Consider the following 61,429-nt stretch of genomic DNA (forward strand, 5'->3'; position numbering starts at 1 on the left):
AAAGGTGGAGCATTCGGAGTAGCCGATCGACCCAAAGTTAGGATAGGATTTGAGTTGAATTACCTTAGTCGAGGATATGCTTGAGGACAAGCATATATCTAAATTTGAGGGTGTGATAACTTGTAGACACACCGTTTTATATACCGTTTTATATTTAGATTATGTGGCAACAAGAAGGAAAAAGTTGTGTCAACCGTATAGAAATTGGCTTAGAAATGCAAAAGTTGTAAAGTGTCGTAAGCACACCCGCTAACCCCATTGCGATGGCAAAATGGAATCTCCAAGTCTATGTTTTGCAGGAAACAGGTCACCGCATGCAACAATCGCTCGAGGACAAAAATGAACAATGCATTCGCACTGCATGCGACGGTCAATCGAGAAGGAAAAAGAACAACGCAATTGCAGTGTATACGATGATCGATCATGGACGCAAACGATCAACACAGTGCACCGCATGCGGCGATCGATTGTAGATGAAAACAGCGATGCATTTACAAGGACTTCTGAAATTATACAGATTTTCTGTTGTACGATTCTGATAAATTAAATGTGGAGTAGAGCGGACGTTTCCACCAAGCCATGGCAGGAAAAATCAGCTTTTCAGAGCGAGACCACTAATGCAGAAGGTGCCAAGGTCTATAAATAGCTTCATCAAATTCAAAGAAATGAGGGTGGTCTGAAGAGACAACTTAGAGAGAATCCGGGGAGAAAAATGAGACAAGATCGAAAGGTAAGTCTCTGGAGCAAGAAATTCATTCCCATTCCCGAAGAAGAAGCTCTGTGCAAAGATCACTTCTACCTGGAAAACAAGCCTAAGAAGGATGTGCTCCACTACATTCCTCCCACACGCCAGCAAGAAAAACGTCTCCGATCGGGATCCGTGTCAAGACATTGATACGCTTTTCGTATTTTTTTCTAACTTTCTATTCATCTATTATGTTCATCTCTAATGTTTCATTCATTATCTGTAACAAACAATTATCTTTAGATTTTAATATCATTATCGTATTCATCATCATTTCTTTGTTCTTCACCATACATTCATCATCCATTCCTTCACCATGTGTAACTAATTCCCCAAGGTAAGGGGGGAGGGAGGGAGGAGAGGGGGAGGATTAAGCGAGTGAGTTAATCCTTGTTGAAGAAATCAGCTAAGTTTAGCTAACGCATGCTCGACGACATCTTTACTTGTGAGAGTAGAAGTGAAGATGTTATTTCACCTTTCGAAAGAAGGTTGGAAGAATGCGTTAATTAAAGCGAGAAGTATTTCCAGATACTTGCCACTGCATTCATCAGATACTTGCATCTTCACAGCCAGTCCTCAATTTGTATATTTAATTGTTTATTCCTTTATTTGTTACCGCAGTCTACTTTATTACCGCATCTTATTTTATAACTGCAATTTACTTATCACCGCAATTTATTTAACATCACAATTTATTTTATCATCGCGTTTTATTTCATTATCGCATTTTACTTTTTAAATCCAATTCATTATTCTTTTTGTTTTCCGGTCGCATATATCACATCATTATCACATTAATCACCACAATCCTCGTGTTCGACCTCAGATCACTCTGAGAAACTTGCGTTGGAATTATATTTGGTTCCAGCATAAGAAAACTTATGACATGCACACACTACACGAACGCATACTACGAAAGCATCTAAGCATCACCGCATACATCATTTAGAACGTAGTATCGCATATTATCATTATCGCAAAGCGCATACATCATCAACATCATAAGTTGTTGGCAATACCCGATCAACGATTCTATCTTACAATATGCATATTAATATTTCCAAATTTTTGCTTATTATAGTTATCGTTGGATATTAAATTGTAATCAATCTTCGAGAAAATTTTGTTTATGCTTTGAACTCTATTTGAAGCAAGGTTCAAGAAGAATTGCATGGAGTTATAAATATGTAAGTGTAATTGAACTTTCTTAGCTCTTAATTCAAGTATTTATGTTATTCTAATGTTTTCAAACTATTTAATGGATTAAAAACATGGCAAGCTAAGCACGATCTCCAACACCATCGGTTTGCTCCAAAATGGAAACCCATAAAGGTAAAATTGCATTCATATTTTAACAAATTATTTTCATTCAAACACGAGAATAATTGTTTTCAATTTCTTTACATGTAGTGCTCCCATCAATTAGATTATGTAGGGTGTGGGTACTATGTGTAAAAGTATATACACGAAATAGTGTATAATCCTAGTACTCCAATTACTAGTCTCGTACGTAAATTTTTTATTTTTATATTCTAGGTAAATTTAATAAATGATGTAAACTTATGTTGAGTTTTTTTTTTCTTTTTGTAGTTGAATACAAAAAATGAATATACCTAAGAAGATATTGACGTAATTTGAACACAATGGGCAAGTTTTGTTCGCTGATTTGTGTAAAGCTACACTTATTATTATTATTATTGTCTTAATAGAATGTAAATGCTAGTTTAGAATTAATCTTGACGAGTTTTGAGTAAAATATGCAAGTTTAGAATGAATCTGAAGTACCAATCATTGTTTGTGGATAGAAGAATTATTACCTTACCATGATCTTTTTGGTGTAAATACTCATGGAAGTACTAATTGATGTTTGTGAAGGGAGAAATGATTATTAATATTATAGCAGTATTTGGTATTTTTTATTGTAGTTTTGAAGGGGCGGGTGATTCCATATGAGTGTTGAATATGATAATTTTAATTACTGTTCTATGGAAGTGTGTTATCGATGTACAAGTGTTGATTAGTGTGTTTATTGATATTTGATAAGTACTTATAAAATGGATTGGAAGCACTAATTGTTGTTTGTAGATGAACAAATTATTTTCTATACTATAGAAGTGTTCTTTATTGTGGTTCTATGGAAGTGTGTTATTGTATTTTAGGTAATTTTATATTTAGTTTTGTGGTAGGGTGTATTGTTGTGTCTGTGGTTATATTTTAGGTTTAGATTTTGTGCATTTATAGGTGGAAGAGAAATATTGTTGCCTTGCCACGAAGAACATTAAACATGCATATAATATATAATAGACACACATTACAACAAATATTTTTTTTAATAAAATACAATGACAGACATTTCCTGACACAAAGCAAAACATTTAGTGTTGTTTTTAACTTTTTGACCGACATTAAAAAATGGATTGTACATTCTAAAAAATGAGGCATTAAAAAAATATCGTACAATTATTGAAAAAATTGGTAGTAAACCGACATAAAAGATGGTGTACAATGTTGGTTTTCAACTGACATTGAAGATGGTGTACAATGTCGATTTTCAATCGACATTGAAGATAATTGACACTGAAATTTAAGTCAACTATAATGTCGGTTGAAAACCAACATTAAAGACATTTTATAACACAATCTTCAATGTATTGGATTTAGTGTTCTAAATCTCGTATATCTTATAGTTTGTAGTTTAAAAGAAAATTATTTATTGAATAAAATAAGAGGTGTTTTATTTGACATTCAGATTGCATTAATTCAATTCAATAAACCAAGATCCAATGTATACAATGGATAAGGTTGGGTGTTTTATCCTAGTAACACTATAGATACGACCCACTTTGTAATTGTTATGTGAGTTGTAAATTAGAGACAATATGAGCCATATTATTCATATGGAGACATGTGAGTGGGGGTATCCTGTATAAAGAGTTTATGCAAGACCAGACTACAGAATAATTGGTTTCTCTTAATAACACCGTTACTTCAAGAAACCAACATTTCCCTAGGATGGCCATAAGTGACTTGACCTAAATCTTGAGTGAATTGTAAACTCCTATCTATGAGGAAAATCCTTTGATTTGTATGAGTGAGAGTGGTCAAGTTAACCGACTCAAAAAACCTACAATTTTGGGAATATTTCCAAGTAGGGAGCTGGGAAGACACCTACACAAGAAGAAATTCACTCTTTCCCGATCATAGAGAAAGTAGATAAATTGCTCCCTTAACAGCTGATTTCGGGTCTTGAACAATGAGACCTCAACCTTTCACTAACCCGAGAGGTATTAGTTTATAGTTTTACTATAAATTGTTTGTTCATCAGAGGAACCAATGATACTTAAGGAGTTAGATGTAACTATAGGGGTAAACAGTATTTTGACCCAACTATAATTATGAGCAATTTTTGAAAGATCGTTTCCTGATTGGTTATATCCATGAAAACTTAAATATATCTATAATGCGAAGAGTGCAACTATTGGTCTTTAGTGGAGTGACTGGTAATTAATGAATATTGATTAATTTAATTAAAAAGTTTAATTAATTAATCTCATATCATTAGAGGTTCTAATCTGCAAATCCATAAGATCACCCTATTAGCTCGCTAAGGATAGTAATGAGGAATGATTTGAATGGTTGAAATTACTTAAAGGAGTTTTATATTAAATTGATTAATATGTAGTGTATTCTGATACATTATAGAATATGATTACTTATAGATATTAATCCAAACTATATAAGTGATGTATTTGAATAAAATTTGAATATTAGATTTATATGAATTGGATTCATATAGAATTACAGTACTAGAGAGATGTATTTGAATGAGATTCAAATATTAGATTTACATGAATTTGATTCGTAATAAATGTATGGATATAAATATGTGATATTTATATGTTAATTAATTAACCCTATATTAAATATGATTTTATATAGTCATCTAATTTATATGTTAATTGATTAATTGATGGTTAATTGATTAATTAACAGATGATGGAGAATGGAGGTTAGTATAAATATGTGAAATTTATGTTAATTAATTAACTTTATATTAAATATCATTTAATACATAGTTATTTAATTTATATGTCAATTGATTAATTAATTAATCAATTAACAAATGATGAAAACTCGAAAAAACATGGAGAGAGGTTACCCTCTCCTTATAAATATATCATTGTGACCCACTTAGGGCAAGGGGTTTATTTTGAAAAAGAAAACCTAGCCTCCACTCTCATTTTCTCTCTATTCTCTCAAGAACATTACCCCCACCTCCATTCCCTCTTCCAAGATATGAGAGCCCACACATCTAGCTTCTTGGAATCCTAGAGCATAATGGGGAACTTCTTAAGATGGTGTCTTTGTTCGTTGAGGTTCGAATTTATTCATGTGCAAAGGAAAGGAAATTGTGAAGAAAGGGGAATCTTCAAGGGTGAGTTTTCTTCTTCCCTTTCTTCTCTTCTTCTTCATTAGGAGCATGCTTAGGTTTATTCATTTTCTATCCTACTTTGTGTGAACTAGTTCATTGTTTTTCTGTTTTATAAAATTGATTTTTAAAAAAATGCAAAGCGATCACACGCTTCAGTAGGAATCTGATTCCCTTCAGAATGTTGGTTTTCGATTGATATTGTCCCCTTATAATGTCAATTTTAAATTGACATTAAAGTCTAGTTTTGTAGTAATGATTTAAAAAATACCCTTTCAAAAATGGTTCAAAAGTATCATTGTTATTAGTTTTGGATGAAAACTGTTAGTGTTTGATTTCAAAAATGCCCTTGAATTTTCAAAAAGTTAAAAAAGATACGCTTACTATCAGTGTATGAACACAAACCGTTAATAATCGTTTCTTATATCTTCGAACTTTTAAAATTTGCATTGATACTCTTAGGGCATGTTTGGGAGTGATTTGGAAATAGTTAAACTCACATTTGCTTTTTTAAAATAACGCTAAAACATATTTTTAATCATACAAAACCAATATTGATAATATGAAAATTGCATTTAAATGTGCAAAATTAAATAATCTATATTTTTGAGTAACTAAAAATTTGTTATGTCAATTATGAATATGTTAAAAAATGATTTTAAGTATTTAAAATCACTCCCAACCATAGAAAAAAAAATTTAACTACTCCAATTTGTTTGAAGTTTTCTGGAGTTCAAAAAGAACCAAGTTTATAACAAATATATAGATATTATCTTTCACCAGAAGAATTTCGGGCTTTAATGTCAGTTGTAACCAACATTAAAGCTCTTTCTTAAATTCTGTTGCCGAATCCATTTTTTCGATCAAAAAGTATAATATCACACATCATCATCGAATGTTGTGGCTCTGACATATTATTCATATATGGATTGTAAATCTATTACATTTAATCCGCAAATTCTGCTATAAAATTATAATTTAAAAGGCTGTACAATAATTCAGGCCTTGAAAACACAAATTACAAGTAATACAAACAATATGATTTTACAAAAATTATGAGTTTACTGCACCTCTTCACTTGGTAAGCATGGATCCCTTCATAATTCTTCTTAAATAACCCCTCAGCTTCAACAGTGTCTGGTTAAAGGCACCTTTGTCTGACCACTGTTGTTCAAAGAATCACAAACAAAAAAGGTTTAAGACAAAGGATTGAAAGTGAAAATATGATCAGAATTCATATTCAACTAACCGTGTTTATTGGGAATGTGCATAAATGGTATATTCAAGGGAAAATTCTTGTAGTGAATGTGTTGGATCTAGAGTTCCCCAAGAAAAAGCATAAAGAGGTTACGATACCAAATCTTTACTCCTTTGTTGCACCTGCAAAACAAGAAAACTCAATAGTTGAATAAACGAGAGAATCTTCTTTTCAAGATCTTGAAGAAGAGAAGCTTGGCTACCTAGATATGAGATACGAAGACGATGAAAAATTTTCGGCAGCATAACGATGCTACCACAATAAAACCAAAAATTTACCTTCAACCTGTTCAAAGAAACACTCCCAAAAATATTTCACAACCACTTGTTCTCAACAAAACTATCAGAATTCCCAAAAAATGAATATTCAAGAACACATACATCAATAAGAAAATTTAGCTCACACTGTACTTCAAATCTCAAATGTTGTCACAAAAACTATCATAGTGCATGAATAACCCACAAACTACCATAGTGCCACCCACAAACTCAAGCACCTTGAATCAAATCTAAACTACAAATAAATAGTACCCATGAGTCATAAACGGGTGTTACATTCTAATCCAATATGGTCCAAAGAGAAATAAACACACTATAACTTCTCAAACAGGAATTGCCATATCATTAGAGTCACTTGAAGACACTTAGAAACTGTGCCTAAAACTGCAAGTATTCAAAAAGGCACTTATCAGGAACAATTTTTACGTGAATCCCTTGTTGTTGCAAGAAAGCCATCTTCTCCCCACCCCTTCCAAACACCTAAAAAACACACAAACAACACCATTAAAAGTATAGGGTAGAAAAATTCATAGGCCTACTAGATACACCATTAAAATGCAACTTTTCATATATGTAAAACAATTGTTTTTTTGGAGCTCTACTATATTTTGTCTCATTATCATAAAAAACGAAGGAGCTCTTATATATTTATTCATTTAAAAACTTCTTTACGACCCATCAAATTAATGTTTAAGTCGAATTAGGAAGGGGAGTTTGAATATTGCATGTAATACTAAAAAGTTTAAAGGGGAAAAATGGAAATACGTTTATCAGAGTAGGGGAAGAGAGGGCCTGGTTTGCCGTTAATGGTGTGAGTGTCGAAGGCTTGGTGGAAGTCCCAATTTGTTGGCTTGCAACTGTCACAAAAAATTTTTATCTCATTTTTTAAAGCTCTATTTTCAAAAGTTAAAAGGTATTTATTAACTTTTTTCTTTCTGAGGGATTCATTTTCGATCAAATTTAAAAACTGAGAAGTAGAGTAGTGAAAATTACGGGGATATTTGGCCAAGAACGAACCTGGCGGTGCGTGCGGCAGAGACACGCAAACGATGACGGAGGCATCAGTTGGAGAAAAGATTAGTTCAGCACAAGTGCCAATAGCGTTTTCATCCATTCCACTACAAAGCTAACAGAACAGAAAACAACGATAAGGACATAAAACTAGTGTAATTTCAAACACAATATTCATCCTACAACACAGTAACAGAGCTTGTACCCATCCCCAATGATTTAGAGAATGATATAATTTAAAATAAATAAATAAAATAAAATGAGGTGGTTGTAAGATGGTCACCACGGACTTGAGAGAAAGTGGTTGAAAGATACAGAGATGTTGGATGAAAACTCATTCTTGAAGAACAAATGACCTAATATCTTATTGTCCATTTTTATAGTTTTATTCAAATTTTAAGTAAAGTTGGCTTTAGTCATGTGCGAAGTTACCAACCTAGCCAGAGATTATCAATTAAAAGCATAAGCTTCAAAAAGCTAGTCAATAAGATGAGCAACCTTCTTAAGTATTACTTACTTGCAATAGAAACATTTCTCTAGGCATCATTGCATCTTCAAGAGTATGGCCAGACTGAGGTCAGAAAAACGTATTTGGTCTTATTAACTGCAAGAAAGAGGCCAATAGCCTTGAGAGAAATAATTCATTGCAATATGTTTACTCACCTCTTCATTACAAGCGTGGCTATGGCGCTTCAACGGAGACACGCATATCCAACAAAATGAGTAACAGATCTGGTGGAGACACGCGAACAACGACAGAACAAGCAGCAGATCCGACAAAGACACGCGAACGACGACGAAACGAACAACAGATCCGGCAAAGACACGCGAACGACGACGAAATAAGCAGCAGATCCGACGAAACGACCAGTAGATTCGAGTGATTGAGTGCGGCGACGTGGGTTGCACGACGAACAGACCTGCACGAAGGCTAGATCTACACCACGAAAGACTCTTCACCCACGATCGACGGACGAATGGCAATGGTTTTAAAGAGAGGAGTAAGAAAGGAAAGGTCTGAAGAAGGAAGTGTGAGAATGAGAGGAAAAAGAAAATAGAGGGAGAGTGAAGAGGGAAATGAAAAAAAAATGGGGGAGGGGGGGGGTGGGGAATGGAAAGTTAGAGAAAAAGTGAAGCGGGTCTTTAATGTCGGTTTAAAACCAACATTAAAGGTACCCCTACAATGTCGGTTTAAAACCGACATTAAAGATCCATTAAAAAAAAAAAAAACAAAACCGACATTATACATCTGATTTCACTTTTTTCAACCGACATTAAAGCCCAAAATTCTTGTAGTGTTTCTTTACATATACATATAGATACTCTTATTTTGCTCTCATTTGTCTAATTTTTACACTAGTTTTGTCACAACAAAATATAAACCATAACTTCAAGTTAAAGCATAAAATCCGACATGATCCAAAATAAAAATAATCTCCCCCATAAACTTACCAAAACTATAAATAGTCAAACACAAAAGAACGTATTTGGTTATTAACACACACTCAACTAGTCTAACGGTAGGGTAGATCAACAGTAAGAGCATTTTTAACTTTTATTTACTTATTTATTTTTTAAGTAAAAATGTACTAATGCAACTTTTGAAAGCTTATAGGTATTTATGCAATGAGTTACTAATGGTTTTTGTTCATATATAAACAATAAGGGTATTTTTTGAACAAAACACTAACGGTTTCTATCCAAAACTATAACGGTAAGAGTATTTTTGAACTCTTTTTTAAAGTTTAATGGTATTTCTTAAACTTTTGAAAATTCAAAGATATTTTTGACACAAAGTATAAAATTTAAGGACATTTTGTATAATTTAACCTAAAAAAATCATTTTACCCAAAGTTTCAAAAGCATGTATTTAAAAAAGATGCCAATTGTATAGAAGTCTTTTAAATATATATATATATAGTTTTAGGTTTACACGTGTTCTCGAATTTTTGACTCACACAATCTACTATTTTTGACCAATCACATAAGGCTAATACAAAACATATTAGGTGTACAAGAAACAAAATACAACTACACAAAATAGATTTCTAAATCCTTAGGACAACTGTTTCACGGTAGGAATGAACATTATAATTTATAATTGATATGTTGGAATAGAGAGAGTGATGTGTTTTTTCCCTTTTTTTCCATGTGGCGCCAAAGTTTATGGAAAAAGAGAGGTTGAAGTGGAATTTGGTCCTTTTTTCTTTAGAAATTTTGTGTCATTATTGACTTGTTAAGTCAAACTTGGCGGACAAATAGATCATTTAATTTGATAGAATAATTGAAAGCTACCCTTACCAAATCTCATAATAAGAATTTGAAAAAGTTATTAGGAGTGGTTTGATAACGTTCGCATTTCTTGTTTTCAGTTTCTTATTTTCTATTTTCTATTTCTTGTTTCTTCTTTTTCTAGAATAAGAAAAAGGAATATGTTTGATAAATATTTCTATTTCCTGTTTCTTTAAAAAAACCGAAACAAAAACTTGTTTGATAACTTTTTTTTTTTTTTTTTTTTGTGTTGCTTCTGTTTTTTTCCTCTTATTTTTTTTTTTTTAACAATATAATATAAGAAAAGAATATATGTCATACATCAAACTTCAAAAAAGATATTACCAAAATTTTATGTCATCTAATACAAGTAAGTCCCAATGAAAACATGTATCCTATTCTTCATATGTTACCCAAATTTGATTGACACTGTCATCTCTAACTTGAGTCATTTGTCTTAAATGATGTCATGTCAAATTCAACTTCATTATATTATTATGTAAATTTCGTGGTTGTAAAATATTAAAGTTAAGCTCATGAATGTTTTAGACGGTAAAGTTTATATATATTGTAAAAGTCTACAAAATTTTCGATATACTAAAAAATATTTAAAATAGAATAATATATAAACATGCTTATTGCAAAATTTAATAATCAAAAGTTGAAATATATATTAAAGAAAATAGTATACATATTAAATTAAAGTAATATTATAAATCCAAATATTGGAGAATAAACTTCAAATTCAAATAAAATATAAATATAACAAAATTATTTTTTTGTAAATTGAAGTTAATAAAGGAAATAAATATAATAGAAATAAATAGAAATAAATATTAATAAATAAAAGTGCCTTGAAAATTGAAATTTTAAATATAAAAAAAGCTAACATACATATTGAAAATTAAAATAATATATAGATTTAAATATTGAAGAATTTTAAATTTTAAAATTTAAATAAAATATAAAAATAGCAGATATTTTTGTAAATATAAAATTAATAAATAAATATGAAAGATGGAAATAAATATAAAAGACAAAGCAAAATAAAAGTGCCCATCTTAGAATTTGAAGACACAATCAAGAGGTAGAAGGAAATTGCGGACATGCAAAATTACCAATAAGCCAAGGATACATGATATTAAATAAAAGAAATAGTTTAATTTGACAAAAACGAAATAAGGAGAAACTACTTTTTGCAGTTTCTCAAAATTTGTCAATTTTTTAGGAATGTTTCTCAAATTTTAAAAACGAGAAACAAAAACGGTTATCAAATAAGTTTATTTCTTGAAAAATGAGAAATCAAACACGCATTTAAAGGTTTTTTTTTAGAGAAAGAACAAGAAAATATAAAATTTGTTGGTATTTGGACTAGTTCATTTTTTTTCCTTTTCCTCTTTCTCCTCGCTTCAAAACTATTTCAATTTGAGTATGGTCCAACATCTAGTTAATTAAAATATTATAACATCTATGTTGGATATGTAGGTTCAAATTTTCATTCCCAATAATATGGGAAAAAAATTCGTCAGTACTTGCTATGTAACGTTTGAATTGAAGCTATTTTGCCAAAGTGATATTAACTCAAACTTCGTTTAAAATTGCTTCAAGAAGGTCACTACAAGAATTCCTGGCTTTAATGTTGGTTTTAAACTGACATTAAAGGACTTTAATGTCGGTTGACAACCGACATTAAAGATAGTGTTATTAAAGCCTTACAGACATTAAAGACAACTGACATTAAAGGACTTTAATAACACTATCTTAGAGGCAAGTCTAGAAAAATATCTAATTGTTTTTAGATTTTTTGCTAAATAGATCATTCTTTAATATTTTTAAAAATAACTTTACAATTTCTTCTTACGTTCAAAATCGCTTACCAGCTTTTAGCTTTCAAAATCTGATATTCTCTCTATCTAATTACTTTAAATTATTACCTCATCCTTTTATATATCTTTTGTTTTCCCCTTTCACATTTATAGATTCTTTATCAATAAAATTTAGCAACATTTTTATAACAACTGTTTTCTTAAACTTGTACAAATAATTTATATTAAATAAAATATCTTACCATTTACATCATATAATATTTTATTTTAAAAAATGAATTTACATCATATAATGTTTTATTTTAAAAAAATAAATTTATGTTAAAATACTTGAATTGATCAAATACTATTCTTTTCACATTCAATTTTACAGAGCAGTTAATCATATAATTTTAAAGAAATTTAAATATGTAACTTGTAATTTAAACTAAAAAATTATAAATAATTAACTTATGAAGTTCATATATTATATATATACTTATACATATTTTATAATAGGTTTAATTTAATCATTATAGTTAAGTCATATTAAATCTAGATTAAATCACTTACCAAATGTTATTACTTTTTTTAAAAAAAGATTACCAAACTTCATATGATAATCGATTTTTCTAAAAACATAGTAGCGAACAATTATTTTTAAAGCTACAAAAATTCAGACGGAACCTTAGTTGCAACTAGAATGCACTCACTCCATGAAAGTGTGAAATATTAAATCCACATTTTCTCAAGTGTTGTACTTATGGAATGAGGTTAATTTCTCTCTTTTTTGTGTCTACAAATAGATTGAGAAGTGGTGCAAAATCCTTCTCATTCTCTTATGCCAACGGCCAACTTCAACCACATTCGACCACCACTATCGACGGTAAATTTCAGCCACCTTTGGTATGTGACCAATCCATTAACTTCGATGACCATTTTTTTTTAAAATTATTAATTTATATTATTTTATAATCATCCTTAATAGTAATTTGACATTATAAAAACACTTTAACGAAGTTGTATATAAAAATACTTTCGAGAAAAGAGTTGCCAAATACATGAGTATTTTTATTTTAAACAGTTTTTTTAATCAAAAGTGTTTAAATGAAAATGACGTTCTGAAAAACATTTTTTTCAAAGTTACTTCAAACAAAAGCTTCTATTAGGGCAAAAAGATAAATATAAATTGAAATTTGAGAGGTGGAAGGAAGTTGTAGATGTAGGAATGTATCAACGGCAGCGAAAGCACAATGAACATCTAAGCACTCAAATTCATTAATTTTGGCAAAATATAAAGCATGTTTTTGTAGAAAAAAATGAGTTTCAAGAGATACCTCTTGTAGAACTTCTTCAAAGTTCCTTCACCACTATTCTTCTCTAAATCTTATTGTAGACCACCTTAAGATCTTCCCCACTATTCTCTTGGTACTCTAGATTGAGTTGTGGGACTCAAAACAAGCTTGAATCAAGGGCAGAAGCAGAAATGCTCACTGTAGAAAAACAACTGAAGAACTCTTTTTTTAAACCAGTTTTTCTCTCAAAATCTCTATAGATTGTATGCCCGATTTTCACTCCAATCTCTTCATCATATTGCAAATCAACATGCAAAGAAAAGAATTGCATGAGTTGCAGCTCATGCTTAAAGAAGACAAGGCCAAGATAATGGTATTTGAGTGAGCTACTTGGTGATGGATAATGGAAAAACCTCTTTTTCCATTTTATGTGTTTTGTCTGTTTTATTTTTCAATTTTATCTAAAAAATCAAAATTTGATTTTATAAAATCTATTTTGATTTTAAAAAATAAAAAAATTAATTAATTTCATAAATTAATTATTAGATAAAACTTAATTAATTTAATATCAAATATTAAATTAATTTTAACACATATCCATCTCTATATATTTAAATCATATTTAAATATATAAATTCTCCTATTCCGTTTAATACTAAAATTGAACATATATTATATCTCATATAATTACTAATTCTCTTAATTCTAATTTGAACATTTCAAATTAACTTATCACGCTATTCTAGAGTTAGTAGAGGGATCTCGCAGACCTGATCATGGGCTCCAACGATCCGAGATTAATTGGCTAAACTCATTAGACCAAATTAATCTTCATTCGTTAACTAATGAGTCACTCCACTAAAGTTCATAGTTGCACTCCCCTCACTGTAGATATATTATGTCCACATGATTTAACCATAATCAGCAAGTCGACACTTCACAGGTTGTTCGTAATAATAGCTGGGTCAAATATCTGTTTTACCCCCGAGATTACGTCTTATTCCTCAAGTCCCTACTAATCCTCTAATGAACAACTGGTTTGTGATCCAATCACTAAACCAAACTCTCTTAGCCCAGTGAGAGGGTGGAGCCCCTTGTTCAAGACCTGGATTCAGTACTTGAGAGAACAACCTTTTTCCTATCCCTAAATCGGGTAGGCGTGAACTCCGTCTTGCACCATATGTCCTCAGCTATCTATCTAGTCTTATTCCTGAAATGAGAGTCTTATTGAGCCGGTCCTTTTGAGCCAACCCTCAACTATGCAAATCTAAGGGCAATCCCGAATAAACGGAAGTTCATAGTTAGCTTAGGATTAAGATCGAGTTACCTAGGTCATCTAGGTTAAATAATCAGTCTTAAACAGTAAATAGCGTTATAAAGTAAGAGTGACTTATTTCTTGGTCCTGATCTTATGCAAACTCATTGCATAGGACGCCCTCACTCCTCATGTCATAACATGGACGAACTAGGATCACATCGTATATAGCACTTTACAACTTTTTGTAACAACTACAAAGTAGGCCGTATCCAATGGTGTTACCAGTATAAGGTACCCAACCTCATTCATATACCATAGATCATTTTGACTATTTATTCGAACCCGATCCACTCTTACGTCTCCAAATAAAGTTCAAGTACTCATACAATAGTCATAGGTCTTAGTTTATTAGATTTAGACTTTCATACAATTTATGAGTTCAATAACAATTATATTGATAATAGAAAATGTTTATTATTTTACAAACTGCAAGTTTTTAGGACATAAAACCCAACAATACTCCCACTTTGACTAAAACTCCAGTGGATCAATATATACAAATATATACAATGTTGAGTTTACAAGAGAGAATAAAATGTACGAATACAATAAACTAGGGCATCATAATAACCATAAATTCTCCCATTTACCCTAGTGATGCAAAACTCGTAGACCTAGTCCTACTAGGTGACCCTCGAACACTTTAGCCAAGAGGGCTTTCGTAAATGGATCAGCTATGTTTCTTTTACTGATTCGCTTACAGCTACATACTCAGCTTCCATTGTGGAGTCTGCAATACAACTCTGCTTGATGGTCCTCCGTTAAGAGTAAATACTGACCCCGAAGTTGATTTCCTCGAATCAATATCGGTCTGAAAGTCAGAATAAGTGTATCTAGTAAGGATCAGATCCTTAAAACCATACACGAGCATCTAATATCTCATTCTCCATAGATTGAGAAAGTTTTTAATAGCAGTCCAATGGTCATGACCAGGATTGGACTGAAATCTGCTGACAATTCCTACGACATAGCATATATTGGGACGAGTACACAGCATTGCATACATCAAACTTCCAACTGCAGATGCATATGGAATTTGATTCATCTCCTCAACTTCTTGAAGTTTCTTAGGACTCTGTTCCTTAGATAGGTGAATTCCATGCCTGAAAGGTAAAGATCCTTTCTTGGAATTTTGCATTTTATACCTAGACAAAATCTTGTCTATATAAGATGCTTGAGATAAAGCTAATGTTCTGTTCTTGCAATTTCGAACTATTTGGATTCCAAGAACATACTGTGCTTCTCCCAAATATTTCATTTGGAATTGTGAAGCCAACCATCTTTTAATGTTAGCTAGATATTCTACTTCATTCCTAATGAGTAGAATATCATCAACATACAACACCAGAAAAGCGACAATTTTGTTGACAATTTTCTTGTAGACACAGGGTTTGTCAATATTTTGTTCAAAGCCATAAGATTTGATCGCAGCGTCAAATATCATATTCCAAGATCTAGAAGCTTGTTTTAATCCATAAATGGATCGATTAAGCTTGCAAACCTTTTGCTCTTGACCCTACTGTATAAACCCTTCTGGTTGAGACATATAGATACTCTCTTCAAGATAGCCATTCAGAAAAGTTGTCTTGACATTCATTTGTCATATTTCATAATCATAAGATGTGGTTATGGACAAGAGTATTCTAATAGACTTTATCATGGCAACTGGACAGAAGGTTTCTTCAAAATCTAACCTGTCTCTTTGGGTAAACCCTTTTGTCACTAGTCTAGCTTTGTAGGTTTGTATCTTACCAGCTTGGTATCGTTTTCTCTTGCAGATCCATTTACAGCCTGGGTTTTACCCCTTCTAGTTGATCTACAAGATCCCAGACAAAATTGAAATACATAGATTCCATTTCAAAGTCCATGGCTTTAATCCATTGGTCTTTGTCCACATCGTTCATTGCTTGATTAAAAGACAATGGATCCTCTAAACCATCATCTGGTATGATGCCTTGAGTTTCAGTTAAATCCATGTACTGGTCAAGCTATTGCACAACCCTCCCACTATGACAAGGCATTCTCAACTCTTGAGAAGGATGTAAAGTATCAGTTTCATCAACAACTCTTATTGATGGACCTGCTCTATCAAAAACTCTTGTTGAAGGACTTGCTCGATCAACAACTCTTGTTGATACATTTGTCATTTCTCTGGATATTTCTTCTATTACTAGCTTACTGCGAGGTTGATGGTTCTTTATATAATCTTCTTCCAGGAAGGTTGCATTTGTTCATACAAACACTTTATCTTCCTGAGGATCATAAAAGAGACCACCTTTAGTTTCTTTTTGGGTAGCCTACAAATAGGTATACTTTTGAACGGTGTTCCAACTTTTTAGGATTTTGCACCAATACATGTGCTGAACAACCCCAAATTCTGAAGTGATATAAATTTCCTTCATGTCCTCTCTAGAGCTCGTAAGGTATTTCAGAAACGCTTTTCGAGGGAAATGTGTTAAAAATATACACCGTAGTCCCAACTGCATGTAAAAAATTTGGTAACTGAGCGTAACTCATCATGGAACGAACCATATCCAACAAGGTTTTGTTTCTCCTCTCTGCCACACCGTTTTGCTGAGGTGTGCCAGGGGCTGTGAGTTGAGACTTAATTCCATGTTCTATCAAATAGTTCTGGAATTCTATGTCCATATACTCACCATCTCGATTCGATTGAAGCGTTTTAATCTTTTCTACCTAATTGGTTTTCAACCTCGGCCTTATACTCTTTAAACTTTTCAAAAGTTTCAGACTTTTGGTGCATTAGGTAAACATGCCCATACCTGGAATAATCAACTATAAAACTGATGAAATATTCATACCCTTCTCTTGTTCTAACATTTAAAGGCCCACAAAGGTCTGAGTGAATCAACTCTAGGGGTTCTCTGGCTCTAAGACCTTTTCCAAAAAATGATCTTTTTGTCATTTTACCCTCAAGACAGGACTCACATGGTGGTATGAATTGTCTTCCAACTTGTTTAGATGACCGTTCTTAACCAATCTCTCAATCCTGTTGAGATTTATGTGACCCAGTCTCAAGTGCCAAAGATAGGCATTTGGAGAAATCTTCCTTTTCTTATGAGTCCCAGCAGTTTTAAACATCTCTATATTCAAAAACAGCTTTGACCTCAGTTGGTTTTAATATGTACAAGTTATTTTCTAAATTTGCAGAGCAAATCTGTTTATTTCCTATATTGATGAACACTTCACCATTTTCGAAATAAACTTTATAATTTTGTTCTAGAAAATAGGAGACAAATATTAGATTCCTTTTTATAGAAGGAATATAATATGCATTTTTCAAATAAATGTATTTATCTCCTATAAATAACTTCATATCTTCCACTGCTTTGGTTGAAACAATCTTCCCGGTCCCTACCTTAAAGATTGTTTCACCTTCTGTCAACTGTCTCTAGGAACTTGTTTCCTATGAGATAGTACATACATGATTAGTGGCACCTGAATCAATTATCCAGCTTTTATCATTTTCCACTAAACATGCTTCGATAACAAGTAAATCATATTTATCTTATTGTTCGAATTCAACATTCTCATCTACATAATTCATAATTTTAGATGAGTTGGGAGATAGAGGACAATCCTCTATTAAAACTCTTTTGGAGTAACCAACCACTAGTAATTTGTTTGTTGATTTGATTTTACTGTTATGTATATCAGAAGCAAGTATTACAGAAGAATTCGACATGCTGATTCAAACAAATTCTAAGCTGCAAATTGTAACTAAATCCAAAATCAAGTTTTAGCAAAAAAAATAATAATGTACCCATAACCATTATTTATTTGCAACGATATTTTAGTGAGTCAGAATATGTGCTACCATGGGGCAGTCAGATACTCCTTCACTAAAACAAACAATTTTGACTAAATACTATCTCCGGAATAACTCTTATTCCTATTGTCTCCAGAATACCTCTTACTCCTATAGTCGTTTAGTTACCGTTTTTGGTCAAGATCTTTACTAATGACTTAGTAATTCTTGTAAGTGTGACCCGCCATTTTCAGTTCCTATAGAACGATATGAATTTGCTTTCGAAATAGAAGAAAACATCTAAGATGGAACTATAAGACCCTATTCATTTTACTGAAGCCTATGTTGTTCCGAATCCTATGTTTACAACCTCCGAGGGGATAGCCGTCGCTAAACGACTAGCAAAGGGCCGCCTAAAGCAAACCAGCAGGCGCAACATAGGAATCTCACGGTCCAGACTAATGGAGGATATCGTAGGATATATTAACACATATCCTTCACCCACTTACTGTGAACTACTTCCTCCGTTTACCTTGATATGGACTCACACAAAACACTTTCCGAATGGAGGCCACTTCCAGGGTGACACAAAGCATCATATGAATCTCACGATGTAAACTATGTGGAGATGTGGCAGTTGAAATCTATATATCGTATAATAGACTTATGTTTGAACAACTTCCTCTTATTCACTGAAATCAAGATTTAAGCTAAAAAATATTTTTCAAATGCAGGTCACTTCCAGGGTGACACGAAGTACCGCTTAAATCTAGATTGTGAACTCTTAGAGACGTGAGAGCTAAAAATAACGTATCATATATGTTTTTAATCCCCCACTGAAGTTTTCTAATAACTCTATCATATAAAAGTTATTAAACTGACACTGAAGTGTTCTATTTTGGGTAGATTTATACTTAGGTTCTTTTTGGCTAATAAAATAACCCTAAGTCTATGTGGTTTATCCAAGTATAACTCTTATAATTGGATTTTAACCTACGATGTCTAGGTGATAAACCATTTTATTACCTCACATTNTTTTAAACATCTCTATATTCAAAAACAGCTTTGACCTCAGTTGGTTTTAATATGTACAAGTTATTTTCTAAATTTGCAGAGCAAATCTGTTTATTTCCTATATTGATGAACACTTCACCATTTTCGAAATAAACTTTATAATTTTGTTCTAGAAAATAGGAGACAAATATTAGATTCCTTTTTATAGAAGGAATATAATATGCATTTTTCAAATAAATGTATTTATCTCCTATAAATAACTTCATATCTTCCACTGCTTTGGTTGAAACAATCTTCCCGGTCCCTACCTTAAAGATTGTTTCACCTTCTGTCAACTGTCTCTAGGAACTTGTTTCCTATGAGATAGTACATACATGATTAGTGGCACCTGAATCAATTATCCAGCTTTTATCATTTTCCACTAAACATGCTTCGATAACAAGTAAATCATATTTATCTTATTGTTCGAATTCAACATTCTCATCTACATAATTCATAATTTTAGATGAGTTGGGAGATAGAGGACAATCCTCTATTAAAACTCTTTTGGAGTAACCAACCACTAGTAATTTGTTTGTTGATTTGATTTTACTGTTATGTATATCAGAAGCAAGTATTACAGAAGAATTCGACATGCTGATTCAAACAAATTCTAAGCTGCAAATTGTAACTAAATCCAAAATCAAGTTTTAGCAAAAAAAATAATAATGTACCCATAACCATTATTTATTTGCAACGATATTTTAGTGAGTCAGAATATGTGCTACCATGGGGCAGTCAGATACTCCTTCACTAAAACAAACAATTTTGACTAAATACTATCTCCGGAATAACTCTTATTCCTATTGTCTCCAGAATACCTCTTACTCCTATAGTCGTTTAGTTACCGTTTTTGGTCAAGATCTTTACTAATGACTTAGTAATTCTTGTAAGTGTGACCCGCCATTTTCAGTTCCTATAGAACGATATGAATTTGCTTTCGAAATAGAAGAAAACATCTAAGATGGAACTATAAGACCCTATTCATTTTACTGAAGCCTATGTTGTTCCGAATCCTATGTTTACAACCTCCGAGGGGATAGCCGTCGCTAAACGACTAGCAAAGGGCCGCCTAAAGCAAACCAGCAGGCGCAACATAGGAATCTCACGGTCCAGACTAATGGAGGATATCGTAGGATATATTAACACATATCCTTCACCCACTTACTGTGAACTACTTCCTCCGTTTACCTTGATATGGACTCACACAAAACACTTTCCGAATGGAGGCCACTTCCAGGGTGACACAAAGCATCATATGAATCTCACGATGTAAACTATGTGGAGATGTGGCAGTTGAAATCTATATATCGTATAATAGACTTATGTTTGAACAACTTCCTCTTATTCACTGAAATCAAGATTTAAGCTAAAAAATATTTTTCAAATGCAGGTCACTTCCAGGGTGACACGAAGTACCGCTTAAATCTAGATTGTGAACTCTTAGAGACGTGAGAGCTAAAAATAACGTATCATATATGTTTTTAATCCCCCACTGAAGTTTTCTAATAACTCTATCATATAAAAGTTATTAAACTGACACTGAAGTGTTCTATTTTGGGTAGATTTATACTTAGGTTCTTTTTGGCTAATAAAATAACCCTAAGTCTATGTGGTTTATCCAAGTATAACTCTTATAATTGGATTTTAACCTACGATGTCTAGGTGATAAACCATTTTATTACCTCACATTACTCACATATGCTCATAAAACCGGTTACCAATGCTCAATTATTCGGCCATAATCCCCAGATAAGAGGTGTTTCGTAACCTATCAACTTAAGTACCCCTAGCCTTATACAGGATTATATACTGGTTGAGTTTGTAACCTTGGTTTTATAAGTTTTAACAATTAAAATAGGCGGTCAACCTACGTAAGCATGCAGTTGTTGTTTATGGATTTTAAATGTCTAACCCAATTTTATAACAATTTATAAAACTTTAGACATGCTATTTATCAAAACATACATGAGGCATTCAAATTTAATATAACATTTATATTAAATACAAGAAACCCTAATATGCATACTATATATTATAACAATTATAACATACTTTCAATGCATGTAACATGCTTCCTATGGTGAGATTTTAAATCTAAATGGCATACTATATGCACATACAAGATTTATTTAATTGTATCATACATCAAATGTATAAATAATTAAACACAGACTGATATGATTTTTAGTTTGGAAAAAAATAAAAGCAAACAAAACCTAATTATTACAAAACAGCTTCAGAACCACTCCAAAACGAACTCAAGTAGCTTGAACCGAACCCGAACCGTCTGAACCGGACCAGCCAAGAACCATTCAAAGCTGAACTAGATCAGACCACAAGAGAACCGGTCGAACTGGCAGCTCTTGCACATGTTCAACATCTCGCTAAGTCTCATCGTTTAGCAATGACGACCATCATCTTGCATTTTTCTTGATCGTTTAGTAAATACTTGATCAATTAGCAAAGCTACACAATTGTATATTATTTTCCTTCTATCGCATAGTGTCATCGTCTAATGCAGAAGGAAGCTACACGATCGCTTAGTGTCTCACACTATCGCGTAGATCCATCGTTTAGCACAGACAATTTACTACACGATCGCTTAGCTCCATCGCCTAACGCAGTAAGCCGAGCGCGTGTAAAAGGCAAACTATAGTTTAATGCCATCGAATAGCATTCAACGCATCGCCCAGCTGCCGCAAAAAGGTATGCGATCGCATAGTGCTATCATATAGCAACTCGACACATCGCTTAGCTATCGTATAGAAGTAAACGATCACGTAGTGCTATCGCTTAGCAACTCAACGCATTGTTTAGCTTTCGATCAAAGATAAAAAATCGTAGTAAGAGATGTTCAGGGCTATCGTATAGCTCATCATCGTGTCGCTTAGTTCTATCGTATAGAACCAAATGATCACTTAACACCATCGTCTAGCGCTTCATGTCATCGTTTAGTATCTGTCATAATTAAACGATCTCTTAGCTCCATCATATAGAACATCATCGCGTCGTTCAGCATCGTAGGTAAGCAATTTGTTTAGTTCCATCGCATAGAAACTTCAACGCATCGCTTAGCACTTCGTCTACACGATCGCTTAACTCCGCATCTAAACAATCGCTCAGCGCTATCGCATAGCACTTCATTACATTGCTTAGTGTGCATCATCGCTAAATGATCACATAGTACCATCGTAAAGTAAATTCAACGTATCGTTTAGTTCCCACGCCAAAGCTAAAAGATCGCTTAATTATATCGTATAGCAAATTGAACGCATCGTTTAGCTCCCGTAGGTACACGGTCGTCTAGCATCCAATATCACAATAACTAGCGCCCATTGCTATACGATTGTCTAGCTTTTCTTCACATCGTCTAATGCATGAAGCTAAACGATCGTTTAGATACTGAAGCTCAGTGACGATAAGAACAGAGGCTGATTTTCTGGAACTGCAACTCGGCCTCTTTGCTTGTTTATTTGATTTATAGTCTAATTTTAACTCTAATGACTCCAAATAAATTACAGACTCTTGGGAACATATTAAATCTCATCAAGCAAGAGACAATTACAAATTTAAATGAGAAATTAAAGAGAATTAAACAGCCAAAACTCAGAAAACCATATAAGTGCACCAGTTTCATATTTCTAATATAAAACACCCACCAAACCAAAACTAAACCGAATTGAATGCTTACTTGATGCTCTGATACTAATTGTATAAATGTATCAACAACAGCGGAAGCACAAGGATCATCTAAGTACTCAAATTCAATAATTTTGGCAAAATATAAAGCATGCTTTTGTAGAAAAAAAAATGAGTTTCAAGACATATCTCTTGTAAAACTTCTTCAAAGCTCCTTCACCAGCTGCTATCTTCTCCAAATCTTGTTGTAGACCACCTCAAGATCTTCCACACTATTCTCTTGGTGTACTAGATTGAGTTGTGGGATTCAAAACAAGCTTGAATCAAATGTAGAAGGAGAAATGCTCACTGCAGAAAAACAGTTGAAGAACTCTTTCTTCAAACTAGTTTTTCTCTCAAAATCTCTATAGATTGCATGCCCGATTTTCACTCTAATATCTTCATTATATTGCAAATCAACATGCAAAGAAAAGAGTTGCATGAGTTGCATCTCATGCTTGAAGAAGACAAGGCCAACATAATGGCATTTGAGTGAGCTACTTGGTGATGGATAATGGAAAAACCTCTTTTTCCATTTTATGTGTTTTGTTTGATTTATTTTTACAATTTTATCTAAAAATCAAATTTTGATTTTATAAAATCTATTTTGATTTTAAAAAATGAAAAAAAAATTAATTATTAGATAAAACTTGATTAATTTAATATCAAATATTAAATTAATTTTAACACATATTCATCTTTATATATTTAAATCATATTTAAATATATAAATTCTCCTCTTCCGTTTAATACTAAAATTAAACATATAATTATATCTCACATAATTACTAATTCCCTTAATTCTAATTTGAACGTTTCAAATTAACTTATCACACTATTCTAGAACTAGTCCGTTATGAGCTAGTAGGGGGACCTTGCGGACCTACAGATCATGAGCTTCAACGATCCAAGATTAATTGGTTAAACTCATTAGACTAAATTAATCTTCATTCATTAACTAATGGATCACTCCACTAAAGCCTATAGTTGCACTCCCCTTACTGTAGATATATTATGTCCACATGATTTAATCATAATCAGCAAGTTGACCCTTCACAGGTTGTTCTTAATAACGACTGGGTCAAATATCTGTTTTACCCCTGAGATTACGTCTTATTCCTTAAGTCCATACTGATCCTCTAATGAACAACTGGTTTGTGATCCAAACACTAAACCAAACTCTCTCAGCCTAGTGTGAGGGTTGGGCCCCTTGTTCAAGACCTGGATTCAGTACTTGAGAGAACAACCTTTCTCCTATCCCTAAATCGGGTAGGCGTGAACTCCATCTTGTACCCTATGTCCCCAGCTATCTATCCAGTCTTACCCCTGAAATGGGAGTCTTATTGAGCCAGTGCTATGTTGGGTTTTATATCCTAAAAACTCACAGTTTGTAAAATGATAAACATTTTCTATTATCAATATACGTGTTATTGATCTCATAAATTGTATGAAAGTCTAAATCTAATAAACTAAGACCCATGACTATTGTATGAGTACTTGAACTTTATGTGGAGACATAAGAGTGGATCAGGTTCGAGTAAATAGTCAAAATGATCTATGGTATATGAATGAGTTTAGGTACCTTATTCTGGTAACACCATTCGATGCGGACTACTCTATAGTTGTTACAAAGATTTATAAAGTGCTACATACGATGTCATCCTAATTCCCACATGTTATGACATGAGGTGTGGAGGCGTCCTATGCAATGAGTTTGCATTGAAGGATCTCAAAACGAGAATTCCATGTGCGGTTTTAGATCACTCTGATTTTTACAGTGACCGAAATATAAACGATATACATTCTAAATTAACAGTTATGCATAATAAAACTCAACAACAGCATGCTCAGTATACAATAAAGCATGGAGAAGGGGTTCATTACCAGAGGAAGTCGATCTTCGAATATATGAACCCACAGCAGCGGAAGAACTCCACCGATCTACCAGCACCCCGGCGAGTCTCTCNCGAATATATGAACCCACAGCAGCGGAAGAACTCCACCGATCTACCAGCACCCCGGCGAGTCTCTCGTCTGATACTACACAATCTGAATGTACACGAACAAGGAGTCAGGGACAACACCACCAATAGGGAGACATAGGTATCCTTGATGTCAAAAACCCAGAGAGTGGGCTCTGGTGAGATTGATAGAAGACGAAGGAGAAGAAATCGTGTAGACGACAAGTGCGCACGAGAAGAACTTCGCTATCGTATAGCGGGGACGCTTATCGTATAGTAAAACTACACAATTGTTTTGGAACAAATGGATGATCATTTAGGAAACTGATAAAGGATCAATTAAGGAATGTGTGAATTAGATGATCGTTTAGACGATTAAGAATCTATCGTATAGGCTCTCGGCGATCAGTCTTTCACGATTTCTTTTGGGTGCAGGCTTTCTTTTGCACGAATGAATTATCCCAAAAATTGAAAACGATTTTCAACTTGTATCCCCCCGGTTACCTTCACTCTTGTGACCCACGTTCTCACTTACAAATGTGAAAATTGGTTAATTATTAAATAATTAATCAATTAATTTATTTAATAAATGTAATCATATTATATTTATATCCTATAGTTTGATATCATATATCTACTATATTATTTTTCCTATATTTGATATAAATCATATTTATATATAATTTTCTCCAAAATAATTGATAACTTGTAGAAATACAAGTTATTTATGGCACCTTATCTAGATATTGCGGCCAAAAATTAGTAATTATGCGCCAGTTGTCTGAAAATTAGCCTAGTATGACAATAATTATAAATGTTTACGATTACACCCACTAACGCCAAAAAGATGGAAGACAAGCCAAACTTTACTCTATTTTGCAGGAAACCAAGTCACTGCTTGCGCTCAAGGCTCATGAGAAACTAATCAACGCATCTATGTCACAATTGCACCAGCCGATCAACCATGAAGAGAAGATTACCGAAGTGACGGTGCAAGGCGACAGTCGGTCCAGAGCTATGCTTCGACTGCATGCGGTAATAAAAATAAACACTGCATGCGAACCTATGATCGAAATATGCAACTGAGCAATGCGAGAACGGAGGATTGCGACACGTGTACAACTAACGGTTGTGCAGAATTGATGGTCTGATTGCATAACAGAAGGAATAATATCCCTCCAACTGTGGAATTACCATAACCATCAAGTGGGGACCACAAGGTCGGAGTCAAGGATCTACTCCTATAAATACCCCATTTATTTCAGAGAAAAGTATGCTATTGGATACAGGGCTAAGTGCTGTAAGATTTTAGAGAGAAAAGGCTAAGTTGAGTGTTGAAGAGAAGAAATATGAGAAGAGAACGAGATAAGGCCAAAAGGTGAATCTCAGATCCGACTTGCCATATACCCGATCGAAGCTCTATGCAGAGATCCCTGCTACCGGTGGAGCAAGCCTGAGAGGGAAGCTTTTCCTGCCATCGAAACCATCCGATTCCGGGCGGCAAGTAGATCTCCATCGAATTCTGTCCAAGACATTGGCACTCGTTTGTATATTCTATCTTTTCTTTCATTGTATTCCATATTTTACTACTCTTCATTCATAAGATCATGTATTCAAAACGTAGTAGAAAAATATTAAATGTTTCGATGATTCCATCTTCCATTTCTGTCTATTTCCATCCCCGTTAGTCATTTTCATCATGATTGTTTCTTAATCTCTTGAGAGCAATACAGATCACCCAAGAACTTTAAATCTGTATTAAAGTTTATAAAATACGTTTAGGTAAAGCCATGCCAGAGGCATCGGGACCTGTGAAAGCGAAGTGAGAAGATGCCATCTGATCTATCGAAGAGAGGGTCAAAAGAGTGCGTTAACTTAAAACAGTTGTACTTCTAAACATGGAGCAACCTTATGTTATTACCGTTAGACTTCTGTTTCACCATAGACACGTTGGGGAACACGGCGATCACTTGATGAGGTGTACGTCAAGAGAGAGCCGGAACAATATTTTACCTTCAAAATCCAATTAAGAACATTCGGTATTGCTTGTAATACTTATCTTTTTCTCTTCTATTCTATTTCATTAAGACTTGTCGCCACATCCAATCTTTGCCACAAACCTTCACAGCCAGCCTTAATTCTAAATCTTGTACATGAAGTCTTATCTTATAAATCTAGCTTAGGTTTTATTTTATTTGTATGTTTATATTCGCATTCTTTACTGCTTTCCTTTTTTTACCCAATTTTACATACCTGGTTCAATTCTTTATAAAAAGAATTGAACTGGTCGCATTATACCATTGAAACATACCGCAATAATCGAAAAACCATTTCCCCGTGTTCGACCTGAGATCATATCCGATGAAACTATAGAAAAAGGGGAAATGGATTACACTTGGCTCCATCGTAAGGAAACTTTTGACAACGCAGAGCATACGACATGAATATCCTAATTGGCACAATAAATAGGAGTAGTATCGCATCATTTTGAGCATTTAATATCATTACATACCTACGAGTCAACAAGTTTATGGTGTCGTTGCGAGACTAGTTAACAGTTTCTTATTTAAAGTGGTTTTTGGTTATTTTGCATGGATAGATCTCATTGTACTGGCTGTTAATGTGGAGAGTAGCTGATGGTTTATGATTCCTAGTGCTGAAACCGGAATTCGTTAAACTGACCCTGAGATCGAGCGAACCTTCCGCGCGAGGATACGTCAGAACAGAAATCAGCGAAAAAAGGCAGCCAGCATGGCAGATAATAACGATAATGCAGTGCTAAATGTGAATCAAGGGGTTGTTCAACCGGTCAGGATCCCGTATTCTTGGCAGTCGATCGCAATATCCCAATGCGAAACTATGCGGCCCAACCTATACGATTTTCGCCTGGAATCTCAAGGCCAACTAGATCAAGACGGTCATGTTACAAATGATTCAGAACGCAGGGCAGTTTAGGGCTCTGCAAGGTGAAGACCCGCATGCCCACCTGGCCAGCTTCGTCGAGATGTGCGGCAATTTCTCCTTACCTGACGTGACCCTGGAGAATATTAGATTAGATTTGTTCCCTTACATCTTGAGGGATGAGGCTAAGAAGTGGGCTTATTCACTAGAGCCCAATGAAATCACTTCATGGGGGCAATTGGTTGAGCGGTTTATGAATAAGTTCTTCCTACTGGCTGTCAACGCAAGAAGACGAAAGGATGTGCTGAAATTTGAACAAAAAGAGAATGAAACCCTGAGCACTGCCTGGGTGCGATTTAGAAGGTTGGTGAAAAACTGCCTGCATATCGGGATTCCCAATTGTGTCTTGATGGAAACATTCTATAATGGCTTGGATAGAGCAACGCAGGCTGTTGCTGATGCCTCTGCGGTAGAAGGTTTTATGGACAAGACATACACGGAGGCCAAAGTCATCCTTGACCACATCTCGCGGAATATGGATGACTAGATAGATGACGGATATGGAGGCCGAGATGCCGAGAGAAGAAAAGCTGAAACAGCCATTGTCCCTGCGGAGATAATGACTACATTGGCTGCCCAGATGGCCACGATAACCTCAATCCTCCAATTAATGGCCATTAATCAAGGAGCCATTGCTCCACAATTAGCACAACCCGCTGCACCGGCTCAAATGGCCACAATTGGTTGCATCAACTATGGAGGGGCTCACGGAGCTGAAGGATGCCCATTGAATCTTTAGCAAGTGTGTGCTATCCAGAACAACCCCTTCAGCAACACCTACAACCCGGGCTGGAGGAGTCACCTAACTTCGGTTGGGGCGGCAATCTCAACATAGGCGAGCCAATAAACCATCAGGGGGGCAGCAGAGGAAATCCTCCGTTTCACCACAACTAGGAGCAATCAAGACTGCAAGACCAGCAACCATCATCATTATCTAATGCCTCAGGAGGATCGTTAGAGGTGCTGCTGAAATAGTACATGGACAAGAATGATGCAGTTATGCAAGCGCAAACGTCCTCTATAAGGAATCTGGAGATCCAAGTGGGCCAGCTGGACTCTGAGTTGAGAAGTTGGACACCTAGAACACTGGCCAACAATTCTGAAGCCCCAGGATCAACAGGGAAAGAGAAATGTCCGTGAAGACATTGAGCAGGCAAGTCTGACCGCCTACGGAGATGTGGATTGCGATCATCAAAGACAATGCAAAATCTTCGGTCCATATCTTAATACTACGTTTACTTTACTTTATTGAATTCCTTCTTTGATTTCTAAACCCAGTTTTAATGATTCATTTAACTCAAACTTTGACTCTTTGAATTTAATTCTTCATTTACTTTTGTGCATTTAATTCATTCCTGCCTTTAATTCTTTGAGTTTTTCTGTAGTCAGCGTATGAGCTTTAAATTGTGAATGATTGAGTAATAAAGAAAAATCAATAAAAAATAATAATAATAATAATAATAATAAAATACCTATGTGTAAAGTATAAGTTACGATAATAAAACATTTAACAACAAGAAAGCAAGAAGACAATGGACGCATCCTAAACCTACTAAGAATGCACTGCGATCACCTAACTCAACTATATTGAGTTGAAGGGTGTGTTGCGCTCGTATATGTTCATTGCCTGTTCTTAGCTAAATGCACTATGTCGAGGTATCCTCCAGAAATGCGTTGGTTAAGGGGTGTGTTGCAGGGATATATGCGTTGTTGCCCGTCCTCTGCAAAGATACAATTGCGATATTGAACACAATGCGTTATAATTTATCATGCGTCCATTCCAATAAAATATTAAAGAAAATTTTGTCTGGTAATTCGGGAAGAAGTCCAATCGATTCGTATCCCCAAGCAATTATGGCTTGGCAGACGAAAGGACACTTTTTTACTTAAAATTCCATAAATGCAGGAGGTGGAACGACGCGCCTGTTGAGCTGCTCGAGGTCAGTCGCTGCACAAATCGCATTGGGCCCCACCACGGCCGAACCTATAAATACCCCCTTCCCCGTCTTTGGAAATTTTTTTTACCAGCAAAAATCGGAACCATAAACATTTTTCTTTCAGAACCCTGTTCTTCTCCTAAAAGCTCGAAGTTTACCAGACCTTCCCGTCCGTTTGCGTGGCCAACCAAACATCAAACAAACCTGCTTCACCTTCCGTCCCTGACCAAGCAGCCATGCGAGAGGTAGCATTCCTTGCTGCCAGTCGCAAGCTTGCCGCACAAGCCTGTACCATCCCCAGACCCACCGGAATTTCCCGGAGAAATCCTTTGGCCATTAGGCCTCCTGCGTTCAAGAGAGGAGGAAGCACTGAGAGCATGCCCATGCCAACACCATCCGTCTCCACTGAAAGTGAACGGAAGAGGCGAGACGATATGGAGGTGTTTGGCAACATCCTAATCACTCTGGAGCAAGAAGGTGAACTACCCGAGGTAGGGGTTGTAAACTAGCCACTGCCTACTGAGGAGGAGGCGGTGGTTGTGGCGGAGAAGCAATAAAGGAGGATATTGTGTGGAAGAAGGCGTGTTGAAGAAGAAAAATGGAATGATTCTGCCCGAGACTCCGGAGGCCACCATCATCGCAGAGATTTTTGATGAGCCTCCACTAATGGAAGAAGAGGAAATTGCGATCATTGAAAGAGAAGAAAATTAGATCACAGTTGAAGAGGCCGGAGAAGCAGAGATAGTGTTAATAACCCCTGACATTCCGATGGAGGAGGTTGCAGGGGATGTGCTGCTAGCTGAGGCAGAGAAAGAAGTAGGAGTTAGATTGAAGAAGAGGCCGAGAAGGAAGATAAGAAGAAGAAGAAGAAGAGTAAGGGACAGAAGGCGGGAAAGGCGGAGTCGTCGCATCATCACAAGTCAAGAAGGAATAAAGAGAAAAAGGATGATGACGAAGATGAAGAAGCCAAGAAGAAGAGGAGAGAGGAGACAGAAGAGAGAAAATTGCGCCGAAAGAAGAAGAGGCGCCTAAGAGAAGAAGAAAAACAAATTAGAGGGCTGCAAGCCCCGAGAAAGATGGAGAATCGACCTTCGTAAGAGATGATAGGGGGGAAACGGTGCAGTTGATGGAGCCACCGCAGCCTGAAGCAACACAATTGGTTGCGACAAATGAAGGAGAAGAAACAGAGGGAACCCCCCTAATGCAGCATCGCATGAAGAATACGCCGCAAGGGTCTAGCATCAACCCTCAACGTTTAGCATTGGAAGAGGAGGAGAGAAGAAGAAAAGAAGAAGAAGAAAAGCAAGAAAAGATGAAGCGGGGTAAGCTTATCATCGCAGAGGGGAATAGAAGAAAAAGATTGGAATTTGAGGAGATGCGAAGCAATAACGAGCTTACCCGACTTAAAGGGATCCGAAAACGCGAAGAGGATCAGTGCTTATTGTTGGCCTCTGAGCAATTTGAAGAATAGTTTGAGAGAGGAGAGAGAGAGGCAGAAGAAGAAGAAAGGAGGAAAAAATAAAAAGAAGAAAGACTGTTGGTTGGAAGAGAAGAAGAGGAAGCACGAAGGTAACAAGAAGCGCTTGTACAAAAGCAAGGGCAAAGAACTTGCTGAACGCGAGAAAGAAGAATAGTGCAAGGAGCGGGAAAAGAGACAAAGGCAAGCAGCCTGCCTTGCGTAGGCACAAGGCAAAGATGTAGCAAAAAGCAGCGAGCCTGCATCGGCCAAGAAGTGATCATCTAAAAGAAAGAAAAATGATGACATGCTGATCAAGATGGACTTTTACCCTGCGCCGACCCCACTACCTGACCTTATGACGAGTGTCATTGTGGAGCATGGATGGGATGCGTTCTATCAGTGCCCATCCATCATTGTGCCTCAGGTAATGCGAAACTTCTATCGAGGGCATCTACACGGAAATAGGGATGCGGTGACTTTTAAGGGCGAGACAGTACACTTCAGCGCAAAGGACATCTATGAACTTTATCAGATGAGGGACAACCTTGATGCACTAGGGAACAAGATCATTGATGATCCTACAGATGAACTGATGAGAGATGCACTGAGGGTACTAACGCAACCAGGCACAAGATGGACAGTCTCCCCTAAAGGCATCTGCGCTCTTGAGTCTAAGTCTTTGCTGCCAGAGGGAAGTCTCTGGGTTTATTTGGTCAAAAAGCGGCTGATCCCAACAACACATGACAGAACTGTATCAAGGAATCGGGTGATGGCTGCATATTGTATTCCTCACGGCATTCCTATTGACGTGGGAAGATTGGTCGCAGGGCAGATCAGAGCATTGGTGGGGCATATACGAAGGCAGTATTTCTTCCCATGGATCGTCTCAAGTTTATGCCTGAGTGTGGGTTTAGGCATTGATGAGGAGCCCATGCCAGAAGTCCACGGCCTCATCAACATCAAAATTCTGAGGATGCTTCTCAAAGATTCCCCACACTGGCCAGAGTTGCCAGCAAAAAGACCTGCGATTGATTTGAATGCACCGTAGGAACCCAGACCAAAAAGAAGACGAGGAGAAGATAAGGGAAAAGAAAGGATTCATGAGTCACCAACACATGATCCAGAGTTCATAAACCCTCATCCCTTGGTCATTAAATCTCTAGGCCCTCCAAGCCTGCCAGCGCAGCCTTCTTTCCCTCTTCATGAACCTCTTACCAACCTTCCTCTTGTCCCTAACTTTCCGATTCAACCAGTAGCCCCACCTTCACCTACAACTTCACCACCACATCCCACCAACCCATCGTCGCAAGTTGATGACCCACACGATTTGGGTGAAGGCACATCTGCCCGACCCCAAAACGGTGCTAGCAAGACTTCACAGGCACAACCATTCTCCACCTCCTTAGCTGCTAAGCTAGCTGAAATGAGAACCCTCTTCGCCCAACAGCAAGAACTTGTCTCTCAGCAGCATCACTTCTTCAACCATCGATTTGAGGTAGCAATGGAGTGCATTGATGAGATTCAACGCAGTGCTACAACCTCAAGGGAAACACTCATCAATATCCAGCGCAATATGCACAGGATCTTCCAACACCAACGACAGATAGCAGAGCGCAATCAAGAATAATTCAACTTTCTTACTGTTTATCTGCATGGTCCGATGGTGCCTCTGCATCTAAGGCAGCATTTGATGTTTGACGATGGCTCTGTTGCACCGTCGCAATATCCTCCACCAGATCCCCCTACTCCTCAACCTTAGTTTTTATTCTTTCTTCCATTTTAAGTTTTAATGCAGCCATTCTTTAATTGTATTCAATTCTTTTTTTTTTTTTTTTTTTTGTAACTTAACCAAATTCTTTGACTCTTGTACATGCATTAGAAATTTTTTTGTAATGCGATCATTTGTAATATATTCGTATACTTTGTTAATAGTCAATACAATCAAAGTACATAATTCACTCTACTATTTGCATGTGCCTCTTTCTTTATCTTCCTTTGTTAATCTTTGCTATATTTTTACTCTTGTATTCTTACGATCTTCATTGTGTTGCTATGATGTATTATGTGTTACACTTAGAAGCATTTCCCATACTTAGTAAATTCTGACTAGCACTTAGTTAATTCTTAGTTTAACAGTACTTTACCTTTTATTTTTCAAAGTTCTGCTCAAACCTTCTTTTTGAAATTTTCTCCTAAGTGTTTGTCTAGTCTATCCAAACAACGCAATGAGAACCTTGCTCATCTTTAAATTTGGGGGTGGGGAAGGTCTGAGCAGATGAGATCAGGAATATGCAGTATTTAAGAAAATGTGTCCATCTATCGATAAAAAAAATAAAAAATAAAAAATAATAAAAAGAAAAAAATTGCAAAACTCCAATGTCAGCGGAAGGGAAAATTTCAAAACTGTTCCCAACCTGATAAGAGTTTAGTTGTGAAAGGATCCTGCTCGTAGTTGGATGCTCGTATGACACCCGTAGGAGCAAGCCAAAACGAAGGTGAGTTTCCAAGAACAACATAGTATAAACCAAAAAGAGAAAATGAATGCAAGAGACGAATCCTCTGATTATCATGAGTTAAAATTTGAAACTCGCACACAACTGTAGTTGGATGTTCACTTGACACCCATGGGGACAAGCCAAAACGAAGAGTGTAACCGTGACCAACTGTCTCTAAGTGAATAAATGACGCAAAATTTTGCTCACCGCATACAGATACATCAAGTTGTTTTGATAAAGAAGAGATAAGCATTCTATTTTGAAAACTAGAAAAGTGTCTTTGAGTAGAATTTTGTTACATAGAAGAATAAAGTACGGCTTGCTAAGAATTAGCAAGGATAAAAGGAAAGTGCGATGTCAGGTAATGTGCCTAAGTGTAACATTCGGAGAAACCAATTATAAATGTGGCCAAAAGTTAGTAATTATGCGCCAGTTGTATGAAAATTAGCCTAGTATGACAATAATTATAAATGTTTGCCATTACACCCACTAATGCCAAAAAGATGGAAGACAAGCCAAACTTTACTCTATTTTGCAGGAGACTAAGTCACCGCTTGCGCTCAAGGCTAATGAGAAACTAATCAACGCATCTATGTCACAATTGCACCAGTCGATCAACCATGAAGAGACGATTACCGAAGTGACGGCGTAAGGCGACAGTCGGTCCAGAGCTATGCTTCGACCACATGCGGTAAAAAAAAACACCACATGCTAACTTGTGATCGAAAGATGCAATTGAGCAATGCGAGAGCGGAAGGATTGCGACACCGTGTACAACTAACGGTTGTGCAGAATTGATAGTCTGATTGCATAACAGAAGGAATATATCCCTCCATCTGCGGAATTACATAACCATCAAGTGGGACACAAGGCTGGAGTCAAGGATCTACTTCTATAAATACCCCCATTGATTTCAGAGAAAAGTATACTACTGGATACAGGGCTAAGTGCTATAAGATTTTAGAGAGAGAAGGCTGAACTGAGTGCTGAAGAAAGAATCCGGAAGAGAACGGATAGGCCGAAAGGTAATCTCAGATCCAACCTGCCATATAACTCGATTGAAGCTCTATGCAGAGATCCCTGCTACCGGTGGAGCAAGCCTGAGAGAGAAGCTCTTCCTGCCATCGAAACCATCCGATCCGGCAAGCAGATCTCCATCGAATCTATGCCAAGACATTAGCACTTGTTTGTATTTGTTCTATATCTCTTTCATTGTATTCCATATTTTCTTTACCTCTTCATTCACAAATCATGTATCAAACGCTTAGTAGAAATATTAAATATTTCGATAGATCCCATCTACCATTTTCTGTCTATTTCCATTCACCCGTTAGTCATTTTCTTCATGATGTTTTCTTAATCTCCTGATGAGAAATACGAATCACCAAGAACTTAATCTGTATTAAAGTTATAAAATACGTTTAGCTAAAGCATGCTAGACGACATCGGCACCTGTGAGAGCAGAAGTGAAGATGCCATTCTAATCTATCGAGAGAGGGTCAAAAGAGTGCGTTAACTAAAACGAGTAGTACTTCCAAACATGGAAGCAACCTTACGTTCATTACGTTAGACTCTGTTTCACCATAGACATGTGGGGAACACGGCCGATCACTGAGAGGTGTACGGCAAGAGAAGAGCGGAACAATATTTTTACCTTCAATCCAATTAAGAACTTGCGTTATTTGTAATACTTATCTTTCTCTTTCTATTCTATTCATAAGACTTGTCGCCACATCCCACATCTTTGCACAACCTTCACAGCCAGCCTTAATTCTAACATCTTGTACATGAAGTCTGTATCTTATAAAATCTAGCTTAGGTTTATTTTATTTTTATGTTTTATTGCATCTTTACTGCTTTCCTTTATTTTTTCGCAATTTACATACCTATACAAAATCCTTTATAAAGAATTGGAAACCTGGTCGCATATACCATAAACATACTGCAATAACCGAAAACCATTTCCCCGTGTTCGACCTCGGATCATCCGAGAAACTTGCGGTGGAATTACACTTGGCTCCATCGAAAGGAAACTTGTGACAACACAGAACATACTACATGAATATTCCTAATTGACGCATAAATAGGAGTAGTATCGCATCATTTTGAGCATTTAATATCATACATACCTATGAGTCAACAATAATGTATCTCATACATTTAGCCAATTATATCATATATAATTGTACTTCCTCTTGTCAATTTGAACATTTCAAATTAACCTAAACACTGGTTCTCGACTTTATCCAAGCTACCCAGTGACCTAATAGACCTGTGGCTCGAAGCTCCAACGGTACGTGAATAGCTGACTTAACTCTTTAGCCACGAGATTCACCATCCGTTAATTGTCAGTGATTCCACTAATGACCAACAACTGAACTCTTCTTACCACAGATATATTTTTGTGTCCATTGGATATAACCAATCATGAGTATGATCACCCTTCACAGATGCTCGTAAGTACATATGGGCCAATTTACCGTTTTGCCCCTGTAGTTACATATCACTCCTTAAGTACCACTGATTTCTCTAGTGAACAATACAACATAGTTCAACTATATGTGAATACCTCTCAGGCCAAAAGAAGATGTGTGGCGCCACATCATTCAAGCCCCGGAATCAACTCTTAAAGGAGCAATCTATCTACTTACCCCTGCCTCGAGGAAGGAATGAATTCCATCTTATGTAGTGTAGTTCCCAGCTTTCAAATCAAACGTCCCCAAAATGGTAGGTTTGAATCGGCGACTTGGCCACTCGCACCCATACAAATCAAAGGACCGCCCTCAATGGCAGAAGTTCCCAACTCACTCAAGATTGAGGTCATGTTACCTATGGTCATCCTAGTGAAGTGAAATCTCTGTTATGAACAGTATTATATAACGAGACATTAACACTTCGTGGTCAGGTCTTATACAAACTCTTTGTATAGGACTCCCCCGTTCACATGTTCCTAACACGAATGATCAGGATCAAACCATCTGTGACAAGTCACAACACTTGTGACCATTCCACAAAGTGGGCCACGTCCATAGCGTTACCAAGATAAGGTTTCCCTTCTTTATCCATATACTACAGACCATTTTGGTTATCACTTAAGACATGATCCACTTGCATGTCACCAGATACATGCTTGAGTCACATACAGAGAACCAGGGATTTTATGTTTATTGGTTTGTGGTAAAGAAACTAAAACAAGTAAATGAGCAAAACACAAGATGTGAAGTAAATATCATATATTAACAATCACAAGTGTTCGTATGTACTGTTTACAAACTACAGGACACGAGACTTTAGGGCATCAACCCCACATGCATAAGATTAGGACCAAGAAATAAGTCACTCTTACTTTATAACGTTGTTTACTATTTAAGACTGACTATTTCACCTAGATGACCTAGTTAACTCGATCTTAATCCTAAGCTAACTATGAATTCCTGTTTATTCGGGATTGCCCTTAGATTTGCATAGTTGAGGGTTGACTCAACAGCGTCGGCTCAATAAGACTTCCATTTCAGGTGTAAGACCGGATAGATAGCTGGGGACATAGGGTGCAAGACGGAGTTCATACCTACCCGATTTAGGAACATGAGAAAGGTTGTTCTCTCAAGTATTGAATCCAGGTCTTGAACAAGGGGCCCCACTCTCTCACTAGGCTGAGAGAGTTTGGTTTGGTGATTGGATCACAAACTAGTTGATCATTAGAGGATCAGTAGGGACTTGAGAAATAAAACGTAATCTCAGGGGTAAAATGGATATTTGACCCAGCCATTATTACGAACAACCTATAAAGGCTGGACTTGCTGATTATGGTTAAATCATGTGAACATAATATATCTACACTAAGAAGAGTGCAATTATAGGCTTTAATGGAATTACCCATTAGATAACGAATGGAGATTAATCTGGTCTAATGAGTTTAGCCAATTAATCTCACATCGTTGGAGCCCATGATCTGTAGGTCCCCCCTACTAGCTCATAACGAACTAGCTCTAGAATAGCGTTATAAGTTAATTTGAAACGTTCAAATTAGATTTAAGGAAATTTGTAATTATATGAGATATAATTATATTTATTTTTAGAATTAAACGGAATAGGAGAATTTATATATTTAAATATGATTTAAATATATAAAGATGGATATGTGTTAAAATTAATTTAATATTTGATATTAAATTAATTAAGTTTTATTTAATAATTAATTTATGAAATTAATTAATTTTTCATTTTTAAAATCAAATTTTGATGTTTAGATAAAATTAAAAAGGGAAAATAAAACAAAAACACAAAATGGAAAAATGGTTTTTTCCCTTATCTATCACTTAACTAGCTCACACATATAGCAATATATTTGCCTTGTCTTCTCCAAGCATGAGCTGCAACTCATGTAGCTCTTCTCTTTACATGTTGATCTGCAATATAATGAAGAGATTGGAGTGAAAATCGGGCATGCAATCAAAAGAGTTTTGTGAAAAAAACTGGTTTGAAGAAAGGTTCTTCAACAAGGTTGCTACATTGAGCTTTTCTCCTTCATCCCTTAATTCAAGCTTGTTTTGAGTCCCATAACTCAATCTAGAGCACTAAGAGAATAGTGGGGAAGATTATGAGGTGATCTACAACAAGATATGGAGAAGATAGTAGCTGGAGATGGAGCTTTGAAGAAGTTCTACAAGAGGTATGTCTAGAAACCCATTTTTTCTGTAAAAGCATGCTTTATATTATGCCAAAAGTAGTGAATTTGAATGCTTGAATGATCCTTGTGCTTCCCCTTCTGTTGATACAATCCTACATGTTGTTGAGCCAACCCTCAACTATACAAATCTATGGTTAATCCCGAATAAACAGGAGTTTATAGTTTACTCAGAATTAAGATCGAGTTACCTAGGTCATCTAGGTGAAATAGTCAGTCTTAAAGAGTAAACAGCATTATAAAGAAGAGTGACTTATTTCTTGGTCTTGATCTTATACAAACTCATTGCATAGGACGTCTCCACTCCTCATGTCATAACATGTACGAATTAGGATCACATCGTATGTAGCACTTTACAACTCTTTGTAACAACTACAGAGTAGGCCGCATCCAATGGTGTTACCAGAATAAGGTACCCAACCTCATTTATGTACCACAGATCATTTTGATTATTTACTCGAATCCAATCCACTCTTATATCTCTACATAAAGTTCAAGTACTCATACAATAGTCATAGGTCTTAGTTTATTGGATTTAAACTTTCATACAATTTATAAGATCAATAACAAGTATATTGATATTATTTTAAAAACTGCGAGTTTTTAGGACATAAAACCCAATAGTAAAAATATCTGAGATAGATGATTTGGAGAAACGTTTATGTAATAATTTGTGTGTAAGTGGACTTGGCCATTGTTGGCTTATAACATATATNATAACATATATATATATATATATATATATATATATATATATATATATTGTATCATAATAACTGAGTCGGAGAATGTGGTTATCTGTTACATATTTTTTTGTGCCAACCATGCAACATGACAATTAATAGGGTCATGATAGTTCAATTACATTTTGAGAATATTTTACTTAAAATATAAATCCAAATTTGTTTTGTTCCAACCAATTCAATATAATTTTGTCCAACATAACTAGAAACTTCACATGCACAAATTTGTAAAATGATTGTTTAAATTAATATTTTTTAGTACATGATAAAAAATTAAATGATATTTTTAATAGATATAGAATAAAAGAAAAAATCAAAGATTGACTAGTTAACTCATAAATATTTGACTAGTTAATCTTTTTTTTTTTTTTTTAATTTCTAATTTCGCCCTCCCTTATCTTGTCTTGTTGCACACCATCTTTTTTTCGTCTTTTTATTTTCTTTTTTTCTTCTATTTTTACTTCTTCCCTTCCTTTTTTCATTTTTCATTTTCTTTTCTTTCTCCAGTTTTTTCTTCTTCCTTTTCTTTTATTTTTTATTTTTTATTTTCTTTTCTTTCTCCTGCTTTAACTTCTTCCTTTTTCTTTTTATTTTATTTTATTATTTCTTTTATCCAGTTTTTGCTTTATTTCCTTTATTATTTTTTTTTTTCCTTTCTTTTTTTTTTCTTTTTTCTTTTTTCTTTTTTTAAATTTTCTTTTCTTTCTCTGATTTTTGCTTATTCTCTTTTTTATTTTTTATTTTCTTTTCTTTCTCCCATTTTTGCTTCTTTCCTTTTTTTTATTATTTTCTTTTCTTTTCTTTTTCCCATTTTCTTCTTCTTCCTTTTCTTTTTCTTTTTCTTTTTTAATTTTTCTTTCATTTATCCGGTTTTTGCTCCTTTTTTAATTTAATTTTCTTTCCTTTCTTCAGTTTTTGCTTTTTCTTTTTCTCTTTTTTTATAATTTTTATTTCCTTTATTTGAATTTTTCTTCTTCCCTTCTTTTTCACAAAAATTATGGGCTGAGTTTCATACCCAAGACTTGAAAGTACTCAATTCATAAGTGACTTAACAACAACAAGTCAATCATCAAGTTTGATTATTATAAAAAAATAATAAATAGAAATAGCAAATGAAAGTCTATCAGTGATAGCCACTAATATTTTCTATCATTGATCGCTTAATCTTTGATTATATTTTCATAGTTAGTAGCCATTTATAGAAATCTACCATTGATAGCCAACTTAGTGAATTTAATTAATAATATTGAATCTCAAACTAAGACGTAAGTGGAATGCCTAGAAGATATAACTAATAGCATGTTTATTAGTGATAAAATCTATCATCGAAAAGAAAAGAGACTTATAAATTTTTGGAAAGGACAAGAAAGGGGCAAAAAGGTATTCAGTGGCTATGATTGATAGAAGCTACTACTGATAGCATGTTACCAATGATATAAGCTAATGCTAATAACATGTTATCGATAATAGAAGCTACTCGATAGCACGTTATAGATGATAGAAGCTACCCAATAACACATTATTGATGATAGAAGCTACCACTGATAGCACATTATCAATAATAGAGAACTATCACTGATAGCATGATATTAGTGAGATCACTGATGGCATCTTATCAGTGTTGTTATCAGTGAAAGAAGCTATCATTGATAACCACAATATGAGTGATATTAGTGACATCGATGATAGAACTTAGGTGATATCTATATATCGAGTTTCTTTCAAAGGTGATAACCAGTTATAGAAGTCTATCATTAATAGCATTAAGTGTTAATATTTCAAGGTTAATTTTAATTGATGAAAGTTTATCAGTGATAATGATTGGTAACTGCTATCAGTGATAGCAATGATAAAAAAAAGTATTATTAGTGATAGCTACTTTGGTAATTAAAGTTGTTGGTTTTCTTTCAAAGTTGATCATTATTTATAAATCTATCATTGATAGCCACTGATAGCTTTAAGTATTAATACTTCAAGGTTGATTCCAATTGATGAAAGTATATCAATGATAGCTACCGATAATTGATAGCAAATTAAAAGCTAATATTTCAAGATTGTATTAATTTTTTTAAATTGAAATCTATCGTTGATAGCAACTATCATCGATAGCAAATGATAGAAGCTATCGGCGATAGCAGCTGATAGTAGCTATCAGTGGCTATCACTGATAGTTGCTATCAATGGTAGCTTTTAATTTGAGAAAACTAGGAAAAAACGAGTAAAATGGTGGCTAAGCATGAGTTTTTTAGTCTTTTACCATTTTTTAATTTATATATGCAATTATTTTATCCTTGTACTACATATTCCATTATTTTGGGCTTGAATTCTATTTATGCAACTAGCCCAAAATTAAACCCTAAACTTCATTCCCTAAAACTCCCAACAATACAAGTGTACTTTAAAAAAAGTAAAACAAAATGTAATCCATAGTTTATTAAAAAAGTAGAATTATTGAATACAAAAGTTTCAAAACAAAAATAATCACCATAAAAACAAAATATTTATGTCATAATTTAAAAACTACACTACATACTCTTAGCATGTGAACTTAGCTTAGCATCCGAAACATAGACTTCCTAATACAGACAAAATAACTCTACACCCCAAACATACATATATGAACTCCATAGAAATATAAATTCCACATACGACATATCTAACTTCAAACATATGAACTCAACTCAGTGTCCCAATAAATCCCAAAGAAATTTGATTGAACCTAAGATTTTATATTTTTTTAAGATTTTAAAAATTCTTTAAATTATCTAACCGGCTTTTTTTTTTTTTTTTTTAGTTCAAAATGACCTAACCTCTTGATCGAAATATACATGTCTTAACCAATTGAGTTATGGTTAGGTTTAGAAGTATGTTACATAAACCAACTATTATGAATATTTTTAAAGGTGCTTCTAATTTACTATTTTGAGAAATCATCATTAATTCAACCTGGATAAATATGGTTCTGCAGGCTGCTAAAATTTCTATTTTTAATATAAACAAATGACCAAATTAAAAGAATTATATATAACAGAATATTTTCCCTAGCTTTTTCAAACTAAAAAATTTCAAGATTAAACTTGTAAGAATTTTCACGTGGGATAATTTTTCCCTCTAAATTTTTAATTTCATCTGTTTGAACTCTAGGTTTAGTTAAATATTGCAATTTCTGTTATCTTTTCAATTTTTGGTAATCTATTTACAAATTAGAAAAATCCCATATATACTTTTTTTTAGAAAGATACTATACATTGTGGATCAGTTGGTGCACCAGACTATCTCAAGTAGGTTGAAATATTCGTAACATGTTTATTAGTGACGGAGTCAGTAATTTTGTAACGGGACACAATATAATTAAAAAACTATAAAAAAAAATTTTAAAAATAATATTCATATCTTGATGGATTAACTAATGTAGTACATATTATAACTGTTCTTTACGAGTTTTCTTGTTTTGAAATCGATCTAATTTCTTGAATGAAAAAATATTATTCTAAGGCTAACAAATATCTTGTTGTAAGTATGCTCTACGAACTCGATCATAAATATTATCATTATATTCATAAATGTTAATTTTAGATCAGAATCTGCAGGCAGATCACCTAAATTTATTTCTATGTAAGATCTATTAGAATCAGAGTTATGTTTTCTTTTTTAAAATGATGACTCTTTGGTCTCTATTGTATTTTTCTTGTAAAATATCTTTCCATATTGATATAGAGTTAACTCTAAAAATGTATTATCATAAAAGTATTATGATTTATTACATAGATTTAAAAATATGAAAATTAAAAAGATTGAGAAAAAATTGAAACTTGTGAAACGATGAACGAGAAAATATCTTTCAACTCTAACTCTAAAATTAATTCAAATAAATATATACTAAGTAATACAAATATGAAAATTAGTTTTAAAAAAAAAAAAAAAGAAAAAAAAAGATCACAAGACATTTTCTAGAATATTACTGAGACTTGAGAAATATCTATAATCAAAAGAAATTGTCTACAATCAAAAGAAATTATTGTTGATGTTTTCTTTTTTAAAATTTTTGGTGAGGAGACAACTAGAAAATTCAAATGAAAGAATTGTTTATAGCATGTGCCTCCTTAACCATTACACCACCTCTAGATTTTTTGAAAAATAATGGCTTCTAATATATATAGTTAATTATTACTTAATTTTATATTAAAAATATAAGATACGAGAAGTTGAGAGGATAGGCACGTGCCTCTGGCCCTTACGTAGCTCTATCATCGATGTTCATCATATCTCACTCCCATTTCATAAGTAATAATCCATTAGTACAAAGGAAGATTGGGAAGAAGCAGATAACAAATGTCAACAAAAGCGAAGAGGGCTAGAGAGAAGCCCTACAACAAAGAAAAGAAAAGGAAGATTACAGAAAAGCAACAAGAGAACGTATGTTTTCCCCTAATTTGATAACATTATTTGTAGTGTTGTTGAAGGTGCGCTAGATAGACCAACATGGCAATCGATGAATTGAAGATGATGTTGTTTTTTTGGGTTCACAGACTCAAGCAACACAAGTTTTTGCAAACAACGACGATGTCTGATGTATAGACAAAATTTGTCCGTAGTGACTTTTGGATTTTACTCCATAGTTATTTGCCACGCTACAAAGAATAAAAAGATGATCCATAATTTTTTTAGCATGTTGGCGTAAAGAACACCAATTCGGATTAAGAATGATGTCAGGTAGTTTTTTTTTTTTTTTTTTTTTTAAGAATGTATATCAAATTTAACCTTTTGTGACCATCTTATTGGGGTAGAATGTCGTCTGGTAACCGATATTACACATTCAAGCCTTTTTATTTCGATCAACGTTAAAAGCCTAATTCCTTATAGTGTAAATGAAGAACTTATATTTCTTGGGGATCGATGATTTTCATAAGCAAGTATAAAATCCTACTCCCCAAAGTACACTACAAAAAAAGGACTCTCTCGACATGTAAAACGACTATCGAGAGAGATATTGTATAAGGGCGGCGTCGAGAGCGTTCAATAACTTCCGACGTCATAAGTAACGTGTCGTGAGTTGGTAAGAACTCCCAACGCGCCAAAAGTAGGCGCAGGAGATGGGAACGAAAGACTATTCTCCACGAAGAAACTCTCGACGTCTCCCATGCCCGTCAGGAGATATGAGAGAACTCCTGACGAATTGTTTTATTCGTCAAGAGTTGGGTAGGAAATTCCGATGGTTACGACAGCCTGTTGGGAGTTTCTTTATAAAATTTCCAAATCGTTTCAGATTTGCTAATTCCTTCCCTTCTTCTAACCCTAGTACACACAAAGGTAGATGCAAAAATCCCAAATCGAAGGTTCGCCATCCATCAGCTGCTTCATCGTTCGTCGTCATTTGTTTATTTGTCAGTTGCTCTATCGTTCGTCATCCGTCTCTCTTGGTGAGTTAATCAAACTTTTCATTCTTTTTGTGGTGTTTACTAGCTAGAACCAAGCTAGAAAATGGGGATAAATGTTGTTGGTTGTATGTCAACTAGGAGAAGAAGTCTAGAAGTGATTGATGTTTTCCATCAACAGGAAGAGGATCTGATAAACTCTTCCTTTCGTGATCAAGGAAGAGTCTTGTGGTTGGCTTGCTCTACTGCTATTTTGTGGGGAGTGTCATTTGAGAATATAGAAGAGTTTTTAGAGAAATTGAGAGATCTTTGGAGAAGGTGTAGGAGTTTGAGAGGTTTATTAGTGCATATTTTATGGGTGTCCATACATTAGTCTTTCTGTAGTTTTCAGTACGGTGTTATTTTTTGAATTGGAGTCTATTCTTGTAGTTGTTAAGGACTTCTTTTGCAGCCTTTTTTTTTTTATGCACTTATAAATTGTTTCATTTCTCTGCCGGCCTTTTTTTATATGTGCTTCTTTTTGGGGGGTTCCGAATCAAACTCCCGATGACAGAAAAATCATCCAGAGTTATCTAACTCCCGGTGGTAAATATACATCGTCAGGAGTAGATAACTCACAACGAAGTACACGAGGCATCTGGAGTTAAATAACTCCCGACGATATGTATATGAGCATCGAGAGATGATCTTTCGGTACGTTTTCCACCATTTTTCGACGAATTCAAGCATCAAGAAAGGACTATTTTCTTGTAGTGGTAGGAGAGTCTAGTTGACAAGGTCAATACAGAGCCTCTTTTATGGTAGTGATGTGAAAAGTACCAATAAAATCTTTGTAAATGACTAATTTCAATGATATCATATTTTGCACAAATTTAAATTTATGAATAATGCACGAATTAATCATAGATCACATATTTTATTTAAACTTTTAGCACCAATAATGGTGTTTACTTTTCAGATCTTATCAATTTTGTACCACAAATTATGAAATGAAAATTTATTCGAAAATAGAAGTTGCTCTTATTCTAAGTTTAGGGTAAAATTGATAAAATTTAAATTCTACGATACACGTATAACAAGTCTTAGGGTAAAATTTAAATTTTGTCTCTACTAATTATTTTCCCAAGAAAGACCATTTGAAAACGACTAAAACTAAATTATTGTCATTGTTTATTATGGTGAGTGGAATATTCAACTACCAAAACAGCAAACGTTTTTCCTTCCACAAGCAGCACCCCTTTTTACCATTAAAAAAATGAAAAAGCTGAAAAAAGAAGATTTTTTGTTTTTTATTTTTGATTTTCTGTTTTTAGTTTTTTGTTTTTTTTAACAACATACATATTTGGTTACTAAACCATACATGTTCGGTTATTAGTTTTCAATTTTTCAATTTTATCCCTTCAAAACCTAAAAGAAAAAGTATATAGGTAAGTCATTAAACTTTCCATTTTGTGTTTTACGGGTTTCTGAATTTCTAAGTGTATGTAAAAAGTTCTTGAATGTTTAATTTTGTATATAGTAATTTTTTGATAATTTCAAATATGTATCTAACAATTCATTGATTTATTGAGCAATTTTTAAAATTTGCACAAACTATGCAAAACCGAAAAATTGAGAGTTTAGGTCCCATCCAACATAAAAGTTGATTGATTTTTTTGGGAGAAATGTCACCAATAAAACCCTATATACTAAGTAAAATTGAGATTATTATCGTACACCAACTCACAACAAGATTGTAGGGACTATCTTTAATAGCCATTTAAATCCTTGGAACCTATCTTCTTTCATCCTCCCCTATAAAGATATACGAATTGCTGCATATTTTCTCATCCCTTAGCTTCTCCAACTTTTCTCCACATTTTCTTATCCTTCTGGTGTTTAAAATGAGTTCCAAAGCTTTCATCTTTCTCGGTTTCCTTTTCGTCGTCGTCGTCCTCCTCTCCTCGGAGGAGGTCACGGCCATTGCCGATGACCTCAAAAGTGGTGAATATTTCATTTTACAAGTTTGTTTTAGATTTGCAATTAACATTGAAAATTTATGATTTTAGCTTTATCTTATAATTTTGGCATCTCTCTTGTTATCTATTATGTTATGTCAATCTTCGAAAATTAAAACTTTTAGGCCATGTTTGGAAATCTATTTGTTTTTTGGTTTTTCTTTTTTTTTTTTAAAGATTAAGTCTATATATACTACTTCCACCTCCAAATTTGTTCTTTTGTTATCTACCTTTTATCAATAGTTTAAAAAACAAGCCAAAATTTAAAAACTAAAAAACGTAACCTTTAAAAATTTGTTTTTATTTTAGGAATTTGGCTAAGAATTCAACTATTGTACTTAAGAAAGAAGATGCATAAATCATTATAAGAAATGAAAACTAAATAGACATAATTTTCAAAATCCAAAAAAGAAAAATAAAATAATTACAAAATGGGGCCTGACTATTCTTTATGCAGTCTTTAAAATCCCGTTTGATAACTTTTCTGTTTTCTATTTATTGTTCCTTGTTTCTTGATACCTGTTACATATTTCTTGCTTTATGTTTTTTAAGAATTGGAAACAATGTTTGGTAACTATTCATGTTATCAAGTTTCTTTAAAAAAAAAAAAAAGAAATAAAAACAAAAACTTGATTGATAGCTATTTGTTGTTTCTTGTTTATGATATTTTTTCCAGGTTTTTCCCTTGTTATATATATAGTTTGAATATAATTTAGTTATGAGGGATTTTTAAAAATAGAAAAATAAGGGAAGCTAATCATACAAAATAAAAAAATTAATCTTCTTTGATAGAGACCGAAAGAAGTTTATCAGTGTCTATCAGTCTAAGAAGCACAGATACTTCTAATTATGCAGAAAATCGGTATCAAATATGGATACGATATAGATACATCAAGATACGTGTCTGATACGCGATCTGAAGTATATTTGATTTTCTTTTTCTTTTTAATTTTCAAATATGCGTATCTACTTTCGGATACGTGAGTTTTTTTTTTTTTTCAAATTTAAGCCCAACCACTTGAAAAACCCAACCCACAACCCATTTTATTTTAGTGCATGTTTAGGAGTGATTTTAAAATCATCAAAAATCACTTTTTTTTCATTTTTAAAATCACTCGAAAACACACTTTTAATTACTCAAAATTAATTTAGTTTTCAAATTTACACTTTTAAATGCAATTTTCATATCATCAAAATTAGTTTTGAAGGATTAAACAAGTTTCATAGTATTTTTGAAAATGACAAAAGAGTTTTCAATTATTTTAAAATTACTTCCATACATAAAAGTCCACTTAATTTGAACAATCCAAAACAAAATAAATTAAAAATGATAAAAAAAAATAAAAAAAAAAATTTAGAAAAAAATATGAAATGTAATTAAATCTTCATTATTCCCTTCTCTCTCACTATTTAAATCATGTTTCACACTCCTCTTCGTCCTTAACTTCATTCTTCAATCTTCATCATCTACTTCTTTCTTATCGTTACTCTAGTCGCTCAGCAATCACTCGACATTACTGTATATTTTTTTTTTTAAGTTTTCACTCTCTTCTTGAATCTATTTTAAATTAACTAAAAATAAGTATTATAGCAATTAATTAGACAAACATACATACATACATACATACATATATACATACATATATATATTCAACGTATCCATATTTTAGTTTTTTAGAAATTAACGTATCACCGTATCGTATTGTATCCGTATCTGTGTCTGTGCTTCTTAGCTATCAGTGATAGAAACTGATAGAAGTCTATCATTGATACTATGTGATAGATGCTAATAGAAGTCTATCAGTGTTTCTATTTGTTATTTCTATAAATAATTTGACCTTTTTTTCTATATGTGAAATTTTTTCTTTAATTGTTATATAAATAATATATAAAATACAATAAAAAAAAATAAAAATAACAATTATCAAATTTTGTTTCTAAAAAAATGAAAACTAGGAATAGGAAATAGAAATGTTATCAAACAAATACCCAAAACTCCGTTTGATAATCATTTAATTTTTTATTTTTGTTTCATCCACATTTCTTACAATGATTTATATATTTTTATATCATTGGTGAAAAGTACATAATAAAAGAAGAAATTTGGAGGTAGAACTGGTATCCATAGGCTTAATTTCTAAAAAAAAAACAAAACAAAAAACAAAATGTTTACCAAACAAAAAACATAATCGTTATGTTTTAAGTTTTACAATGTCTTAATCTTTTCTAGCTTAATTATTGTAATCTTGATTTTGGATTATAACCCTAGTTGAAAAAGCCATGATGGAGACTAATGGAGGCGGATTCGAGGATGTCAAACGTCGTTTCCGCAGAGGCCACCATGGGCACCGCCATTGCCACCACGGTTGCTGCGGTCACCACCACCTCGGCGGTTGCAGTAGGTGCTGCAGCTTTGCTGGTGAGGCTGTTGATGCAGAACCGTAAGTCAAGCCGTAGCAACTGAAAACACTGTTTCGCATCAAATAAAGGCTTTATGAAGTTGATGTATTATTGTAGTTAATTTGCCTTAAATTATGAATAAGTGCAAGGATTTCGCCCATATAGCTTGCCCATGTATCAGGGAATCGAATTAGTTAGTCTCAACTCTTGAGATTAATTAATGGATTGTGTGTGTAATTTAAACTTTAATATAAAACTAATTAATAACATTATACTTTGATATATTAGAATAGAGAGAGTGTGGAAAGAAGAGAGTTACTTGCTCATTTTTCTCTTTTATCCCCCTTTTTTTTAAAAAACTTTGTGTAAAGATATTTAAATGCATCTTAAACTATACTTATATTTATACATTTCACTCAATTATTGAAACATAATTTATCACGTGGTACTTCTTACTTCTAAAAATATTTTTGAATTTTGCATCTTGAATATACCTCAATGTTGTTCATTTTGTGATATTTGACTTGTTTAGTCAACTTGGCCGACAAAAGACCATTTGATAGAAGAATTAAAAGCTACACCCTACCCAATGGCATAATTTGAAATTTGAAATTCACCCAACCCACTTCAAGCAAAAGTTATTTATAATTTTTTTTAAAAAAAAAAGTTTAAGTGAGATATATATAGTTTGGCAAAGTCTTCTTTTATATATATATATATATTATAAAAAGTTCTAGTATGTGATGGAAATTGACTTAAAAAAAAGATAAAACAATCCAGAATACACCCAAATATTGTTTGTATTTAATTTTAAGCACGAAGAAAGTCATTACAATCGACCTTAATTTTGTTGAAACTACCGAACTAAGATGACTCTTTTTTTTTTTCTTTCAATTCAAAAACATTTCAACCCATTATATTATATCTTTCATTAGAATATCAATTGGAACATGGTTTAACTATTGAAGCATTATACATTGTCTTTTGGATGTACGAATCTTTCACACTTTCACATGGTTGACTTAAAAGAACAAAAAAGAAAAAGAAAAATGGGATAGTCTTTAGTTGCCATATTTGAATTGGAGTTATTTCTCTCTCTTTGTTTGTGCCCACAAAATACATTGAGGAGGGGAGCAAAATCTTCACATTCCCTCTCCAAATTACCAGTTTTTAAAACAAAAAGTTGAAAAAAAAAATGAATTCCATCTCCAAGGATTTTGCCTTTGTAGGTCTTGTATTGGCCATCATAGTCGTTGTTGTCCTCCCCACAAATGCGGCAGCAAAACACCTTTTACTGGGCGGCCCCGGCAGCTCCGCCGACGCCCCTGGCTGCGGAAACTATGCAAAATGTGGTGGATATGGTAGAGATCGTTGCCCACGCGGTTGCTGCGGTGTCAATCGTGGCGGTCGGTGCAGCAAATGCTGCAGCTATATTGATGAAGTTGCAAATGTAAAACCTTGAGATAATATATGGTTAGGAATAGGAGTTTCGAGGTATGGAATTGTTTGTTTGACTTAAGAAGTTTGCAAACCTCCGATTAAAAGAATCAAATTTTATGATTTATTAACTTTTCACATTGTCTTTTCACGACTAAATTTCACTTGAACATCTCTTTAAGAACCTCTTAAAATTCTATGACGTATTAACTTCATCTTCATTTATGATAATTATTATTTCATATTTCACTTTGAGTTTATCTTCTTCGCTAGAAATAGAGCTAATGAGAGAGAAGATCAAAGTTATTGGTGCAGAATAGCAAAGCTCGAATGAGTAATAATGGTGGACATTATTCCCCGTGGCCACATTCAATTGCTTTTCTTCTCTTCTTTTTTCTTTTTTTAATTTTTTTTTTCCAAAGGCACATTCAATAGCTTGAATTTAGATCGAAAAACCAAACTGTCATGTATTTGATTTGATTTTTAAGTATAAAATCGGACCTCTTGATTTATATTTGGAGAAAATCAAAAGATTGGTTTGAATCGATTTTTTATAGGAATGCCAAGATAAAGAAAAAAATGTTCAAATTCAATTCATACACCAAGATTTGATTTAAAATTAGCAAAAATTCCGAACAAAAATGAAAATAAAAAATTTTTTTTGAGAAAATGTAAAAAATCAAGAACCAAATCAATAATATTAAACCCAACTGTTCTTTATTGGATATTGATTTCGATCATTTTTTTTAATACATATTGGTTTTATTTGATTCATGATTGCATCCCAAACCGACTATAAGCTTTAATGAAAATGAGTTGACTTCTAGGAAACACACATATTTCTAATTGTACAGAGAATCGATATCAAATATGTTTACGATACTGATATGTCTAGATACGTGGTAGATATGTATCTGATACGTGTTTAATACGTGATTTGAAGTATCTAATTTTTTTATTTTTATTTTTAATTTTCAAATAGTTGCTTCCAAATACGTGAAAGAGGATATGTGGATCATTTTTTTTTCAAATGTAAGCCCAACCCACAACCCATTTTATTTTAGTACATGGAATGATTTTAAAATCATTTTTTTCATTTTTAAAATCACTCGAAAACACTCTTTTAATTACTCAAAATTAATTTAGTTTTCAAATTTACACTTTTAAATGCAATTTTCATATCATCAAAATTAGTTTTGAAGAATTAAACATGTTTCACGGTGATTTTGAAAATGAAAAAAGTAATTTCAACCATTTTAAAATCACTTTCATACATAAAATTCCACAAAATTGAGCAATCCAAAATAAAATAAATTAAAAATGATAAAAACATAAAAAAAAATTAAAAAATCTGAAACGTAATTAAATCCCCATTCTTTGCTTCTCTCTCACTATTTAAATCATGATTCATACCTCTTCATCCTCAATTTCTTTAATCTTCATCTTCTACTTTTTTTCTACTGTCTACTCTAGTCGCTCAACAATCACTGGACGTTATTTGACTTTTCTTTTCTCAAGTTTTCGCTCTCTTAGACATTATATATATATATATATATATATATATAACGTATCCTTAACGTATTCGTATCTTAGTTTTTTTAGAAATTAATATATCGTCATATCGTATCGTATCCATATTAAGTCGATTCTATCCGAATAGAAAAAGAATGTAAATTAAAAAAAAAATAAAAAAACAAAAGTGCATGCAAGCTAAAGAGAGGAGAAGAAAAAACAGACAAAAGGTAGCTTCCTGCAAAAGCTTGGTTGGAATAAAATTGAAATTTTGTGGTTTTTGAGGAATCACGAAGAGAAAATACAAAAAAGGGAGGGGGGAATGTGAAAGAAATAAAAAAGGAAAAAAGAAAAAAGAAATAGAGAGAGAAGCGGAAGTGGAATATCATAAAGGTGACTTTCCATTTTATGTGACGGATTGGTTTTACAATGATCATGAATGTTCGTAAGGTATTGAAATGAGCATAGTTTATGTTGAAATATCTTGAATCTATATATGATACTTCAAACGATCAAATAAGGGAGTCTATAGGGATAAAGATAAAAAAAAAAAAGCTTTTCTTTTCACTGAAAAACTATATTCAGAAGATATATCCAAATTTAGTATATCATCAGATAAGCTTATAGATATTTCCAGTACTGAAAATGTTCGTTTTTCATTTATACTTTCACCACAGTTTGAAGTTGAGAAGGAGTATGTGTCTCAAATTCTGTATGTTAATGTAGTGGGAAGTTTGATGTAAATTATGATTTGTACCAGGCCCGATCACTCCCATGTTGTTAATATTGTCAGCAGGTTCATGTGTCAACCTGGAAAGAAACATTGACAAGTTGTTAAGAGGATTTTTTGTTACTTAGAGGTACATCTGAGGTTGACTCATTTATAGGAATGATACAAAGTGTTTGGTGACCAGTTATTCATATTCTGATTCTGCTAAAGATATTGACAATAGAAGGTCTAGGATGGGTTATGTGTTCACTCTGGGTGGATCTATTGGTAGTTGTTAAGAGGATTTTTTGTTACTTAGAGGTACATCTGAGGTTGACTTGTTTATAGGAATGATACAAAGTGTTTGATGACCAGTTATTCATATTCTGATTCTGCTAAAGATATTGACAGTAGGAGGTCTAGGATGGGTTATGTGTTCACTTTAGGTGGATCTATTGGTAGTTGAAAAGCAACCTTAGAACCTAAAGTTATTTTGTCTACTACTGAAGCAGAGTACATGGCCTTCATGAGAGGACCAAGCACATAGACATAAGATATCACTTCCTGAGAAGTGAGCAGAGGGTCAAGGTGATGAAAAATTGGTACTACTGATAATCTTGTTGATATGTTCACTAATTCGGTTCCACATGGCAAGTTCCAACATTACTTGGATTTGCTGAATGTTCTAGTTGTTAGTGGTCCCTTCTGGGACACTCTAAGGCATGAGGGAGAAGTTGGGTTGTCTGGTATCTGGTACATCTGTTATCTGTAAAAGAATTCAAGTGAAGATAGAGATTTGTTAAAAATATGCCTTAAATTTGTATCTGGTGCTTCAAATGACCAAGTATGAGGGTTTCGCTTCGAATGACCTAAGTAGAATTAGTACTTAGCATTATATTTATGGTTATTTATGATTATGACTCTAGGGTCTAAAAGAGTTCACTATATAAACTTTCTAACCCTAAAGGCGCTATTCATTCTATAATTTGTAACATTCTCTCTAATAAACTCGTTTTTCCTCTGCCTCGTGAACATAGCTAACATACTATTAGTGAACCATGTAAATTTTTGTGTCAATTCTATATTCTTGTTACATTTTTTGTATTCCTTAATTGTCGATTTCGTAACCGTCCAAATGACATAGTACACTATCAACATTCAAATTCCTCACTCCATATGTTGTCAAAAGATTACAAAAGATGTTAGTATGGTTTGCAAACTTACAAATATCCTTTAAAATCCACGTTGACACACACACGAGTTTTGAGTCTTGTGCTAAAGTTTCATTGTCTTATGGGGGCTATTCTATGCACGATCATTCGCTCTAATTCAACTGTGTAGCACCATGATCTAGACTAGGAGAACTCTAGCTTGGGATGTTCATGGACCAGGCGGTCACAAGGATGCCCGTCTCTGGCCCCACGAAGTTTCTATTAATTTTTGTAGAGTTCGGTCGGGGACAAGCCACGAGGATAGGCTCCCTACGAGGAAATGAATCTCTTTTTAGTTTTTTAAGAACTTCAATGCTCCAACCTCCATATGCAAGCACATTGAGAAACTCACGCGAAGATTCTTATGGGAAGGGGTTAAAGAAAATGGCGGCTCTCATCTTATTAGATGGGATTTAGCTACTCTTCCCAAAGATTTGGATGGCCTTGGCATTGATAAAATTAAAATTGTGAATGATCAAGTGGATTTGGAGATATCATGAAGAGCCGAACAGCTTGTGGAAACGACTGATTAACCATAAATATGATACATCTTTGGCTAACATTCTTCCTAATACCTGAAGCCATAAAAGCACAAGATCCCCTTGGTTTTATACATCCAAATTTGGCGAAATTGTGATGAACAATATGCAGAAAGTTCTTTGAAATGGTAGTAATACACTTTTCTGGCATCATCAATGGAGTTCTAATGGTATTTTCTTCAAAAGATATACCGTCAAGGATGCTTGGAAGCTCAAATGAAACTCTTGGAATCCAAACTTTAGAAGATCTCTTCGGCCGGGTGAAGATGTGCATTGGAGACAGATTTCTAATCGCTGGCCTACCCCATTGACAAAAGCTGGTATTGATGCTAACAGATGGATTTTCACTCCAAATGGTAGCTTCTCTGTCAAATCCATGGAGAGTTTGTTCACCGAATCCATGTTACCATCTAAACCTTTGGATACTTATCTATGGTCCACTAAATTGCCAAATAAGTGTAAGTTTTTCATCTGGACTCTACTCCATAAAGGCCTTAAAATTATGGATGTGTCAAATCTGTTCTCCTTTGCAAAAGCAGCAATGAGACTGTTGAGCACATCTTTGTTAACTATACCTACTCTAACTTCATTTCGTCTAAACTAAATGATGCTGCCAGACAACCTTGACCGAATTCACTTGGTTTGCTTCTATGTCTTGGTACGCCTAAAGCAGAATAGTAGAAAAAAGTTAATGTGGAGTAACCTCAACGCCTATCGGCCCGGTAGGGTACTCTGGGACCCAATTTTTGTGTGCAAACTTTTCAGCGGGTGAAAATTTGAAAACAAACCCAGGATTTCAGAACGATGAGAAAATGTCGTGCGCCAAACGGTTTAGAGAACGGAGATAATTTGGTGCTCCAAACGGCTATCGGACCCAGCGAGGATGCTCGGGGCCCAATTTTTGTGCGTGAACTTTCCGGTGGACGAAATTTCAAAAACAGACCCAGGGGTTCAGAAAGATGAGAAAAAGTCGGGCGCCAAGAAGTTTAGGGAATAGGACTCATTTGGTTCCCTAAATAGCTATCGGGCCCGATAAGGTGCACTGGGGCTCAATTTTTGTGCGTGAACTTTTCGGTGGGCAAAATTTGAAAACGAACCCAGGGGTTCAGAACGATGAGAAAAAGTCATGTGCCAGATAGTTTTGGGAACAGAGCTTCATTTGGGGCCCCAAACGGCTATCAAGCCCGGTGGGGTGCCTCGAGACCCAATTTTTTTCCACGAACTTTTCGGAGGGCAAATATTTGAAAATAGACTTAGGGGTTCATAATGATGAGAAAAAGTCGTGCGCCAAATGGTTTTGGGAATGAAGCTTATTTGTTGCCCCAAACGGCTATCGGGCCCAACAAGGGTGCCCTGGGACCCAATTTTTTTCCTTTCTGGCAGGCGAAAAATAAAAAACGAATCCAATGGTTCAGAACGATGAGAAAAAGTCGTGCGTCAAGCGATTTTGGGAACGGGACTCATTTGGTTCCCTAAACAGCTATTGGGCCCAACGGGGATGCCCTGGAGCCCTAAAAATTTGAAAACGTAATCCAGGGGTTCTAAACAATGTGAAAAAGTCTTGCGCCAGACGGTTTTTGGAATGGAGCACATTTAGTGCCCAAAAGGCTGTCGGGCCCAAGGGGTACCCCGCGGCCCAATTTTTGTGTGCGAACTTTCTGGCTCGAAAATTTGAAAACGGACCCAAGGGTTCAAAACGATGAGAAAAAATCAGGCGCCAAACGGTTTTGGGAACAAAGCTCATTTGATGCCCCAAACGACTATTGGGCTCGATGAGGGTGCCTAGGGGCCCAATTTTTATGCGAGAACTTTTCGATGGGCGAAAATTTAAAAACGAACCTAGGGATCAGAACAATGAGAAAAAACCGTGTGTCAGAAGGTTTTGGGAACGGAACTCATTTGGTGCCCCAAACGGCTATCGGGCCTGACGGAGGTGCCTAGGGGCCAATTTTTTGTGCGAGAACTTTTCGGTGGGCAAAAATTTGAAAATGAACCCAGGGGTTCAGAATGATGAGAAAAAGTTGTGCGCCAAACAGTTTTGAGAAGGAGCTCATTCGTTACTCCAAACAGTTATCGGGCCCTTCGGGATGCCCCGAGGCCCAATTTTTGTGCACGAACTTTTCGCCGGGCGAAAATTTGAAAACAGACCCAGGAGTTCAGAACAATGAGAAAAATTCGTGCGCCAGACGCTTTTGGAAACGGAACTCATTTGGGTCCCCAAATGGCTAGCGGGCCCAACGGGGTGCTTGGGGGCCCAATTTTTGTGCGCTAACTTTCCGTCGGGCGAAAATTTGAAAACAGAACCAGGGGTTCAGAACGACAAGAAAAAGTCATGCACCAGGTGGCCTTAGGAACGAAGCTCATTTGGTGCCCTAAACAGTTATCAGGCACAGTAAGGGTGCCCCAGGCACAATTTTTTTGTGGGAACTTTCCGGCGGGAAAAAATTTGAAAACGAACCCAAGGGTTCAGAATGATGAGAAAAAGCCATGCGCCATATGGTTTTAGTAACGGAGCTCATTTGGTGCCTCAATTGGCTATCAGGCCTGGCAGGGGTGCCTCGAGGCCCAATTTTTATGTGCGAACTTTCCAGCGAGAGAAAGTTTGAAAATGGACCTAAGGGTTTAGAACGATGAGAAAATGTCGTGTGCCAAACGGTTTTGGGAATGGTGCTGATTTGGTGCCCAAATGGCTATCGAGCCTGACAGTGTTGACTCGAAGCCTATTTCTTGTGTGCGAACTTTCCGACGGGCGAAAATTTAGGAACGAACATAGGGGTTCAAAACAATGAGAAATGTTAATGCACCAGACGTTTTTGGGAACGGAGCTCATTTGGTGCCCCAAACGACTATAGGCCTGGCGGGGTGCCTCGTGGCCCAATTTTTATGCTCGAACTTTCTGGCGGGTGAAAATTGGAAAACGTACCCAGGGGTTCAGAACGATGAGAAAAAGTCGTGCGTCAGGAAATTTTGGGAATGGAGCTCATTTGGTGCCCTAAACGGCTACTGTGCCCAACGAAGGTGCCCCAAATCCCAATTTTTGTGCCCGAATTTTCTGGCGGGCGAAAATTTGAAAACAGACCCAGGTGTTCAGAACGATGAGAAAAAGCTATGCATCATATTTCCTAGCTTAATTTAAGCTCGTTGTTGGATTTTATTTGTTTATTGTATTATTTTGTAGGTACAAAACAATCAAGAGGTAGAATTAATCATTTGGTGAAGAACGGAGTTAATTTGAAGCAATTTGAAGATAATTTAAGCATCCAGGCTTCAAAAGAGAGAAAATTACAAAAATGCCACTGTCACAAGGTTACAACGGTAGCCTGACGCTTGTCTAACGCTCTGCAGCATTGCAATGCTTGCCTGACACTTGCATGATGCTATAAGGCATAATGTGCAGTGTTACAACACTCTTCCTAATGTTGTGATGCTGCGATGATTTCTATAAATACCTCCCTTCATCTTTAGGTCAAAATATGATAACTTTTCGTTGCTGAACTAATGGAGGTCGAGGTTAAGCTTCAATCTTCTTCTTTTCCCTTCAGAATTTAGTATCTTTAGGTTAGTTTTTAAATTATCACTACTATAAATTTGGATTTTGTTGATGCACAAGTTTTTTGTTTTGTTGATGCTTGTGACATAAAAATCATAAATAAAACCTTAATTTAGAGCTTAAAAGTAACTATTAATTTAAAAATATGTATATTTGATGGTTATAAAACACGAACAAATTTTTATATTTAAGTTGACAGACAAAAAGATCAATAAAAACACTTTTGTTGACACAAAAGTACGTAAGTTCTGTCAAAACAGTGAATTTTTCAGTTTTTTTTTTTTTATTAGTTCAAAATATTTTATAATTGTTCTTTATAGTAATTTGACATATCATATATAATCTTTTTTGTATCATATACTAAGATGTACAATGTGGTCTTTGTTACATATTTTGTGTGCCAACCATGTAACATGATCATTAATAGAGTTGTTATAATACAATTATATTTTGAGGATATTTTTGCTTACAATATAAATCCAAATTTGTTTTGTTTCAATAAATCCAATATAATTTATTGTTCAACTTAACTAGAAACGTCACTACTGGAAAAAAAACAACCCACTTCTACCACATGAAATAAGCAGAAAAATAATTGAAAATTAAAAGAAAGAAATAGAATCTGAGAACACAAGAATTAACATGGAAAAACTCCAAACTGGAGAAAAAACACGGATCAGGAAAAACTACTATGTGAAAAATTGTTACAATCACACAGGATAAATTTCTCTCTCTCGACCTCAATAAAATAGCACTCTCTCAAAACTTTTGACTACTAACACCTTTCCCCAATCTCAAACTAGAGAATTCAAAAGGAATTTAATTAGAGTTAGCACACTAGCTTAAAATATTTCTAACTGGGACAATTAAAAACTAAAGATATAAACTCCTTTTTTAGTGCTTGGAGCCCATGACTTACCTAATCCTTTTTTATATAGGACATGAAGTCCATGACTTTCCTAAACTTCTTTTTTTATGTAGGACAATTGCACTTCTAATATTTTACCAAAAAATCCCAACATTTACCTACACAAATTTGTAAAATGATTGTTTAGATTAAAAAAAAAATTGAAATGCATGATCCAAAAGTAAACCCTAAACCCAATTTCCAACTCTCAACAATACATGTATACTTTTAAAAAACAATAAAAACAAAATGCAATCCATAGTGTATTGAAAAAATATATACGTACAATTTTGAATAAAAAAGTTTCTAAACAAAAATAATTACCATTAAAACAAACTATTTATGTCAGAAAAAACTGCACCGAATATATCACTTATATACGAACTCAATTCAATACCTCAAATATAGACAAACGAACTTTACAGGCATATAAACTCAACTCAATGCACCAAATAGCTCTAAGGATTTTGTTATGTATGTAATTCAATCACTTGTAGATCTTCTAGACTGAATTTTGCTTCAATTTGGTCATGTCTCGAGGTTTACACTTTTAAATTCAAAATTTTCACCAAATACTCACTTTAAATCTTTTGGAGTTAATTTATGTTAATAAATTAAAAATCGTTAAAATAATTATAATTAATTAAGTTTCACTATTTTTATCACTTTTCATATTAAATTTAAATTTTCACTTCTAATTATTTTTAATTAATTAATAGAAATTGATGTCAATGACTGAAAGTGAATATTTAATGAAAAAATTAAAGTTAAAAATGTAAAATCTTGAAATCCATGGACCAAATTGAAACAAAATTCAAAACTCAAGGGTAAAATTATAACATTTTGAAACTTAGAGACTAAATTGAAATAAAACTCAAAACTAAGGACTAAATGTGTAACATTTTGAAACCTAAAGACCAAATAGAAACTAGAGCCAAAACCTAGGAATCAAAAATATATTGTTCTCAAAAATTAAATAATGACCCGACTAACCCGAACCAATCCAACTCAAATATTTGATGTGTAGAAAATAATAATTTTAAGTGGTTTTTTCATTGGGTTGTTGGAAATAAAGGCCCAATGGCATTATCGTAATTATTGAGCAGTGGCATTTTTGCAATTATCTCTTCTTCTTCAAAAATAGGGCAGTATTTTGTGTAACTCTTTTTTGGAGAGCAGGGCAGCCGCAAGAGAAGGAGAGATAGCCGCCTGGGGGTTTCATCTAGTGAGCCGCAACTACTAAAGTCCACGAGTCGCCTGAGGCAAAAAGTCCACCGTTGTCCGTGTGTGACGGGGTCTGACGTGGGCAAGTGTCCGCAGCAGTGGCGTGGGTGTCCGGCGAGATTGATTTCCGTCTAGCGTGCAAGGTCGACGATGAGTGCGTGGGTTTCGCGCTGGTTCTTGTGTGGAGCGGCAGCAATGAGAGATACGCGCGGGCCTGCACGTGATTCGCCGGTCAGAGGCGATAGCACACTGTTTTTGGGCTGTTTTGCAGCGGGTTGTTCTCAGTTTTCAGAGTGAATTTATGTGCAGATCTCTCGATATCAGTGGATATAAAAATTACAGATTGGTAATTTCGTTAATTATCTGTAATTTGTAAAATTCCTTTATTGCTCATTAATAAATTAATTCAAGCTGGTTCTCAAAGTGGATGTAGACCAAACTGGTCGAACCACTATATATCTTGGTGTTCTTTACTGCTTTCAATTTATTTCTGCTGATTGTTTGCGTTCTGTTTGGCCATCTAAGTTAGGTTCAGAAACTCTCACAAGTGGTATTAGAGCTCCAGTTGATCCAAGGAAGGTGTGTGGTAGTGTGTGCTAACATATTCTTTGTTCAGGAATTTTGTTGGAATTAATTTGACAGATGGCTTCGATGTCTACACGGTTCAAAGTTGTTAAATTTGATGGGAAAGGTGATTTCGGGTTATGGAGAAAAAAGATTAGAGCTATTCTGGTACAACAAAAGGTAGCCAAAATCTTAGACGAAGATAACCTTCCACCAACAATTACAGAAGCTGAAAAAAGGGATATGGATGAGATGGCCTATTCGACAATAATTTTGTATCTGTCAGATGGAGTGCTTAGGCTAGTAGATGAGGCTACTACTACAGCGGAGTTGTGGAAGAAACTGGAAAGTCTTTATTTGACTAAGTCCTTGCTAAATAAATTATATCTAAAGGAGAAATTCTTTGGATATAAGATGGACTCAAGTAAAGGCTTAGAAGAGAACCTAGATGAATTCCAGAAGATTCTCAATAACATCAATGAGAAGATGTCGGATGAAAATCAAGCAGTTATTCTTCTGAATTCTTTGCCAAAATCATATCGAGAAGTTAAGGCAGCTATTAAATATGGACGGGATTCATTGTCCATGGATATAGTGTTGGATGCCTTGAGAACGAGAAAACTCGAGATTAAAAAGGAACGCAAGGATGGAGAGTTACTCATGGCCAGAGACAAAAATGAGAAAAAGAACGGAAAAGAAAAAGAGACGAGATCCAGGTCGAAATCAAAGGGGAAAAGCAAAAAGTGTTTCTTTGTCATAAAGAAGGACACCTTAGAAAGAATTGTCCTTTGAATAAGAGCAAGGAAGCATCAAGTAGCAAGCATACAGGGGATTCTAGTGCAGCAAATATT

The 61,429-nt window shown here is 34.4% G+C and overlaps 2 protein-coding genes across 3 annotated transcripts; one reads left to right on the plus strand and one right to left on the minus strand.

Annotated features, from left to right (window-relative positions):
* Positions 1-6,536: 6,536 nt before the first annotated feature.
* Positions 6,537-9,555, minus strand: LOC120078570. Of its 2 annotated transcripts, XM_039032847.1 has the most exons (5): positions 8,385-9,555; positions 8,239-8,292; positions 7,728-7,836; positions 7,476-7,567; positions 6,537-7,190 (listed from the first exon to the last, which is right to left on the minus strand). In XM_039032847.1, the coding sequence occupies exons 2-5, from the start codon at positions 8,266-8,268 to the stop codon at positions 7,089-7,091; spliced, it is 333 nt and encodes a 110-aa protein (XP_038888775.1). In that variant the 5' UTR covers positions 8,269-8,292; positions 8,385-9,555; the 3' UTR covers positions 6,537-7,088. The 2 variants fall into 2 exon arrangements, 1 of the variants encoding a protein (XP_038888775.1); XR_005482042.1 differs by lacking the exon at positions 7,476-7,567.
* A 36,789-nt stretch (positions 9,556-46,344) lies between these two features.
* On the plus strand, positions 46,345-49,210 carry LOC120078479 (glycine-rich protein-like). Its single transcript, XM_039032746.1, has 2 exons — positions 46,345-46,511; positions 48,795-49,210. The coding sequence occupies exons 1-2, from the start codon at positions 46,412-46,414 to the stop codon at positions 48,968-48,970; spliced, it is 276 nt and encodes a 91-aa protein (XP_038888674.1). The 5' UTR covers positions 46,345-46,411; the 3' UTR covers positions 48,971-49,210.
* The last annotated feature ends 12,219 nt before the right edge of the window (positions 49,211-61,429 follow it).

Source organism: Benincasa hispida, chromosome 5 (assembly GCF_009727055.1).
Source record: "Benincasa hispida cultivar B227 chromosome 5, ASM972705v1, whole genome shotgun sequence".
NCBI lineage: Eukaryota > Viridiplantae > Streptophyta > Magnoliopsida > Cucurbitales > Cucurbitaceae > Benincasa > Benincasa hispida.

Excerpts from the sequence above, each read along its gene's own strand:
- LOC120078570 (XM_039032847.1), bottom strand. The coding sequence starts at position 8,268 with ATGATGCCTAGAGAAATGTTTCTATTGCAA. Across the intron at positions 7,568-7,727 it reads TCTGCCGCACGCACCGCCAG|TTGCAAGCCAACAAATTGGG; the intron begins GTTCGTTCTTGG and ends TTTTTGTGACAG. Across the intron at positions 7,191-7,475 it reads CTTCCCCTACTCTGATAAAC|GTGTTTGGAAGGGGTGGGGA; the intron begins GTATTTCCATTT and ends TGTGTTTTTTAG.
- LOC120078479 (XM_039032746.1), top strand. The coding sequence starts at position 46,412 with ATGAGTTCCAAAGCTTTCATCTTTCTCGGTTTCCTTTTCGTCGTCGTC. Across the intron at positions 46,512-48,794 it reads TGCCGATGACCTCAAAAGTG|TTGAAAAAGCCATGATGGAG; the intron begins GTGAATATTTCA and ends TTATAACCCTAG.